The following is a 72,089-nucleotide window of genomic DNA, read 5'->3' as shown; positions in this document are numbered from 1 at the left end:
CATCCTAAGCATGTCTCAAATCTATCCCTTGGTCTCCTTCCATCTGTTCCACCTCAGTACTGGCTGCCATCATTCTCCTAGGGAGTCTTGGGTAGCCTCCTATCTGGTCTTCGCACTCCACGCCAGAGCCATAGAGACCCTTGTAACATGGAGATTTCATCGTGGTTTCATTATAAGCGTCACATTATAATCTGCTTGAAATCCTTTAATAGTTCCCCATTTACCTCAGGATAAAGTCCAAACTCATTAGCTTGGTATTTGAGGTCTGGTATGAACAAGCAGACTGCCCCTTTCTCCTATCTTATTCTTCACTTAACTCAACCATGCTTGTCCTTCTAGGCTCTACTCCAGCCACTCCTCTTCCAGGAAGCCTTCTCAGATCACCCAGTCCTCAGAGATTTCTCCAACTTCCTCCAGCCTTCATGTCTGTCCTACTCATCTCTGTCCTAGACGGATTCAGCTATTTATCCCTTCTTCCCTCTCATCCTTCTTCAACTGATATTTTTGGTCAGCTAGTGAATGAAAGAATGAATATTGGGTATGATGCTAATTGCTATAATATAAGGAAGCTTAGGAGGCTGTGAGGAGAAAGAGACTCTCACAGGGCAGAGGTTTAGGCAAAGCTTCCTAGAGAACGGGAAGGCTGAGTCAAGTTTTAAAAAGGGCTAGATATTTTCTAGGAGAGAAGAATTCAAGGTAGAAGGAATAGCATTGTAAAGCTGGAAAGTGCAGAAAATATTGCACATGTATAAGTACATATTGGACTGTACAGTGTGAGGGCAGAGGTGGCAAGAGATGAGACGGGGGTGGGAGGGATGGAGCCAGGGCCAGAACACGGAGAACATGTAGACTTTAATCTTGACTCCAGAGGGAAGGTTCTAATGGTGTGTGGGCTTTGAAAAGATGAGTCGAGCTGCAATATGGAGAGTAGGTTTGGGGAAGGAATGTGGGAGACAGGCTGCTGTGGTAATTCAGGGGAGTGGATGGATTCCAGAGATGCTTAGGAGGTAGGGCTGGCAAGTCTTGATGACTGATTGGATTGTGGGTGGTAAGCGGGAGGGGAGAGAAGGAAGATCATTGCTGTGGAACTCCCAGGCCCTTGGGCTCTGACCACAGTCCATAGTGGGTCCCATCAAGTGCCTGGACACTGTCCCTGGGGCTCTCAGCATGGAGTCCCTGATGTCATTTACATTGAACAGACCCCATTTCCTGTCTGGCCCTGGCGGCCTCAGAAGGGGTGCCCTGGATGCTGGCCCAGTGGCTTCATATGCCAGAGCGTCTTGGCTGAGATTCATGGAGCTTGAGGGGTAAAGTCTGGGCACCTAGTGTATCTGCTCCTAGAGATGTCAGGGTGGGGTGGGATGGAATGGGGGAGATGACAGAGGCCAATGTCTTGGCAACCAGAGAGACAGCAGATCCCAGGCAGGCTGACTTCTCCTGAGGGCTTGCAGAATAGGCAGTGGATCAGAGTCAGGCTCGACAAGGATTCGCTGAGCTATTCCTATGTGCCAAACACTGTGCTAATTGCTGGGGAGTTAGAGAGACACATATCTTTGCCCTTAGAGAGCACCCAGCTTCAAGAAATACAGTATACTGAAGGGTTTCTGCCTTTTAGCAGCCCTTGAGCACGTGAAGGAGGCTGGAGGAGGGGAGAGAGGGCTCAGGAAAGTTGGGGAGTGGGCACCTATGGCTCTGGCTTTGCACGGGTACTTTACTTCTATCAGTTGGGTCTAGCTTGTGCCCTACACCTTTCACTCTTGACTGCTGGGGGCAGGGAGAATTCCCACACGTCTGTGGCCTACTTGTGGCTGCCGGAGGATTAGCCGTAAGTTGCCGTTCTCCAGCGGGCATATTCTTCTTCACACGGGCACTATCAGAGTCTCTGTTCCCCTCTGCTCCACCAGCCCACAGATGTCTGTCTTCTGGAACACTCAACGTGAACTGCTGCTTTTATTTTTGAAGGCTTCAGGCTCCCTGCCACTCCTGATAGCTCTGGCACTGTGATCTTGGCCTATTTCTGTCTTACAGGTATTCATTCATTCATTCAACAATTTTGATGATCTTTTCATGTGGACACTCTAGCAGACACTGGGGATACAGTAATAAAGAAAGCCTTCAAGCCCCTCTTTTCGTAGAATTCACAGTCCAAGAAAAAGCAGACAATAGATAATTATAATAGAGTATGAACAAAGCCTTGAGAGCACAGAGGAGAGGTTTGTACCAGAGTGGGCAGTTCAGAGTCAGCATCTCAGGGCGAGTGACAGCTAAGCTGAGACCCTAGGATGGGGTAGCAGTTACTGAAGTGAAGTGTGAGGGTGAGGGCTCCAAGCAGAGGGAATAGCATTTGGAAAAGCACGGAGAGCATGGGCATGCAGGCATTGAAGGAAGTACATCACTGTGGTTCTCTTTCTGGCTTTCCCCCTCTGAGCACATGGGAGGCATGCCCTTCCTGGCTTCCTTGTGGCTGGATGGTTCCATGTGACTAGTTATGGCCAATGACTTGTGAAAAGAAGTGCCACTTCTAGGCTCAAGCATCTCATCGCCAGTGTAAAGCCTTCCATGGCAGTCTTTCTTTCAACACAGTGACTGTCAACTTTCAAGGTGGTGGCTGCTACAACAGCCCAGGACTGAGTGCCTTGGATGGCCAGAGCCTCCCGTAAACCCTCAATAGCCACGTAGTGTAAGTGAGAAGTACTGATATTTTAAGCTTCTGAGATTTCTGGGATGTTAGTCACTATAGCCTAACCTAACCCACATGGACTAGTATAGTGACAGGATGGGGAGTATTTTCTAGAGGTAAATAAGTAAACAGTTTTAAGCAGAGAGAAAGCATGTATTTTAGAAAGATGGCCCTGGCTGTTGGGTGGGGGGGGGGTGCAGTCATCAGTCTGAAACAGGCTGCAGTGACCTAGGCACAAAACGGTAAGGCCTGAACTAGGGCATGATAGTGGGGGTGGAAACATGAATGGATTTGAGAAATCTGTGGCAGAAAGAAGGACAGGTCTTTGGGTCTTGGGAATTGGGAGAGGAGGGCAAGAAAAAGGTCAGAGACGACTTTCCGGTTTCCTGGCGGGGCACCTGGTGGATGGTGGTGCTTGCTCTGAGGTGGGAACACTGAGGAGGAACCACTTTAGGGGAGGAAGAGTTCTTGTTGGGACATATTGGGTCTCAGAGATTGTGAGAGCTCAAGGAGGGGGTTATCTGGTAGGCAGTTGAATATATGTGTCTCAAGTTAGGAGAGAGGGAGAGAGAGACTGGAGGCAGAGTTCTGGGTGTCAGAAGCACAGAGACAGTGACTAAAGCCACAACCCGGGAGGTTTTTATCCTTAGGAGCGCTCCGAGTGAGCAGCGTAGGGGCCCTAGGAAAGCTCCGAGACCAGAGAACAAAGGAGGTGGGAAAGCATTGAGTACGTTAAGGGGTGGCAGGCATACCGCCCTTTGTGGTGCAGGCCAGCACTTTGGGGTGGGGACTCTTGCCCAACGGCACTCCTTGTCCTGGGTGGAGAATTTCTCTGCTGTGCCAGTGCTCTCACAGGCTCTGGGAGCTCAGGGACCTGCAGCCCCGCTATTGTTACTTCTTCAGCAAATCAGTACATCCAAGGCCACGATAAGTTCAGTATTCAGAACCCTCTGTTTGGAGGAGGGAGGCAGGAAAAGTCTAAAGTTTCCAGAGCTCTCTGCTGCTAAGGATCTAAGATTCCAGACCTCTTGGAAAGTCAGACTCTCAGATCTTCAGATCCTGTTATTCTAAGACCTCGTGACCGGGGCCCACGCTAACCTCTTCCATCGCCGAACTCTGGTGGTCGAACAGACTGAGTCACCCCGTTTAGGCCTTGCTGGCTCTGTCTTGAGCTGATGTGGCCCACGTGTGTGACCTCATCTCTTGTCAGGTTTCCTGGGTGTGGCAATGTTGCCTTTGCCAAGAGTGTCACCACCAAAGGCGCTGACATCCTCCGGGGAATGTGGGTGCTTGGAGAGTCAGGCTCCCAGTAGGGACTTTGCTGCATTAGTGTCAGCCTTTTCTGAGCTCCTGAACCTGGAAGGCACCTACAACCCAAAGGATCTTTGCAAATAACTGTTTTGCAGAAGACTCCTCTCCGGGGCAGTGAAAGGCTGGCTAGGAGAACAGCCTAGAATTTGACCTGAGCCTGTTTCCTGGGAAGAGGTGGCCAGGGCCTTAAAGGAAGAGGGCAGTGTGGTGGGCCAGGACTCCGGCCCTGGACCCCTACTATCTTGTCCTCTGACTCTCCATTTGGAGCTAGGGTCATATTAATGATTTAAGGAACAATTATTGTAAGGCCAGTTTCTTTTTACAAACGCCAGTGTTCCCTCCTGCAATGAATTCCAGATGGTGGGAGCTCTCGGTGAGGGAACTGGCTCCTCCAAGGATGGCCTTCCCCCTGCAGAGTGACAGCAGGCCGTGGACGAGCCAGCAGTCTCCTGACACCCCGGCCTTTACAAGTTACCCGACCCCTTTCCAGTTTGTTTAAAACCTTTTTCTTTTTCCGTGCAGATGTTCCTTTGGGTGAGCGATCTTTATAGTTTTGAAAAGATTATATCAGTTTTCCATGAGATTGTGTTACTGTATTTCTTGGGCTCCCCCCTTCTTTAATAGCACTAGAAAGGCCAATTCCTTCATCAGACATTACTAATGGAATGTAGAGAGGGAGGTTGAAAAGCGGGCAGGCTGGGAGAGCTAAGCCCAGGGCTCAGAATCATGCAGAAGGAAAACAGACTTCAACAGGCCTCCTTCCAGAGGCAGCTGTTATGGTCAGAAAGCTGAGAAAACTGCTTGGGCCGTGCATTTTTCGATGATTATCAAAGGTGTTAAAATAGAGACAGAGGCACATGTTTGGCTGGAGGGTGGGAGAAGCCGCCATACAGTTTTGCAGGCTTCAGCTGTCTTGAATCAAAACTATCACTTTGATACTGGAAAATTATTATGAAAATGTTAGTTTTGGGCCTTGTAGCACAAAGCAAAGATTGCTTGGAAGGCTGAGGGCTCTTCATTTAGCATTTGTGTCAGGTCCAAAAATAATCTCTCCCAACTGTTGGATTTCACCTTTATCCAGGCTTAGAGGTGGCTCCATCCTTCCCTGGAGCTTTCCAGGGCGCTTGAGTGAGGGAGGCCTCCTAGTCTCTTAAGTTTAGCAAAAATGGGAGCGGCAAGGTTAGGAAGGTTTCCTGGGTGAGAGGGATTAGCTCCAAGATTTGGATGGGGAAAACAATTTATACAGAGAGAAAAGGCAGGAAAAGGAAAATTGACACTTTCCAAAGGCCTATTCCATAGCAGGCTGTTTTATAGGTGAGGTTCAGAGTGGTTATGTCACACTTTGCACCTGGTGAATGAGATGAGGTTCAAACTGCATGCCTAACCCCACTGGCCAAGAGGGGGAGAAGAACAGAGAGAGAGGCTGGAAGTAAGTGGGCCTGGTCCATGATCATGTGGGCTGCAGTGGGATCGAGAGAGGGGCAGCAATGACCCTGGAGAGGGCCTCGAATTCCATCCCAGTCAAGAGTAGATTTCAACAACTGCTACTCAAATTCTAAGGTAGTTTTTTCATGCTCCAAGGCCCAAAAGGAAAGGGGAAGATATATAGACATTACTGACCTACTGTGTGCTGGGTTCTGGGAAACAGAAACAAAGACGGCACAGACCCTGTCCCCAAAAGGCTTATGGTACAATGGGAGAAGCAAGAGAAGGACAGGGGTCTCAGGAGCCCAGAGGAGAGCTGCTCACTCATCCTGTGATCTGAAGAGGCTCCTGGAGGAGGACCAGATGCCTGCTCTGAGCTTTGGAGGATGAAGAGAGGATGGCTGAATTGAGTCTTCAAAGTAGATGTACACCAGGGAGAGGCTGGAAGGGGCACTTCAGTTGGATGGTGGTGTTAGGGGGCCAGGGCTGCTGCAGCTCCAAGGAGATGGGGAAAGCAGCCCCCAGTGTGACATGGCTGTTGAAAGAGCTGCAGCAACGGAGCTATCATTAGAGAAACACGGTCCCTGCCCCCGTGGACTCTGAGCTGCCCAGACTACACTGAGGAGGGTTCTGTGGCCCCTGCTGGGAGGGACCTCTCCAGAGCTGGGGCTCTGTCCTGGGAGTGATTGTTTCAGGAGTTGGCAGTTGTGCCAGGAGCTCTTCAGACTCAGAGCAGAGCTGCTGCTTTTTAGTCCCATCAGTTGTGTTTGGGGTGGAGAAAGCAGACGTGCGGTGGGTGTATGGCTCCCAGGGAAGGCCTGGCACCAGTAAGGAGTGATCAGCATTATGCTCATCGTCGTCTGCACGGTGGTCAGTTGTTGGCATGGTGATTCAGATATGCCCTCCCATTTCATCCACATCACTCCCAGACCTTCTGTGTGCGACCTTCTGTTTGGTACCTCGGGCCTCATATCTATCTGTCCTCATCTGGTGTGACTTCAGCCTCTAAATATTTTATTTCCATCTTTGAGGTTGTCCATCCCTGTGGGGCAGGGATCTCAGTGAAGTGCTCGTGCTTGAGAAGGATCTGATATAATTCTGGGTTAGAGGACTTGGGGTCAAGTCACTCACTTGCTGCATGACTAACGGAAAGCCCACTCACCTCTCTGGGCCTTGGTTTCCTCAACTGGGTCGGGGAACTGAGGATCCCTGTCCTACCTGCCTCCCTTCCCAAGAGCTGGAACGATCAAATGAGGTCAAGGTTGGTGACGAGTGCATAATAATCGTTAAAGGCCACCCAAGGCCTGGGAAGGCTATGTAGATCCTGGCCCCTGGCACATATTGGCCATGCCAATCCCTTCACTTCTGGGGCCGCAGATTCTGGAAGTTCCTGCAGGCCAGAGGTGAGGACATTCCACCCATGATCTCAACTCCCCAATGAAATAAGTCATCTTTCAAAACTGTAAGTATAGAATCGAGTGGAGACCCTGTTGGAAATACTTAGGGGGCTTTCCATTGTCAGCAGACTACAATCTCATGTTGTTGCCTGCTCTTTCTGCTCTCTGCTTGCAAGGGAAAAATGAGTTGAGCACTCCCCTGCTTCAGGGCCTTAGCACATGCTGTCCACACCCTTCTGACTTACTCCTATTCGACATTCAGGTTTCAGCTTAAATATAATTTCTTCAGGGAGGTCCCCTTCATCCCCTTCCCTGTTACACACTATCTTTGTACCTAGCATATCCTTTTCAAAGCATTAACTCAATTTGTAAATTGTTTATGTATTTGTGTGAAGGTTTGTTTCGCCTGTCTACCTCCATAGACTGTAAACTCTATGAAGTCAAGGATAATGGCTGTTTTGTTAACCTCTGGATTCCCAGTGCCTAGTCCAATACTTGACCCACAATAAATGCCTGATAAATACTGGTCCAATTGCATGAATGAATTATCCAGTAAACTTGGAGGTCATTATTAATGGGTCCATGTTGCTATTAAGGAAACAGACTCAGAGAAGAGCCACAAATTGCCCAACCTCTCATAGCTAGGGAGTATAGTTCAGGCATTAATATATCCTGAGGGCCTACACCGGGAACTGGGAGAAAGGGGAGACTAATCAGAGCAGGGACTGGCCAAGAGACATCTGCCGCCTTACCCCTTTGGCCCCTCAGGGCCTCCACACTGGGCAGGCCAGTGGGGCTGAACTTGGTGGGTAGCCTGAAGCTCTCCTGCGTTCCTGCCGCCTACAGGTGCAACCCACATGAGCAGGTGAAAATGCAGAGGTGCTGACAGCTCTCAACCCTGCACGCCCTGGGGCATCTGGTTTGGATTTGGTCAGGGTTTTTACTAGTTGTTTTAGAGACACTTAAGCCTGCACATTACACCTTGAGCCCACCACATGGCTCCTCCAGGGCCTCATCTAGCCACCCAGGGGCAGGGAAAGGGCATCCTATAGACCCGCCATAGGGAGAATAAGAGGTCCCTGCCAGCGCCCTGCTGGGGGCCATGCAATCAGCAGTCACTGCTGACCTCTGACTGTGCCATGGGCCATGCCATGCAGAGATGTGGGACACATGTGCAGAGCCCAGCCCCAAGCTTCCGGGACCTCTGTCATTTGATCCCAACATCTCATTCCATTGTCATCTCTCTTAGTGCCCCTCCATGACCTTGACACCTGAGAGGTTCACCTTCTGTGAACATGCCCTATGTCTCCTGCCTTTGCTTATGTGCTTGTCCCTGCCAGGAATACCCTTACCAATGCGCAGAATCATGAATCCTCTTCCATTAGTCCAGCCTTTGCAGAGGGCAGAACTAGGATGGGATACAAAGGTTGATTCCAGCTCCATCCAAGCTAACTCTTTCCACCAGAGCTGCCCAGCAATGGACTGACCTGTCTCAACTTTACCCAGGGCCCAGGAAATCCTCTATTAGCAGGAAATGCGGTCAGTTCAGGTCTGCTTTTAGCTGTGGTCTTTTCTATCCTATCAAGAGTCCTTCTGCCCTTGGTCTTTATTTCAGAGGCAGCTTCACAGCTTACCAGAGCTCCTGCTATTTGTTCCCTTCTTCATTCTTTAGGTCAATTTCCTCTCCCTGGCACATGTCCTGGTTGCCAGCCTACCCCTGACAGTGTAGTGGAAACTTTGTTTCATCTCTGAAGTTAGTTGCCTGCCATAGGGCTGGGTTGGTCTGGTTGAACCAAAGCATAAAATATGGAGACCTCCAACAACCCCTGTTGGTTCTGTGAGACCCTAAATTTCTGGGTTCCCAAGGTCCCGTGGTTCTCGATTTTATTTATCTAATATCTTGTGATTCTATTATTTGATCCGTTTAAGGATTCCAACGCCCTAAGAATCCGTGACATTAAGTTTGTATCATTCTCTGATTCTGAACTGCCCTATACTTGCCAATCTCCAGGGCTGAACAGAGGGCCTGACACCTCATACACGTTCAATAGATGTTTGCTATATGATTCTTTGACTCTCTTACTCTGAAATTCTATGTGTTTCCAAATTTCCAGGACTCCCTGGGTCTATAATTGATCATTTCATTCAGCATTTGACAGAGACTGAGCTTTCCACTTTCTCATCGATTGTTGCAGAGACAGCTTAGAAGAGATTTCGATGAGTCAGTATTTTGAGGGTAGGAGGTAGAGGGAGGTGGCATGCCACACAGATGGGCCAGCTTCCTTTCTAGCTCATTCTCTCTATAAAAATGCGGGCAGTTGGATGGAGTCTTTGGGTCAGCTTTCACTGGGGTTTTGGCTGCGTACTTTATAGGGTGTGGTGGGAGTCAGCATGGACCATCTGACATTACATATGTACCATCCTATGCAGCCTGTGTCTCAGGCGGGGCACAACTCTAATAAGTTGCCTGCTAGCACAGGTCTGGGGAGACCTGCTAGGTACTCCCCACATCTCTTGGGACTCTTGTAAAAGTTGATGGGAGCCTTTAGGCTCTTTAGCCCCTCAAGGGATGGAATGTTTCAGTGTTTGAAAGAAAAATAAGTTCCAGTGCTTTTCCTAGGGGAAAGACACAGGTGGCTTTTAGGTTGTGCTTTCATTCTCTTGCACCAGAGGTGAGCTCTGCCCTGGGCTGATGGAATTCCCTCTTAAGGTGCAAGGTGCCTCTGGATTGGCTTGAGGCTGAGCATCTGAGAGTGAAGACAAAGCTTGTCTCTGGGGAATAATCCCCTAGGGGACAACAGAGGGACCCTGCCCAATACTCATGGCAGAAGCTCTTGGAAGGAAGATGCTAGCCTGAAAATTGGAACTATTTAATCATGACCACGCACAGGGAATATCCCAGGGCTGCAGGGGTCCAAGTTGCTTTGGAGGGGAGGTTGGCCACCTGACCTCAAAAGCCCCTTTCTGTTAAAGGAGTCTGTGATCAAATTCAGAATGTCAGAGTAAGAGAGGGCCTTCAAGATAATTGAGGGCCACCTCCTTCATTGTACATTTGGGGAAACTGAGGCCCCAAAGAGGAAGTATCTCACTGTGTGAGCTGATTGCAGAGCTGACACAAGATGCCCAAGATTTTGTCTCCGAGCACTGTGAGCCTTTTTTGTTAGCATCACATTAAGGTCAGATATATTATTCTCTTGGCCCTGAAATAGAGTGGCGATAAGTAACAAACCTTTAGAGGGAAGAGGACCTGGTTTCAAGAACCAGCTAGGCTATTTTTGGATGGATGAACTTGGGTAAATTGATCACCCCAAGATTCAGTTTCTTATGTATAAAATGGTAATAATAACACTCCCTTCAGAAGCTTCCATACTCCACTTCTCAAACCTTTTGTGGTGAAACACTACTTTTTATTTTCAATCTTTTGCTGACCAGTAATATTTTTGTGATATACAACAAATTTTGTCACCGTAATGCCAACTCTCTATACAGACTTCTAATTCCTTTCTTTCAGTTTCTGCAAACTTGTTGCAAACAGGTAACCAGTCAGGGACCAGCTGGAGGGCACTTAGAGTGGAGCTGATCTAGGCTGTGCGTACTCAAGAATGTCTCGAGTAAGTTCAAGGAGGAGGAATGAATCAGCATGAATCACAACATTATCATGTATGAAGCACCTGCCCAGTGCCTGGTGGGTGACATACATTATTTTGTATGAAATCCCTCCTGCCTGCCTGGGTGGCATGATGACCTCATCCTACAGGCTTCTCTCAGTTTCCGTGTTGCTTCTCCCGAGAGAAATTCCCTGGATGAGGATCACATCATAGTCTCTGCTCTGCTCTGGAGTTGGCCTTGCAAGCCTGAGTCAGGTTGACAAAATGAACATTTCCTGTTGCTGTTTGGGAAAATGCCTCCTTGGCCCTGGTGAGAAGCTCCGGTCCCCATCCGGAGCAGATGGCATGGGCTAGGCACCTCCCCCAGTCCCTCTGGTGAGGGGCCTGGCCTGCAAGAAGCTCCTGAGCACTTAACCCTTGGGTGATTGGGCATAAGACTCTTCAGGTTGGCAGGAAAAACAAACCTCTCCCTTGCTCTGCCATTCTGCGTGCACATTGGAAAGATTTATGATGGCAATCTGGGGGAAAGGATAGTTTATCTTCTAAAGGAAAACTTTGGGAAGCCTCTGCTTGGGTCTCAGACCTCACAAGGATCTAATTAAAGGCCTATTAGTCAAACTAATTCCCGACATGACATTGGTTTGCATTAGACAAACATCTTTGACTTTTCCAACTCTCTCTTGGGAGCCAGGACTTGATCGTGTGACATCTATTGATACATAATCGGGGAAATGGCTGACAAGAGATTGGGCTGTCTGATGCCAGGGGGGTTGAGTGCTGGAAAATCATGAGGGCTGGTTGTATTTGTTTGGCAGGTGTTCAGCTCATAAACCCCATGGGGCACCGTTTCTCTGTAAGGTGATCCCTCTCGTTGGTTTTTTGATTAAGTAAATGATTAAAGATCTAAGAGGGCTCTTGCCGTTGTCAGTGCCAGGCCATAGACCGTTTGTCTCTGTGTCCAGACCAGGACCTGGCACACAGTAGGTGTTCAGAGTGGGGCAGAGGGAAGGCTCAATGACAGCAGCCTGGCTCACAAGCAAATAAACACAGTTGCTGTCCTCGAGGATAGCAGAGGCCAGGGGGTATAGGTATGCACGTGAACAATGACATGGGGACCAAGTGCTGTATCAAGACAAGCATGGGCTATGAGAACCTGTGGAGGGAGTGTCAACATGTTCTTCCAAAGGCAGAGACTGCACCTCACACAGTTCTGTGACTAAAATCCATCTACCCCAAGTGTCCAGGATTTGGACGTTGTTTCAGCCACACTGAGCCATTTACACATTCTCATTGTCCATCTCCCTTATCCCACAGTAATAGGCACCTGCATGTGAGACCATGGATCAGAGTCGGAGCCCAGCATCAGGACTCTGTGTATAAAAGGATTAGGATTCAGGTTGCATCTAGGCCCAGTCTGAGTTGGGCCTAGGGTCCAGGGCTTAATCTATCAGTAGGTCAGGCTCAGTTTGCCATCTAAGATCAGAGCTGAGTCTGTAAGGATCAGGGCTCCGACTATGGTCTGGGTCAGGCTCAGTTAGTAGCCAGACTCAGGGCTCACTCTGTTGTCAGGGTCAGTGCAGAGTCTGCTTTCCCTTTTGAAAGGTCTTGGAGTAGGAACCAGTTTTTAACCATCTCACTTCTCCTAATCTCGTTGCACAGTGTTTATTAAGTTGAACTCTGCTGATTTGAATCAAGAATGATCCGAGTTCTTGTAAGATTGTCTTGTGGCAAAGGTAACAGGAAAAGGCATTTTCTGAGTGACCCTGTATGGAGCGCTGCCTTATAGTCTTTATAGGTAGTGAGCTTCTCATTACTGGAGGTGTGCAAGCACAGTCCCACATCAAGCTAAGGGAACAGGGGATTCTTTCCCCAGCAGGAGATGAGCCAAAGTTCAGAGATTTGGACTGTGGACATTCAGCTTCAGGATACCAACCATTAGGACAAAGAATGTGCACAAACAGCAGCTACCCAATCCACAGCCAGGGGCCAGTCCTAAGCTTCCGATTGTTCCCCATGTCTTCAGCTTGCGGGGTCAGCCTCATCCATCAGCAACGCTGCCTGTCATCAGCCCTCTGACAGGCCTCTGGCCGCCAGGGTCTGCTGCTTGGTGAAAGCCCTTATTAAAATTAATCTCATTTTTACGACGGCACCATCTATCTTCTGTCCAGTGGGAACTCAGGGGTCACTGTATTTTTGTTTACTGTCAGCCTACTTCCTTTGGCCATAAATTGCTTTCCTTCCCAGCTGAGCTGGAGCCCCAGAGAACAACCCATTTTTTTTCTTTTCTTTTCTTTTTTTTTTAAAGTCAGCCCTGCTTGCCTTGCCTCACTTCTCTGGCCTCTGCTGCTGCCCTCCATCTGCTCTCGATTTGGGGAGTCTGGTGATTTCAGTTTTTCCTGTCTCTAGGTGGCAGCCACCCACACTCTGTCCTCTGTTCCTCGCTTCTTCTTGTCTAGAGAGTCCATGTTTTCTGCAAGTTCTAGAGATACATGCTGAACATGTGTCATGGGGAGAGCATTGTGCTAAGGCCGGCAGAGAGCACAATCCAGCAGGGGAGACTAAGAGCGTACACATGTGGTGCTGCTGTTCCTTCTGCCTAGAGGGCTCTTTCTCCCAGAGAACTCCTATTCATTCTTCAAAACCCAGCTCCAATGGTGCCTGCTCTAGGAAGACTTTCCTGATCCTCCCCCAAGACTGCCATGTCCTCTGTGTTTGCACAGAAGACTTCTTTTTTTTTTCATTACAGCATTCCTATGCTGTTTTGTAATTAATCTGTTTATGTATTGTTCCTTGAAAGTGGAGAACATTTCTCTATTAGTTTGTTAGGGATGCCATCACAAAGTACCACAAACTAGGCAGCTTGAAACAACAGAGAATTATTCTGTCAACAGTTTTAGAGGCTGGGAAGTCTGAAGTAAAGGTAGCCTCTGGCATTCCTTGACTGTGGCAGCATAACTCCAATGTCTGCCTCTGTTGTCACGTGATGTTCTTGCTGTATATCTGGGTCTCCTCTTATAAGGACACTGGTCATATTGGATTAGGGGCCCACCTTACTCCACCATGACCTCATCTTAACTAATTATATCTGCAATGACTCTATTTCCACATAAGGTTGTGTTCTGAGGTCCTGGGGGTTAGGACTTCAACTTATCTTTTTTTGGGGGGGATACAGTTCAGCCTGTAACAGTCTCTTATTCATTATATTCCTAGAATCTAGCACAACCTTTGGCACGTAGTAGGAGCTCAGGAGATTATGTCAAATAAATTAACACTTTAGTAAATGATTAAAAGAATAAATTACAAAGTAGCAAAATATGGAAGCCCCAGTGAGACAGATAATGAGTGCTCCATGTATTAAGTGGAAGAGGACTAATTTGACCTGGGAGATTCTGAGAGGGCATTTCCATGTGGCTTTGAGGAATAAGTAGAAGTTCAACTAATGAAAAACTTGGGAGAAGGCAACAAAGGAGCAAAGTCATGTACAGAAAGTAAGCATTATTCACATTGACCTGACGGGCCAACCAAATCTTGGAAGGTAGACTTTATTTTGCAGTCATATGGCTAGAAGTGGAAGAACCAGCACTAAAATCCTCATCTCTCCATTTTTAGTTAGATTTTCTCCATTATTGTGTTTCTCTTTTGAATTCAAAATCAAATTCCCTCTGTGGCCCCTGAAAGACCTGTGGCTTCTTTTTAAAGAAGATCTGACTTGCCTCAAATAGACAAATCACTGATGCTTCTCTTTGAGACTTTTTTATGTTCTTGTCGCGAGTCTGTGGGCCTATGTTAATTTCCACTTTGGAAGCCCATTTATCAGATTGGCATGTAGAAGCAGAGAGTGCTTCAGTGTCTGGTCCTTTCAAGCCACTGTGAAGTATAAGGAGCAGGGCAGGCCCTAGAGAGCTGATACTTACCTGCTCCTCTAAAGTGCCTCACATTCAACAATTCCTCCAGCATTTTTTTTAAAAAGCATATATTCATAGGACTGTGGTAGGCATAGAAAAATCACCCATTAACCTCTTTCTCTGGAAAGTCTTATGGATATTTAACTCCACTGATGCAGCATATCAGTGAGAGTGTGTGAAGAGAAGAGCTGGGTCTCAAACGTCAGGCAGCCAAGAGTAGGGGTTAGGGTCATGGACTCCAAAGACAGACATCTGGGGCTTCTATCTTGGCTTCTCCATTTACTAGCCAAGGCACTCACTGTCTGTGAGGCTTATGGTAAAACCCATCCCAGGGTCTTTGGTGAGCATGAAGTGAGTACATACGTGTATGTGAAATGTTCAGAGTAGGTAGAAGGGATAGCTGCTATTTTTGTTGTACTGAATCGAGATTCACGTATAGTGTGAGCAGAGAATGCGTTGGAAGGTTTGAGTCTGTAACATATTATCTATGATAATGGTAAGTTTGGGTTGGAAACCTTTAGAAACGTCAGCTTCACGTCACCATCACTGCCATTGCAGGGGAAGCTGCTTCACCATAAAAGGGGCTATTGAGAAAGAATGAGGGGACAGGGTGTCAAAGCAGAATCTTTGTGAACAGAGGCCTTGAGGCAGCAGGGTGGGGGCACTTGGGCCAGGGAAAAAACAGGAGATTTCAAAAGCAATCACTGAACACTAATAAGACTAGGAAGAAGACATTAGTTTTTGCCTAATCTCTGTATTTATTTCAGCCTTGCTCGTCTTTTTTTTTAAATCTTGCTTTACATATTCTTGTAACTGAGTTTAATGTAATCTTTTAAAACATACTGTTATTTGAATATAAAAAATGGCCAATAACTTAAGCTGAGAAAAATCAGAGGACTCTCCGAGGATTGCTTCTTCCTCACCATCATCCCCGGGCAATCCCTGGCCAGATGCTTGATCCCCCTTCCTGCCTTCACGTCTGTTTCCTTTCTCCATCTGCGCTGGCCCAGCCTTTCTACCTGAGCCTCCCTCACCTGGAGTCCTGCAGTAGCTTGCCTCATCAGGGGGGGCAGATTGGCCCTTCTCCCTCTCCTCCCCATGAGGAACTGCCTGCTGCTGCAGAACTGGGTCAGTAGAGATTGGCATTTGAGGCCCCCCCCAGGATTTGGCCACAACCTCTCTTTCCAAACCTCTTTCCCACCCCTGCCTTGAACATATTCTTTCCTTTTGCCAAACTGGGAAAAGAAAGGAAAAATCATTAGGCCCTGAATGCAAAACCACAGTTTAAAAAAAGATCTTGTCTCTCTAAAGTTTGTGATTCTTTTTCTCACCATGTTTCCTGAAATGACTTCCCAGCTCTCTCCTCATTCTATCTACTGAACCTCCTCCCCTCACCCCCACCACTTGTCTCAGTCCAATTTACCCGGTCATGTCACCTCCCCAGCCTTGCCAGAGAAATTTATGTCCACTCAGAGTTTCTAGAGCTCTTTATTTTTCCATTTCTTTTGACTTTCATAGTTTTTTCTTATATTATACTTATTTCTTATATATCTCCCCTATCAAGTTGTGGATTCCTTGAAGGAATAAGCCATGTGCCATTCATTAACTCATGCATGCATTCATTCATTCATTCATTCAATTGAATGTCTGAAATGCGAGGTCTTTTCCTATCATGTGATGATACCAAGACAAATAAGGCGGGTCCTTGCCTCCAAAGAGTTCAACTCTCATTGAAAAGTTAAATTAAAAAGCCAGTGGTTCTTAGCTATTTGAGGTTTTTGACCCATTACAACAAATGCTTTCATTCACCAGCGAGTGTGCATACAAAATATTTTCTACCACGCAAGGTGTTTCCAAACTTTTTGAAACCACGGGGCAGGTTCAGGAGCTCTGGATCTCAAGGAACAGAGATGAACAGAGCACCTACTATGTGCCCGTTCCTGTAGAAGGGGCTTCGCCTGTACCATCTCTCAATCACCACTCCCGACAGCCTCCCCTGTTGCCTATCACAGACACTGCTGGCACAGCCGAGGCTCTGTCTGAGGGGTATGGCTCGCTCAGCCAGAGCATTTGGCTGCTGCTCAGGACACTTGGGGCTTCTCTTCCCTGCCCTGCTGAGGGATGGAGGGGTGGAGTGGAGGCTGTTCTCAAAGGCAATGGTTTTGTGTTTCTCTAAGAAAGAGTTTCCTATTTTAGGTCTTGTCACTGACACAGGATGGCCTCTAGCCAGCTAGCTCACTGGGAAAAGGCGACTGTATTTGGGAGTTAAAATGTCACAGGCTTATCGCAAGAAAGCCTCCGTCTGGTTCTCCCTGACACTTAAGCCTGTGTCTGCTCATTATAGCACCAGAGCAAAAGGAGTGAGTAAAGTCGCTTGGCTTCGCCCTTCTAGAGCCGTGGAAGAAGAAACAGCCCAGAGAACAGGAAGGAGAGGACACTAGTCTCCAAGAGGCAGCTGCCTGGAGGTCTCCTTGCTGCAGCACAGACATAGGACCCAGGTCTTTGAATGCGGCCATCTTGGTGCATATTTGCATGGAAGAACAATCTAGAAGTCTCTTCTTGGTCGCTTTTCCTTTTTTCTCCCTTCAGCAGAAGATTTGTGGTATCTGGGGTGGGGAAAGAAAGGAAAAACTATTAGGTCTTGAATGTAAAACCACAGAACTTTAAAAAAAAGTATTTATTTTTCTGCAAAGTTTGTTTTTCTTCTAATGGGAGCCAAGACGCTCTCTAATGCCGGCCTCTGCTGGCAGATGGGAGCAGTGGAAAAGATGGCTCTGTATGGAACAAGTTTGCTGATTGGGGAACAGCAGGCCTGAGTGAAATGGGGGTCTGACTCACACATCTTCCTGTGAGTGGCTCATGTGACAGCAGGAGCAGGAGGTCATGTCCAAAGAGAAAGGGGACCAGGAGGACAATGGGAGCAGCATGTTGTCTATCTCACTGAAAAGAGAGCTTTGCAGACTTCAGGGCAAAAATAATGGCTACCAGTTCCCGAGTATCTGCTGTGTGCCAAGCACTGAGCTAGGGGCTTTTCGTTTCTATCATTTGCTGCTCACCACAAACCTGTGAAGTTGTTACTCTTATTACCATTTCACAAATGGGGAAACTGAGGCTAGAGAATATAAATAATGATACCACAGCAAATAAGTAGTACAGCTGGGATTTGAACCTAGGTCTAGGCTGATTCCTATGTCTTTGCTGTGAAGTACTCTGTGACATAGTGTCTCTTAACTGACTTTACACAAGTTACTTAACCTTTCTGGAATTTTAATGGAAAATTCCTGTAATGGAATTTTTGAGGATACGATGAGAAGACAGGTGTAATGCATTTAGAATAGTGCCTTGCGCATAGTCGTTATGTCAGCGCTTGCTATACTAATAGTAATGATTGTTTACAGGCTTGTACTTGGCAACTTAGTGTTGGGGGACAGGAAGGAGAAGGAGATTGGCCCTTGTCCTCAGAGAGCACACTTTGTGGCAAGGTCGTTCGTGCCAAGGTCTCCATGATGGCCTCCTTCAGGTTTGTCATGACCTCCTTCATTCACAGATGTGTATTGCCTGCCCAGTATGGGCCAGACCTTCTGTCATTGTGGGGTTCACAGGGTAGGAACAAATGTTGTTGCTGCCCTAGCGGAGCACACAGCTCGTTGAGGAGAACAGGTGGGTCAGCAGATGATGACAACACAGTGTGGTCAGCGCTGTGATGAAGGGACACACTGTGACTAAGTCTACCTACCCTCGTGACCGTACTGCTTCGACCTTGTCTCTAGCTGAGGTGTTTCCTCTTTCTAGAGTGCCTTCTGCCCCTCCTGTGCATGCTGAATCCTCCACCTCTCAGGGCTGACTCAGCTACATTGCGTCCAGAAGACTTTCCTGACTCACTTTCCCCTCGTGGTGTTGAGGACCCCCTTCTGCTCTCCGTGCTCTTTGAACTCATCCCTGCCAGCCAGAACCTCCATCACGTCCTTGCCTAAGTCTGCTCCTGAGTCATTCCCTTCACGGTGGGGACTCATTTGCCTTGCATGGACCTAGCACAGGCTCAGGGAGTCTTCCTGAATTTCTGTGATTCCAATTTTTCCCCTTAAAAGAAAGTTTCGCCTTTCTGTCAGTCATGCCAAAGAAACGTCCAGAGCGGTGTGACTTCTTGCTGTGGTAGGAGGAAAGAGGGATGAGTTGGTGGGTGGGAAAGGCTCTTTGGCCATGGCTATTGTAGCAAGCCTGGACATGGGGCACACTCCTTGGAAGTGGGCAAACAAGGTCAGAGACTAGTTCACCAACACTTTCATTGATGCCCTTTAGTGACTTATTGAATGTCAGTTTCTACATGTGTAAAAGGAATAACAAGAGTATCTACTTCACAGGCTTGTCAGCAACTTAATGAGGTAATAAATGCACAGTACTTAGCACAAGGTGTCTGGCACATGGTCAGTGCCCAATAAATGTCAGTGGTTGTCACTGTCGTTACCATAGCAATGATGACAATGGCCAACCAATGCAGTCAACTGCTTTATCTCTTTAAGACTGATTTCCTCCAGAAGTGCTAAGAGAGCCACTAAAGCATCATCCTCTTTGCTGGAGGGAAGAGAAATTTGTGTCACTATGTAATAATCATATTTTAAATGTCACAGCCCGTGTGGGGCTCCTCCTCCAAGAAGCTTTCCCTGACCAGCCAGCTGGGCCATTCGCTCTCCTCTTTGAGCTCTCATAGCACGTGGCATCTGAGCTGCCCATTTAGTACTTGATTACAGACTGTCTGGTTTGCTCTCTAATTGCTTTCTCCGTGTATGGGCTTGTCTGCACAGCTAAATCACAAGATCTGTAAGACTAATGATTGCATCTCATTTATATCTCTCAAAACACCTAGCTCTGTACTTTCTACATAGTAGGCATTTAATCAGTGATATGCTGATTTGACCTGCCTAAAAACATTTGGTGTTTTACCTGTCATGAGAGAACCACTAAGAGTAGAAACATGAATAAAAGACAGAATTCACAGAAACAGAAATGTAATGGCCTAGAAATATGAAAAAAAAAAGTTGATTCTGGCTTATTAGAAATCAAAGAAATGTAAATGAAATTGAGATCCCATTTTCCCTATTATAGGCACTCATTTAAAAATTATAAAAGTGCTGGGGAGGTGGGTTAGGGGGCTCCTGCAAATGTTGCTGGTGGGAGGGTTAATGTAATGCTTTCTGTGACAATTTGCAGTAACAGCAAGTGTCTAAAAAGCCTGTACCCACTGACTCACTAATTCCAATGAAATCTTTCCCAGGAAATACTGAGAGATACAGACAAAGACTTATATGTAAAGGTGGTTATCACGCTTATTATTTTTAAAAGTGAATTTTGAAAGATAGGCTAAATAAATTATGGCGTGGACGGATTATTAAGGCACAATAAGGTGAAGTTTTTATTTGAAAAGATGTCAACTCCTCTCTCGTAATGAAAGCAATGAAAATTAAAATAAGACACTATTTTTAACTACAAAAAAAAAAAGAATAAAAAATTTGATAAACGCAACCTGGAAAAACAGTAATTTTAATATACTATTGGGATAGTCATTATCAATAACAACTTTGCGAAAGCAAATATTTTTAAATTTTGTGCAAATGAAAGATGTGCCCATACCTTTTGACCTATAAATTGTACCTCTACCAATCTAATCCATAGACATGGCCATATATATACACAGATATATGCACAAGGTTATTTATTTTGGCATTGTTTGTAATAGCAAAAAAAAAAAAAAGGAAAAGAAAGGAAATGCGAATCAGTAGAAGACTTAAAGAATGAGGTCGATCTTATTTTTAAAATTATGTTTTTGAAGAATTTTTAATGACATGAGAAAATTCTTATGGTATGACGTTAAGAAAAAAACACAAAATTGTATATTGGGTATAATTTCAGTTTGTTTGTGAAAACAAACAAACCACAGGCCAGCAAACCATACTTGCATGAGATGAAGAGACTGGGAAAATATCTACAAAGTGTTGATCATGGTTGTTTCTGAGTTGTGGGATTATGGGTGATTTTTAAAATGTTCTTCTCATACTCTTTTGTATTTTACGAATTTTCTACAATAAGCATGCGTTGCTTTTACAAAAGAAAAAAGAGAAAAAAGGAACATTTCAAAAAGAAAACATAAAATAAATGATACTCTTCAATGGCTCTTCATGGATAATATATTAGTGCTTTAACTCTCACAAAAAAATGTGTGTTAGGTTATGTCGTTACTAACTCTGTTTGAATATGAGGAAACTGAGGCACAAAGAAGTGACTTGCAAAATTTCCCCTGGTAAGAAATGACCAAGGTAGGGTTTGAATTAAGGAACCTAGCTTCCGAGGCTGCTCTCTGAATAACCTCTCCATGTTGCCGCCTCCTTAGTTGATAAAGTCCAAACTTGACATGAAACCACCCACCACTCCAGCCTCACTTCTGACCACTCTAACTACTCCTTCCCCGTATGTCACTGGATGCCAGCACTGTCGCACTAGCACTTAGGACATGTAGTCACACAACAGCCTAGCCAACTGTCCCCCGGTGTCTTTCCTTAAGGAAAGAAGAGTCTGTAAGACTGTGCCTTTTTGGGACTCTGTTCCATCCTTGTGTTTACACCTTATATCTCTCTGTCTGGTCCCCAAAAGATGGTTTGCAGCCAAAGACGGGTAAGATATCTCACGGGAGATACAACCTAAGCCAGGCAGAACCGAGTGGGGACCCCCAATGAGCTGCCTTAGACAAATATGGGAAAAGGCCTTGCCTCCCCTTTCCCCTGCCTGGGAAAGTCTGTTGCCGGCTCTGGCTTTTCCCTTGCACCTGTTTGTGAGAGAAGTCATGAGGATAACAAAGATCAGTTCTCTCCACTTATCTCAACGGAGCTCTTACAATATGAGAGACTTGACCCTGAGAGGGTACATACCGTAATTAAGACATCATGGGACCTTGTGCTTCGGCTGTTTACAGACAAAGGGTGATTGGAATAAACATTTTTCTGCTATGATGTGTGAGTCTCACAGACCGTGTAAGAAACAATGTTACTTTCTTGTATTTGTAGACCTATCAATAAAAACCTTCAGTCGGCCTTATTTTGGGCTCCGGTCCTCTGAGACTGAGAGACCCCTGGCCTTCGGAGAGATTTAACTGCATTAAGTCTCTGTTTGTTTCTTTCTTAAAAACTTAACCCAAACCGCCCCTTCTCGCACCCTCACTGCCCTTGTTGCGCTGGACACGACAAGGACAGGCTGTTCTTGTTGTCAGAATGTCTTTTTCACCTTGTTACCTGGCTTACATATCTTCATTCTTTAGGACCCATCTCCGACGTCACTTGCTATGAGGAGCCTTCCCGAACCTCCTTTGGCTGGGTCAAGTGCCTCTCCTGAGCTCTGAGAGCCCCTGTGCTTAACTTTATCCACACTTAATTCCTTTTCTCATTATTATTATTATCATTACCATTATCATCATCAATGTTGTTGTTGTTTTGTTTAAAGTATTCCTTTTCTTCCAACAAACTAGACGTTGCAAGCTAAAAGCCTATGACCTGGATTAGGCCTGCAGATGCTTATACTACATAGTGTTAAAGAGAACTGAATTGTCAACATTTAAACATTGGGAGATCTTGCAGCGATATCCTGATTTTTGGCTTCTCTTAAAACTGTCTGGCAGCAGCACTGGGTACACATTCCTGCGTGGCAGCCATCAGAAGGAGCTGACAGAGGCTGTTTCCTTTAGGCGAGGACAGCTTGCCATCACTTCCACTACTCCCTATTGTCTGACAGCAGCTAGTTTCCCTTCTTTACTTACTGGCCTGGATCCTGAGATAGACAGCTCTTTAGGAGCAATGCCTCAGTTATATTTTGCAGCATAACACCACCCAAAACTTCATGTCTTAAACAACAATCATTTACTTATCTCACACTTCTGTGAGTCAGCAATTTGGTCTGGGCTCATCTGAGTGGTCCCTGTGTTGGTGTCAGCGGTCTGTGGTTGGCTGGCTGCTGGCTGGGCTAATTAGGTGACATGATTCTCATCATCCAGCAGGCTAGCCTGGGCTTCTTCATATGGTGTGATAGCAAGAGCAGAAAGAGGGCAGGTCTTATTGTCCAGGTGTTTTTCAAGCCATGGGCTTTCATGTCATGTGTACTAATGTTCCACTGGCCAAAGCAAGTCGCAGGGGCAATCCAGAGTCAAAGGGTAAAGAAATGGACTTTACTCTCTGATTGGAGGAGCTGCAAAGTGGCATTGTGAAGACATAGGCAGGCAGAGATGAAAAGAAGGTGGTCATTTTTGCAATCTACTACAGGTAAAGACCTTGTCTTGTCTGTCAATCATGGCAAAAATGCAGCGCTTGACCTATGGAAAGATAATCAGTAAACGTTTGTTTAATTAAATGGAAATGAATGCAAATGAACCTATTTACCTCTAGCTTTGAAATCTCTTCTCAACAGATTCTTCTTCTAAGCTTTCATTAGCTTACCTTGCACCTTCAAAGGCCCCCTTGCAGAGAAGCAAGGAGGGTGGGAACTCTCAGGACCCCAAAGACAAAGGCACTGGTTAGGGCACAATTTGGGTTAAGGCGCCATCCCAGGCAGAGAAGTTGTTGGGTCTGTGGCCACTCTAAGCAAATGTTAATGAAGCGACAGCCAAAATGCTAGCTTATTGGAATGGTCCCTTGTGATTCTGAAATTGTGGTGAGAAGATCATCTGAAGATGATCTCAGTTTTAGGTAGGGAAGTGGGAGTCTTTTTGCTAATGGGTTTGTGCCTGCCACACAGGCTTGCCCTTGCCCCTGGCATGGTCCATGGCACAATGCTGAGACCACAGCCACCCCCAAGGCAGAGCTGGAGACAGGCAGAAGGATGGGTGATGACAAAGTGGCTCAGTTTTGTTGGTATGAGATGACTTGGGTTCCTGCTTTAAGGCTGCCAGGTACTGAGCCCTGGGCCAGTGAGTTCTTGTTTCAGTCCAGTCACTACGTTGCTCTCCCTCTAACCTCAGACTCTTGCAATAAAATCGGAAGGGGGATGGGTGCAGTGCTCCCGAATTGTCTTTCCAATGCTGAGATTCGAAGAGCTCGAACGTATGTACGTATGCATATTAATCTAGTGCCAGGGTGCTCACAGACCCTGGAGTCTGCTCCCAGGCTCCAGTTAAATCCCCACCCTCCGGGATTCTCATCTGCTCCCATGCCTTTAGTTACTCACTTCAGGGATGATGTAGATGCCTCACCTCCTTTAAGTCTTTGCTCACGTGTCACCTTCGCAGTGAGACCTACCCTGCCCATCCTGTTTAAAACTGGAATCCACTCCCCTTAACTACCATCTCTGTTACCCTGGTTGACTTTTCTTTTTTGCATCATACTTGCAATCTGCTAATAAATCATGTAATTTGCTGATGTATTGTTTGTTGTATAATGTGTCTCCCTCCCCTTGAATGTGAGTGCCATTGGGTGGAGATCTTTAATTTGCTGATATCAGTGCCTAGAGCAGCGCCTGGTACATCAGTAAAGAGAACAAATGTGATGAATAAATTCACAAACCTCTGTGACAGTAATACCCCCAGCCACATTTCCAGGTCTCTCCTGTGGCCTGAGGGCCACCCCTTATATTTGATTGTCCACTTGGCCTGCGTAAGTTCTGAGGCAGGGTCCTATTCACCCTCGCTGCCTTCCTTCTGGCAGTGGTCTCCATTCCCATTCTACAGGGGAGGAAACTGAGGCACAGCAAGGGACAGGCTAAGATTGTATGATTCATCCCGACACACAATGATATTTGGGGGCTGTTTCAAAGTGATCAGGATCACCCTGATCTCCCTGCTTGATCCACGGCTCTTCCCACAGTTCAGGGAGAGAGAGGCACTCGGAGACAGTGATCCTAGTCAGAGCAGAGCAGGCCAGGTCAGCTCCAGCGACATCACGGGAAATAAAGAATAGCTCTGCTGGGTCCAGCTGACATCCTTCCCTCCTTCTTCTGGGAAGTCTCTCTCTCTCTGGGAATCTGCTCCTGTCCCGCTCCATGAGAGAGGCTTTACCAGTCAGAATACTCTGTCATGGAGTCCTTTATAACCTCCTGTCCCTTTGAGCACAGAGCTTAGCTCAGGGACAGGCACATGACCAAAGTTAGACCAGTTAAGTCCTTCCTTGGGATTTAATATGTGGATACTAGGAGAGCAAAAGTCTGGAATTGCTAAACTGGGATGACGTTAGAGTGGAGCTGTCTGAGGGCATCCCTTCTCCATCCCTCTACTCTCCACTGAAAGTCAGGAAGGACACCTATGAAAAGATAGGAAGACCATCTACAGTAGGACGTAACGAGCATTTTCACTCTTCTGTGTGTTCATTGCAGGTGCATGTACATGAGTGAACTGAACTCACAACGTCTTTTGAATTCTTGGAGTTCCTGATGCTAGTGCCACTCCTGGACTTTTTCATCAAGTGAGTTGACAAATTCTCTTTTTGGCTTAACCAATTTAAGTGGAGTTACTTGGTCAATTACAACCAAGAATGAATACCCTACTGAATGCCCAAGGTCAGGCTAGGAAGAAATCAACCAAGGAAACTCAACCCAATGAAATCCAAACATGTAACTAAACCAGTGCAATTCAACCCAGTAGATTCCAACGCAAATAAGACATACACTAGTGCAACCTAATAGGTGGTCACTCTGGGTTCCTGGGCCTCCCATTTCTAAGCCAGTGCAGCACCAAAGGAGCCCTGGCTTATAGTCAGAAGACCTGGACTGCAGGCTTGTTCCTGGCCTGCCAATGGCCATTGGATGTGCTGCTCTCCCTCCATGGAACCTGACTTCCCATCTGAAACATAAAGTACAAATACATCTTACCTGAGAGTACCCAATGAGAAAATAGCCAGGAGCAAAAATGAACAAAGTTGAATGGGTTTCCCAGCCCATGGTGACTCTGAAGTCCTTTCCCTCATAGTAAGGCTCCTTGACACTCTCTCAAGGGACTGCCTAGCACTCACTGGAAGAGAAGGCTAAGAAACCCTCAGGCTGAGTTCTGCTTGAGCTGTGGCTGGAGGCAGCATAAGGCAGCTCTGAGCACAGGCTCCTCTAGAGCAGATCAGCCTGCGTTTGAGTCTTCACTCTAACCCTTCTTAGCTGAGTGACTTGGGCACACTACTTACCTTCTATAAGCTTCAGTTCCTTCACATGGAAAACGGAGCTGATAATTGTAACTACTTCCTAGGCCTCTAAAGATTTAACGAGATACGGTACTCATAGTGCTACGTCTGACAATGGAAAGTACTCAATAAATGTTTTTTACTGTCATAATTACTACTGGCATATATGTAGCATCTTGCATTTATTTCCTAAAGGGCTTATACAGGCATAATTTTAGTTAATTCTAACCTTAATCACATGAGGGACAATTTAAAATCTCATTATATGTAAGAGGATGCTGAGATTCAGAGACACGTCGGGGCTTATCCCAGGTCACAGAGTCAGCAATAGCAGAGCCCAGAGCCAGACTTGGGGCATGTATCGCCACACAGCTCTAACCAACACTTGATGCTTCAGACTTCTATTTTTCACAGACTAAAAGAGGGAGGGTAGTTTTTGTGCTGTTGTTTTTCAGTGACCTTGCTGCACCAAGCTTGGGTTAAGGCTGCCCTCTGTTCTGAGACAGATCACATTGGTTGAAAGGTGGGCATTAGTGAATCCACAAGCTTTTAGTGAAGACCTAAAGACCTTCTGGGTAACCAGCCTGGAGCTGGGGTCAGGGTGAAGATAAGAAAATGTGGGGGTCCAGGGAGGTCCCTCAAGGTAGGCCTTATTTGGGGACATTCCCTCATCCTTCAAAGCCCATTCCAAATGCACCCCAGGGAATCTTTTTTAGGGAGAAATAAGGAAGGAGCGTTCCATGTGTCAGGCACGTACACAGGTCGTCACGGCTAGTCTTCAAAAGAACTTTTGGCAGAATTTCCATCTTATGAAGAACACGAGGCTAGAGAGTGTAAGGAACTTGCCCAAGGTCACAGCCAACACATGGTAGAGCTTGCTGGTCATGTACCAGGGCGGTTTGATGCCAACCCCAGCCAAACCGTGCTCTCCTTTTGAACCAACATCTGTTCCTCTAGCAGGAGCCAGGATTCCCTTATACCTTCTCATCTCTGCTACCTCACTGAGTACGTCATATTATTTTATACTTGCCTCCGCTTTAGAATAAACTCCTTGAGGCCCGGGACAATATTATTTGTCTTTGTATTTCTCCTGCCTAGCACGGGGCTGGGCTTTTCTTCATGAAGAGTGCTTTTGTGCCTTGTTTAAGAAATCTTTCCCTAGCCCCAGTTCATGGGGATATACTCCTATGTTATGTTCTAAGAGCTTTATTGTTTCCTGTTTGACTTTAAATCTACAATTCATTTTGAATTAATTTTGTATGATGGGAGGAAGAGATTAGTTTTAATTTTTTTCCCTTATTATAAACATTCGACTGAGCACTAGCTATGGAAAAGTCCATTCTTTCTCCAATGCTCGGTGGTAATGCTCAATCAAACACTCATAAAAGCGTGAGTTTATTTCTGAATTTTCTTCTATCAATCTATACACCCATCCTTTTAGCCAATACCATCTTATTTTAATTACCATATCTTACTAGAGCTTTATGATAAGTTTTTCTATCTGGTAGAGTAAGTTTTCCCACCTGAGTCTTCTTTCTCTCAGGAGTGCCTTGGCTATTTTTGGCTCTTTTCATTTCTATATAAATTTTAGAATCAGCTTGTCAATTTCCATCAACCAACTATTGGGATTTTGATTGGGATTGCAATGAATCTAGAGATGAAATTGAGGAGAAGCGACAGCCTTGCAATAGTGAGTCTTTCAATCCATAAATCTGGAATATCCCTCCATTTTTTTAGGGCTTCTTTAATTTCTTTCAACAATATTTTACAGTTTTTGATGTAGAGAGTTCATCAACGATGTGAGCAATTCTTCACTAAAACACATAAATATGGATGAGTATTTCCTCAATTTTTTTGTGTGTTATAGACATACTTTTAAGTTTAGTTTGCGTTGTAGACATTTTCTCAATCACTCTTTTAAATCTAGATGATTAAGAAAACAATAAACAGCCCTGATTGGTAGCTTTGCCAATTTCTGAGGTGTATATACTCCCACCGTGGCTGATAGGAAGCTACTCACATGACATCACTGAACACAGACGAGAAGGAATGCTCAGTAGGCGCACATCATTATATAGTATTTCCACAATGCACAAACCATCAACATAAAGAACCTCAAAATCATAGATAATAGGAAAATCTAAATAATTAGAAAGTGGGTTTCGAGTATTACAGTAGTTTTTAATATAACTTCTTTAGTTGGAAGTTTATATGTTTAATTTTTAATAGTAGCTATTTTTAACAACTGGTTCACACAATTCCTGAAAATTTAACAATTAGCTCACAAGTTGATGTAAACCGACTCCGCCATATCACCTGATCCCCAATTACTGTACTTCCTTTGTGTCAGGCATGATGCCAAATTCTACATATGCATTATCTCATTGAATCATAACAACTATATAAGGAAAGGTTGCTCATGCTCTTTTTTTGAAGGTGCTACTCAGACTCAGCAAAGTGAAATATTTTGTCCAAGGACACACAACTTGAATCCAGATCTGTCTGACTCTTAATCCTTGATGATGATACATAACACTTACTGAATACGAACTTTGTGTCAGGGATTTACCTAGATGGGTTCCTGTCATCTATTTAAGTCTTCTAACTATCTTCTGTGTCCTCTGCAGTCAATGCAGGCAATACTTCAGGGAAACAGGAAATCCTTTAGCAGGAGGTGGCACCCAGCCGGTGGGATAGGGACCAGAAGCCAGTGGCAGTCAGATGGCAGGGCGGGGTCAATCTCCCTTGCACGGTCTCTGCTCCTTGGGCCTCTCTGGATGTTGTTCAGGGACTCTCCGAGGCTCTCTTTGTCATTGCCATCCCATCTGCGTGGCCACTGAAATATACCAGGGGGCCCTTCTGAATGGCGGGTCTGAGTACTACCCAGAGGAAGCCTTCTCTCTCAGGCAGAGCTGTCCAAAGAGGAGTGCCGTTCCCCAAGGGTAGTGAATGCTCTGCCCCAGGAGGTGGGAGCAGCGGTGAAGAGCCCTTGCAGGGAGGCTGTGACTCCTGCTTTCTTCTCATCCCACACCCACGTCCAGTCCATCTTCGAAAACTGTCAGCTCTGTCTTCAATGGCCTAGAACGGGATGCTTTCTCACCACACCCTGGTCCAGGTCACCACCAACTCTTGCTGAGACTGCGGCAGGCAGTCACCTCCTAAGCAAGTCGTTTCAGTCATTCCTTTGCTCAAACCCTCCACTGACTCTCTATTTCACTCAGAGCAAAGCCAACACCAACAAGGGCCTATGGAGCTTGCCAGGCCTGACCCCGCTTCCCACCCTGCCCTCCTCACCTGTTTCACCCGTGTCTCCTCCACTTGGTCCCCACTGTTCTGCCTGTTGTTCCGCAGATGTACTGGCCTCATTTCCTCTAGACCTTCTCACAGGTCAGGCCTCTGCCTCGTTCAAGACTTTTCCGTGGATCTTCCCTGACCACTCCGTTTAAAGTCACAGGCTCCTCTCACACCTATCCTCCTTCCTGCTCTACTTTTATTCATAGCACATACCTCCATCTGACAAGCTATCAATACAAGCATCTGTATTTTGTTTGTTGTCTTCCTCCTCCCACTGGAAAGTAAGCTCCATGAAGGCACACCTCTGGCTGTGTGGTATCCCCAGCAGCCAAAACAAGGGCCCAATAAATAGGTTATTGAGCCAGGGAATTTTGTCCTCGATGGAGCCTGCACTGCCTAGCTTTCAACTCTGATTCTGTGAAAAAAAAAAAAGTGCAGTAGCCTTTGGCCCCAAAGACCGTGGTGTTCCATTTATCCTTCTCTTTCGCCCAGGCACACTTCTCGATGTCTCTCTCTCCTCACTGTCTCTCCATCGCCACCACCCCTGTAGCGCCCCTCCCCCTAAAGGCTCTTTCCTCCACCAGCCCAGGACCCACCTCATGCCCATCTAACCCCAGGCCTTCCACATGGTCCCTTGTCCTGAGGGGGCCCCATTGACCAATCCTACCCACCAGCCGGAGATCCCAGGATCCACCGCTGTCCAGGAAGGGGGTGAGCAGACCATGGGATTTGAATAGGGCACACATTTGTTCTAAATCAATATGGAACCAACCCCCATCTTTCATTTGGGATCACGGCAATTTGTTTTTGTTTCACTGCACTTTTCCTGCCTGCACTGCAAGGGCTCCCACCTATCCTGCCCTCCCTCCTCCATTGCTCTGCTCCTCTCTCCCCTGGATCTCTCTCCTTCACTTCTTCCTCCCTCCTGGCCTCTCTCTAATTGTCTTACCCCTGCTCTGTGTCTGTTTCAAGCCATCTCTTGTTCTCTCTCCTTGACTTTCTGCTTCTGTACTATCCTTATCTCCATCCCATGGTCTTCATTGTGGCTGGTTTCCTTTCTGTCTGTCTTGCCCTGCTTCTGAGACTCTCGACCCCCTCCCTCCAAGTATTTTTGCTCTGGAGTGCTTTCTCTACCCCCTTTCTGTCTCTGTCGCTGTCTGCCTGTCTTTCTCAGCTTTTCTGTCTGACTCTTGGTTTGTCTCTGCCTCTGTGTCCATACATGCCTGCCTTTCTCCGTCTGTCCCTGCACCTCTGTGTCTCTGCTTCCGTGGCTCAGTTCCTGTCCTTGTGCCTCTCTCAGCCCCTGAAACTGAGGGGGTCAGGGTGGGATCGGAGGGGAGCCAGGCCAGGCCTCCCTCCCAGCACACAAGAGCTCCATCGTCTTCTTGGAACCTGCAAGGCCTCTGCACACAGGAATGTGCTCGGGCTGAGGTCTGGAGCTGAGGAAATCCATTTGTCATTTCTGATGGAAAGGGCCCCTTCCCAGGAGGCCTCTGCCCCCCGCTCTGCACCCCCTCGCCTGCCCGATGAACTCTGTGAGCACCTGAGGGAGAGCTGCTTGCCTGCCGGGAAGAGGGTTCCATGAGGGAGCAGCTTTCCAAGGAAAACATCGCCTTGATAGATCATGTGTTGGGAGGGAGCTGGTTCCACACGCCATAAATTGCCAGCCTGACCTCCCCCGCAGGGCCCCGCAGCCCACAAGTGGAGATTCTCCTGCTGGGCCAAGCCAGGTTGGCACAGTTGGACTTGGTGCCCGGAGAAGGGAGGCCAGGAGGCCTGGGTGCAAGTGAAGCTTCCAGCCAGCAGGCAACAGGCAGGCCAAGACCTCTCGACAGAGGGCAGAGATCAGGGTGGGCCAGGCACAGGGAATTAGGCCAATACTTGGGGGGTTCCTGGGGCCTTCATGTTACAAACTATGTTCATAGCCAGCATCTCTTTGTTCTCGAATCAAGGCGGTGTGTGGGGGTAGCTTCTTAACTCCATTTTAGGTAAAGAGGCATTAAGATTCAAAGAGGGGAAATGACTGAGAACGGTCCACAGCAAATTAGAGACAGAACTGAGAATATCTGACTCGAAATCCCATCTCTAGTCCCCTCCCATCTCCTATTTATTGTCAGAGAAGATTCCTGGAGGAGAAAGGCATTAAGTTGGGCCTGAATAGGGAGCAACACCATTCATTCACCATTTGCTAGGTCTCCACTTTGTGCTTGGTGTTCAGGGGCCCCGGGGAAACATTTTACATATTTTCCACCTGCCAGGAGCTCATGGTCTGAGGGTGGACACACGTAAGGTAAAAAGTGAACGGAACTCCATAGGAAGTACGAGTGGGAACTGTGGAAACCTAAAGGAAAATCTGGGGAGATCTAAGACCCCTTGTAGGTGGGAGGAGGGCAGTTAGGGACAGCCTCCTAGAGAAAGTGGCCTGTGAGCTGCACTTGGAGAAAGGGTATTGTAGGCACATGGAAATGGCAAGGTGACAATGGAGATGCAGAGGCAAGAAAGCAGGGTATGTTTAGAAAACGGGGCTGGCCAGCTTAACTGGAGAGGGCAAGAGTGAGAATCAGAGGACAGGAATGGGTGGTGAAGGTCCAGGTCCTGGGGAAGGCCCTGAGGAGAGGTGGCTGGCCTTCTCCTGAGGACAAATAAGTCATAAAGAAGTTGAAGCATGGTGCAAGAGTGACGGTCTCAGGTTTGCATGTTAGACTTGGAATATCTGGAAAGGTTTGGCAGAGATGCTGGTAAGAATATTTTGTGACGTGGCGTAGTGATTAAGGTGGCTTAGACTGCCTCGGCCATAAAGCATCTGTGGGACAAATTAACTTCTCTATGCCTCAGTTTCTGATCATTCAAAGGGGACTAAACACAGTACTGCCCACCTCTGAGAGGCAGTGTAACATTAGATGTAATCACACAAAGGCTGACGGTGGCTATAACATTGTGGTGGTGAGTGTGTTCTTAGTCCACGATTCAGGGATGCATGATGGAGCAAGTCCCTGTGTTATCTAAACAGGAATTTAGGGTTTAAGTTCCCTCCTCACCGAGCTGGAAGAAAATGTGACCTTAGTAACTTTGGGGCTCAACTCTAGGATCTTGCACTGTGCGATGGTGGTTGTCGGTCAGCTACATCAGAGCTGTCCCCTACCCCTGCCGCATGGCTCCCTCTGGCCTGGCAGCGGTAGGAGGCTCCCGCTCATATTGGGGTGCTTCTGCCTGGATATGCCTCCCACAGGTGCATTCTTACCTGACAAGTCCTAAGTTCTCTCTGCCTGAGGGAGTCACAGATTTTGCTCTGTTCCTTTGCACGGCTGCGGAAATCCTGCCCCTTCCCGTGTCTTCCAAACCAATCTTTCTTATTCCTCTGTCTCAGCTTTTCTGCACAGCCCTAGTTCTCTTTTGAAAAGAAAAGCTAGGAACACTTGCTGGCCACATTTTTTTCTACCCTACCACACACTTCCCCTGGGGCAAGAAGTGCAGAAGCCATTTCCTGCAGGAGTAAGGGCGAGGCAAGAAGAAACTATATGGGGAGGAATAAAACATTATTATTATTTTAACATACTGTCCAATATCCTCCTCCTCCTCTTCCTCCTCTTCCTCCTCCTCCTCCTCTCAATCTCAATGAGAGTACCAAAGCAGGAAGCAGGGAACAAGCACACAGGAGGAGGGGCCACATTACCTAAGCATAGGTCTAATGGCTGAACTGAACAGTCTGCATAGGGGCAGAGATGAGGGTGGGGAAGCAACCCATTCTGGGGGAATAGGGACGGGGCCAAGGGGAGCTGTTGCTGGCTCAGGTTCCCCCCTACCCCCCATCCCTCATGGCTTGGCCTATGCTAGCTGGGCTGGGATTGCTCACCCCACCTAGCCCCCTTCAGGAAACTTTTCCTGTAAGCCAGTCTGCCTCCTGGAGAACCAGCAGTTAAGACCTCTCCCCAGCACTCAGCTGGAGCAGAGACTCTGTCGCTGCTCCAGCCATGGGACATTCCCCGAAGAGTAGGACAGACACATGTGAGTACTAGGGCACACTCAGACACACAGAGACCCCGACTTGGGTCCACACACTCAGATACACAAGAACAGGCACACCCTCCTATCCATGGGTGTATGTTGCTATGTCCACATGCACATGTGGGTGGAGAGCTCACAGACACACACTGTACCCTCACACTCACACTCCCACGTCCACTACACCTTTGTTCACAAACATTCAAACATGTGTCTGCTCACAACCTGCTGTCTTCCATACGAATGCACTCATAAGCACATTCACATTGAATCCAGATATAAATGTCGAAGTACACACATGCAGACACAGACCCTTGAGTTCAACCATACACAGACGTGTGCACCCACAGATCCCTGCATGCACAGACATATGAGAGTTATACACACTCACATACAATCAATCCACATCTATGCACTGAGAGCCTGAAGATGGGTGAGGTATGATACTAGGCTCTGGAGAACAAGACAGAGAGTGTCTTTCAGGGAGTATATTAGTTTGCTTGACCGCCATAACAAAATACCATCGACTAAGAGGCTTAAGCAACAGAAATTTATTTCTCACACTTTGGAGGCGGAAAGTCCAAAATCAAGGTTTTGGCAGGGCTGGTTTCCTCTGAGGCCTCTCTCCTTGGCGTGGACATGGCCGTCTTCTCCTCTGTGTCTTCACATGATTTTCCCTCTGTGTGTGTCTCCTCTTCTTATAAAGATGTAAGTCATATCAGATTAGGGCCCACCCTAATGACTTCATTCTAACTTAATTATCTCCTTAAAGAGAACTCCATCTCCAGTATAGTCGCATATATGAGGTACTAGGCATTAGGTCTTCAACAATGAATTTTCAGGGGACACAAATCAGCCCATAATAGGGAGCTTACCTCTAATGGGGAAGATAGACCCAACCAACAGAAATATAAAATATTCAACTCTGATAAGGGCTGTGAACAAACAGAAAGGGGCTGTGGGAGAGAACAGGGAAGAGTGGAATGGAGCCTTTGGATAGGGGGGTTGGGGAGGAGTCTGCAGAGCACAGGCCTCCCACCCTGTCCTGGGCTGAGTGCACTGGGCAGGGCCAAATCTGTTCACCTCTGATTCCAGGCCCCACACAGGGCCTGGCCTGGAGTGTAGCTCAGCAAGTGTGTTGGGGGTAGACAGATGGGTGAGTAGATGAGTAAGTGTGGTGCTCCTTCAGTTCAAGAGACCCAGCTCTTGTGTAAGAAAGCTCTGAAGGAGAGGCAGGCAAGAAAACATCCCGTGCCTGAGTGCCTGGGTGGTCAAAGGAGCGTGGATAGCCTGGCAAGAACCCAGAGCCTCCGCTTGAGGGAAAAGCAGGAGGGAGGATAGGACACAAATGCTCAGGGTTGCCCTGAATGTCATCCCTGGGTCTGTTGTGTGACTTTGGGCAAGTTACCTAACCTTTCTGAGCCAGTTTCCTCATCTGTAAAATAGGAAATAAAGTGGTAGCTACCTCACCCAATTGCTGAGAGGATTAAATGAGATCATGCATGTAAAATGCTTAGCACATTGCCTAGCCCATAACTGGTGTATAACAAACGCTAGCGAATATTGCTACAATTGTTGGTATTCCTTCTGGAAAACACATACGCTCATACCTGTTGGCCCCACCTGTCCCTTACCACACACATTCACCAACCGCTAAGTTTTGTTGATTCCACCTTGTACACGGTCCTCCTCCAATCCCCTTGGTGACAGCCTCATCACCTCTCACCTGAACATCCCACCAACCTCCCCCCTTGACTTCCCAGCCTCCAGCTTCTCACTTACCAGTCCAGCCTCTACAATAGCCTCCAAAGAAACTCTCTCAACTGCAAATCTGATTGCATGACTTTCAGGCTTATAATCCTCCAGAGCTCAGACCCACCCACATGATAAAGGGCACTCAAAGTTCTTTTGGCTCTGGCCTCAAATTCCAGCCATGGTCAACATGCACCAGACCCCACTGGCATATGGAACTACTTCCCAGGCCCCAACTCTCTCAGGCGTGCTCCTACTGGGCCACCGCATACTTTCCCTCTACTTGGAAGGCCTTTCCCATCTTCTCTGCCCTGACAGCTCTTACAAACCTTCCTTCAAGACTGAACTCAAGGGTCAGGAAGCCCTGGCCTGGCCAAAGTCAACTATCGCCCTATCCCCCCTTGTGCCTCCTGGGGAGTCAGCCCCACTCTGCTGCGTTGCTGTCATGAGTGCCTGGAGAGCAGGAGTTTGCCTTGCATTTTGGGATGTCCCTGGCATCTACACAGAGCCTGGTAGATTCCCAGGACATTCTCTGAGTCATTGAATGAAGGCCTGATCCTGTGAGGTAGACATTGTTTTCTTTGTTTTATAGACAAGTAAACTGGAGTTCAAAAAAGCTAAACAATCTGCCCAAGCTTACATAACCAGGCTCAGCCATGTTCAAAGCCCTTTTTATACACAGTTCCCCCTGCCTGGAATTTTTTCCCTTCACTCTCTTTCCTGGCTCATTCTTCAGACCCAACTTAGATAACACTGCCTAGAGGAAGCCCTCCAGGCTCTTTATTTTGGACTCGCCCAGCACTGCTTCTCTCACAAAACTGTAGACTGTTTCTCCCGTTTGGATTGTGAACATAGGTACCAGGGCTGCCTCTAGGGGGTTTGGGGCCCTTGTCTATAGACACAATTTGAGTCATCCAAAACTAGTATGTCAGCATTATTCTGTAGACCCAATTTCACGAGCGCCTACAAAAGAAATATCACATCAGCTAATGGAAGTGATCCATTTGTTACATTGCTCTCTTGGAAGCAGGGCCTGGCCGTGGAGCCCCAGGACAAGTCCATAGAAACGAATGTGGAGTTCTTCAGGGCATCTGGTCGACCTCATGCCATGGACTAGAGGTAGAAAGAGCACTGAAGGGGAGAAATGGACCAGAGCCTGTTCAGGTCTCAGTCTGGGCTCAGAGCATCCCACCTGTATGATTCTGCCAGCACTAGGCAGTCACATGCATTGGAGAGGACTTGAAAAATTTTGTGGAAGGTACTCTAAAATGTGGGGCTGCCTGGGAGTGGGACAGGAGCAGGAGCCTTGCTTGTCCAGGTCAAAAATGAATACTGTTAGGGTGGTCAGATGGCTCAGTTGGTTAGAGCGTGAGCTCTGAACAACAGCGTTGCCGGTTTGATTCCTGCGTGGATAGTGGGCTGCGTCCCTGCAACTAAAGATTGAAAATGGTGAGTGGACTTGGAGCTGAGCTGCGCCCTCCACAACCAGATTGAAAGACAACAACTTGGCGCTGATGGGCCCTGGAGAAAGACACTCTTCCCCAATAAAATAAAATTAAAACTCAATGCTGTTAGAGAGCATATCCATCCTACTTAGCACTGGGACAATATAGCTATTGGACCATTCATATGGCCTAGGTGGTTCATACAACCCCAAGCCCTGTATAAGTCTATGAAGTAATGAAGATGATTAAAGCCTGGGTGGTATTAACAGAAGAATAGTCTCTAGATCCAGGGAGGTCAATGTCTGCTATTTTCTGTTTAACAGTGCACATTTAGAATTAGGTGTTCAGTGAGGAGTTCCATGTTTGAAGAAGAACAGGGAGGAACTGGACTATGTTTAGCTATTAGAAGGGTCCTTACATGGAAAGAAAAGCAAAATTAATTTTGTGAGACCCCAGAGGGCAGAGCCAGGGTGGGGGTGTGAGTAGGGAGACTTCAGCCAGATTTTAGAAAGTGTATTCTCATAATCCCAGCTCTTCAGAAACGGACTAGGCTGCCTGGAGAGATAGTGGGGTCTCTGTGCCTAGAGGTGTGCAGTGGCTGGATGGGCCCCCCCTCGGGGAGACTGTGGGGCAGGTTCCTATTCTGGGAGTGGTTTGGTAAGGTCCTTTCCAACCGTAAGCTTCTGAGACTAAATCTTCAGTGAGAATCTATCTTGTACTGGATATCATAGGGGTGAAAAGAGAAGAGAGATGGGGCCCCAGCCGTCAAGGTGCAGGTGTTGTTATGGGGGGTGGTGGAGGTTCTAGGGGCTATGACAGCCCAGAGGAAGGAATCATTTTGCACCATGATCACAATTATGTCTTCAAAGGCCAAGGATGTTGACCTGGAGAGCAGTGCTGTCCAATGGAAATTTCTACAGTGATGAAAATGTTTTATATCTGGGCTATCCACTATGGTAGCCCCTGAAACATGTCTAGGAGACTGAGTTTTAAATTTAATTTTAATGGCCATGTGTGGTGAGTGCCTACTGTCATGGGCAGCACAGATATAGAATATTTCCATCATTGCAGAAAGTTCTATTGGACGATGCTGCTTCAGAGAGTTACAACAGGTGGCACCATGACCCTGAGGCCCAGAAGAGGCCTCTGCCCTTGTGGACTCTTCCTTTCCTTCCCATGTCGTGTCAGTAACTGTGAAGGAAGGCTCCAGGCTGGGAGTCAGAGTACCTGGCTTCAGCACTGGACAGGCCACCTTGCTGTGTGACTTTGGATAAATCACTCACCTCTCTGGGCTACAGCTTCAATTAAATGAGAAGTCAAACTATAATAGGGCTTTTTTTGGTTGTTGTATTTTTACATAAAGACTTGGTGGGTCTGGGATTTGAAGATTCCTCTTTTATCCTTTTAGGAGAGAAAAGGGAGGCTTCTCTTCTATCCTTCCTTCCCCCCCTTTTTCCTCCATTGACCCCAACCTTCCACCAGCCAGACCTCCGCTCCCAGCGACCTGAAGAACTTTTGTATTTACCGCTTAGCACTTGCTGTACGGGTCTGTGACCTTCTTTAGAAACTTTTTCTTTACGAGTTTATTTTGGCGTGTGCTGAGCATTCATAAAATTCCTAGGGAACTGGAGGTTTAAAAGTCGGGCTTGTAAAAGGAGTAGGTGGGAGGGGGTGGGAACCGGGTGGAGAAGAGAGAGGACAGCAGCCAGCTCTGGGAAACTGGAGGAGAAGAAGTCTTCCATTTTCCACTCCAAGCCTCACTGCTTGTGAGCTCTGGGTCTTTTGGGTCATGAAAGGGGAGAAGAGGTGGAGGAGACAGGAGAGGTTGAGTGGGGCGAGCTGGGAGGAAGGAATTGGAGGCACAGAGGCTGAGATTTTCCCACTGGGTGAAAAGAGCTGAGGCCGATTCTGATAAGGGGTCTCTTTGGCTTGTCTGGGGTTTTTCTTGTCATTCATCTCTTCTTGGCCCAGCCTCTCCTCAGCAGGTTGGAGGTGCTGGTGAATGGCTCAGAGAGCACGGGGCATATGAAACAAATTAGGTCTCTGTTACAGCCACCCAGAGGCGGGTGATGGATGTGGGCCTGCGTTCACGGCAAAGCTAATTGGCAACACACAGAGACATCCAAGAAAGTATATTATTTTGCCAGACTTCGGATTTTTTTATTTTTATTGTAGAACATTATACAGCCAGAGATAAAAAGCACAGTGAAAGTTTTAAATGTAATAAAAGCATTTGACTGCAGAGTAAAAATAACATACACGGAGAAGTTTGATTTAGATTCAGGTTTTATTAATGTTCTTTCATTGCAAAATGTTTCCAATTAAAAAACAATTCTGAGAGCGCCACATTAATAAACTGCTTGTCTTTCGGAAGGGCCAGAGATTTTGAAATGTAATGGTGGACAAATACACATGCATACGTGCCCAGTGCTACCAGGAGGTTATTACAACATCTAATATACTCTGAATTGGGGCTTGTATAGCTCAGACCTGGAGAGAGGTGAAAAACCTCATGGCTAGGCTTGGAGAAAAAGCACCTGAAGTCTATTCAGCACCCCCTGACCTAAGGACCCCAAAATAGTACACTATCCTGGCTCACAAATCACGAGAAGGGATCAGCTAAGGCTGGAGTATGCTATGCCTCAGTTTCCCCATTTGTAAAACGAGGTTGTTGGGTTCAGTGACCTCTAAGGATTTCAGGATTTCTGCAGGGGAAGCCTTATTGATTATCCCCAAAGATTTCTTAATCCTTGCTTTAGGAAAAGTTAACTAAATATGAAATTGATTAGCAGCGAGAAGACCCAACCACACTTAGAACCTGTCAGACCAAGGGCTGGTGCTTGCCGCCTGATTGTTTGTAAAGAGTAACTAGTAGTTTGACTGACTCCAACTGGAAGCTTGCAAAAATAACCAGCCATCTTCATAATATGGGAGGCAGGGATGTCAGATTATTTTTAATGGGTGGTTTTCAAAGGAACTTCATGTTTGCAAAGTGAGTGGTAAATTAATCAGTTCCTTGACTAATTCCTGACAAGTTGTTTTTAGAATAACTGGTCATTTTCAATTCAAACACTTGTTTAACTGTATCCAACTGTTTTATTTCTGCCCCCACACAAGTGGAGTTTTAAGGCTGGAGAGGAAACATAATTCTAATTCAGTGCTTTTTTAGGTGCCTTCAGCAGTTTGGCCCCCCCGAGGCCTGGCCTGTGTGGGTCAGTTTGGGGGAGTTACTTTCTCCTTAGGAGACCTCTCACACACCTTGGGGGACCAGGAATGCTGATCATAAACCTAAAGATAAGCCTCTGCATTTCCCAAAGGCAAGGAGCAGGATTTTTGTTCCTGGAGGGTGTCAGAGAGGGTTGGGCTCAGGTTTCGCTGTTTGCAGATTTGGAAGCCGAATGCACTCCTCATCCACTTCCTTAAACCCCCAACAGTCCTCTTCTCCCACTGAACCTCCCAGCCTAGGCCCCTGATTGAGAGCTCCTGGAGAAGGGCAGAGGTAGCTGGAAACAGAGTCACTTGGTCAAGATAGACACACGGAGCCACGTTTCTAGTGCTTTCACTCCCAGAGGGCCTAGCGCAGCCAGTCCAGCACCAGCTTAAAAGTCCATTCTTGGGTCAACTTTTCAAACAGAAGATGGGAAGGGAATTAAATCACTTTTTCTTTGCTTTGGTCCCGATCCTACTCCAATTTGCCTTTCCCACACTTTCTGTGTCCCATACTGACCCGCCAGTGTCGGGTCTGGGGCTGGTTTTCAGGGAGAGTCAGCTCATGGATCCTCTGTCCCACTGCAGGACCAGATGACCTGTCCCATCCCCTAGTCTTGGCAGGCACCCCCAGTGCCTTGGAAAGCTAGCGTGGTCTAATGGTGACCATTGCCCCGAAGCCCTCTCCTCTCCACCTTCCCAGGGCCTGGATGGCCTTTGAGTAAACAGATAGCCCAGTGAGGTATGTGATCAATTAGCTTTGCTGAAAATACAATCATTTTGTTATTCCAAGCTGATGAGAAGTCCTCTTCGGCCTGCTCTCCCAGCCTCCACACGCCAATCAGCCCGTGTCACCGATATAATTTTCCACATAAACACAACCTTTGTGCAGCATCTACTCTTGTAAATAGATGTAATTCCCAAACCAAATAATGCACGTGGAGGGGAAATGGATATTACACATGCAAAAAGAAAAGCCGGCGATTTTTACACTTTCCAGACAACAAAAGATTACCCCTAATTGTGAAGGGGGAGGGGTCCGTGCCGGTGAGGGCGGCAGCCGCTGCTGGGAAGCAGGGAGGCCAGCTTCCAGGAGGGGTTTTTTTTCTCTCTGCACATGTGTGAGAGTGGGCCACCAGGAACTGCTTAACCCCGGGGTTTGTCCTGTTTAGGCAACAGGGAAAGCGTGGTTATTGTTGTTGATATCTTAAAGGAAATGGCAAGTTACTTAATTATAAGGTTGGATCTCCCTTGCCAGAGGGACCCCCTCCAAACCTGAAACTGTACACATCCTGTTGCACAAACGTCCCCTACATTCCTGGACGGGAATGACCTTGGTGGGTCTGGGAGTGTGTGAGTTCCTCTGAAAGGCACTCGTGTGCCTTTCTCAATGTTCTGCTCGCTTAAGTCGATCCCTAAATTAGACCTTGAAAGCAGCGGAAGTTCCCAGGCAGCCGGGAGGGAGAACGCCACAGAACCCACTGTGTAATCCTGGCCAGGTCTGGGCACAGGCTGCCTCCTGGGCTCTCCAAATGCCATGGAAATGAAGGCTGGGACGCCCCTTCCTGTACCTCTGGTCTCCCCTTGTCCTCTGCTGCCAAAGGGAAAAAGCTGTTTGGGGCCACAAGAGGCCCCTGCAGGGGTCCCAGGCTAACTGAGGGGGCAGAATGAGAGCTCCACAGGGCGAGGGCCCCGGCAGGAGGAAGCAGCAGGCTTGGGGCGATGCCCCTGCGCAGGGCCTATGGGCCCCAGGGCAGCCTCCCTCAGGACCCCACAGCCAAGCCCACTCTGAACCAGGCAGCGTGGCCCACGTTAGAGCCAGAAGGCACCGGAGCAAGACTCCAGCTTTTACCCCCGTGCACCTGGACAGTGACAGAGTCACGGAAGTTTATTTCTGTCTTTTGCAAAGAGGCTTCTATTAGCAGGTGAGTAATGACATCTTGGCCTCAAGAAGGCCTGATGCTTTCATATAATGCTTCTGGGTCTTTATTTTGTCTACATTCAACACCATGAGGAAGAGTTAGAGAGGAGGTACTGGTCTGTTTGAGAGAGAGAGAGAGAGAGAGAGAGAGAGAGAGAGAGAGAGAGAGAGAGAGAGAGAGAGAGAGAGAGAGAGAGAGAAAGAGAGAGAGCAGCAAGGAGCGGCAGAGTGACCGAGACTCTCTTCCAGGTTCTGTCTCCAGGCCTGGAAGGCGAGGGGTGGGCGGCCCTGTAACACTTCAGCTACAAAAGATTTTTCTTTCTGACCCCCGCCCCCACCTCCCCCACCCCGCCTATGAAACTCAGCCTAAGAACTCTCATCCCCCAGCTTCCATCTATTCCTGGCTCCTGAAGGCCATCTGAAACTCATTAGCTGCTTGAAATGATTGTCACGGGAGCTCTTGATGGAGAACAAGAAAGGGAGAGGGATACTTTTAAAGGACAGCAATCGGGACCCAAATGCTGGCAGATGTTTGGAAACCTGGCTGTTGAGGAGGGGCCTCCCAGAGGTGTGGGGACCAGCTCCTCAGCCTGACCCTGGCCCGGCTCCCACCTCCCCACGTCTTTGTTTCTGGGCAGCTCCTGGAGCCCAGGCTGGATAAACCGGCCGTTTTCTGGTCTCCTTCACCAAGGAGGAAATATCAGCGGCCCTGGGATATGCTACAGCCAATTCAGAGAACAGCTGTGGTAGTCACTTGATTCATTGCCAACTGCCGCTTAATTCCTGTACTTTGTAGATGAAGTGATGTTCTGTTTGTCATAACAAAATCATAAAATATAAAAAAAGTTGGAATTATGAGAGCATACAATATTAAAATCACAGAATGAAAAAAAATTGCAGAATGAAGAATCTTAGAATTATAGACTCTTCAAAATATAGAATAATAATAATAAAAGAACCTATGCATTGTAGGATGTTAGAAACCCAGAATACAGAGGGTGCCAAAAAATGTATACACATTTTAAGAAAGGAACAAAACTGTATTAAAACTGTAATACACAATATATACCGATAAGAAAAGATGAATACAAGTCATGTTGGACTTCTGTAATTACAAGAGGTGTTCAAAGTGGTTACCATCGGCGTAATTATAATACAGGATTTTTCTTTTCTTAAAATGTGTATACATTTTTTTGGTACCCTCTGTATTAAAATCATAGACTCTTAGAGTTCTTGAATAAATGACTTAGAGAATCACAGAAACGTTTCCAATTCTTAATAGCATAAAGAAAAATTATGGAATTTTAGGGTTATGGAAACAGAATTCCTGAATACTAGAATTGTAGAGCATTAGAAATATAGAAAAATTCATAGAAATCCAGAATCATGGTCTCTTAGAATCATAGAACACAAGAATGGTAGAATGTTAGAATACTAAATTATGGAAATGTCGAATGATATAATCTTAGAATCACAGACTATTAGCATCATGGAATGGTAGAATTAGAGAACCGTAGACTTCTACAATCATAGCAGTTTATAATTATAGACTCATTGGATTATAGACGCTTAGAATCACAAAATATTAGAATCAGAGAGTGTCTGTTTTGTCAGAGAAGTATAGGATCTACGAATTATAGAATTGTGGAATTATAGGCTTTTAGACATAGCCTTGAAGAATTTCAGAGACAAAAAGGGATTTAGAGGTCATTTGGCCTCAGTCCTGGCCCAGCTGAAATCTTCACCTTAGCCTTCACACACACACGTGCGCGTGCACACACACACACACACACACACACTCCACAGTCCCTTGGCAATCCTACACTTATGTCTAGACAACACGGTTTCATTTGACCATTCTCTATATCTTCTGGAGCTGATGACCTTCTTTTCTGTTCCTTTCTCATCAATACAAATTCCTACCACCCTGTTTTTCTAAGGGACCATTTACTTTTCTTTCTACAAGTCACCCAACATCTTAATTCTCCATGCTTGTACCCTGAGGGACAAGACTATTTCAATGATTAACATATTAGTGAAATGAAGCTTTGGTCCCTTTGAGGCACAGGAGAAACAGGGCAGAGTTGTGTCTGTGTGTATGAGTATGTCTGTGGTCTCTGTCCCAGAACAGCAACAGAGGGGCCCAGATATGTACCTACACTGTCCATTCCTTCTGGAAGGATGTGGGAAACACATTTGAGGCTGAGACCAAGCAGCCTGGCATATCTAGGTAAGGGGAGACTGGAAACTATAAACACTTTATGCTTATTTATTTTATGATTCTCTCGGGCTGGGGTTTACACAAATCGGACAACATGTAGATTAGATAATTTCCTGAGAATTAACAGCCCCTGATTGTTATCAGTCTTGAGGGTGATGGAAGCCGGGTTGATGAGGATGGTTCAGTGATAAGTTGATGATGTTATCATGTTCTCATCGGGGTTCATCACCCACCATAAATCCCCAAGGGGACAGTATACAGAGTGCACGGAGATGGATGGTAACACTCTGGATTCTATTACAACGTTTGGAATAAACCAACAGCAAAATACCCAGCTTCAGAATCACCCTGGTACTTTAGAAAACGTTCATTTTCTAGTGAATTCATCCCAAACTCTGTAAAAGGACTACCAAGATATAAACAATTTAAATATGGAATCTCCTGCTTTTTATTCAAGGACCATAAAGACGGGATCTGTGCAGTGGCCTCTTAAATATGAGGCTGTCTTCCTCAAAAGATCTTTTCTCTGGCTCAGCTCACACACAGAACCTCCCAGACCTGTGTTCACCTAAAGTGCCCCAAGATTCCTTAGGGACGGGGCCACTCAGGTTAGAAATGCTAAGAGACTGTGCAAGTCTTCCCACAGGTGAAATCTGTAAATAATCCCTTTCACCAATTTCAATCTTTTCTTGAAAACCAATTTAGTTTAGAAACCGCAAAGCCCCCAAACCAAATCACAGTGCTCAACTGGTTTTGGCAATACCATTTTGATGGAGCCAAGATTTTTCCAAAACTGCAATGCCTTTCTGAGAGGCAGAGCGTGGTGGGCTCCAGGCACAATAGCCCAGCCCTCTCTGTGATGCTGTGTGCCTTTAGGCAAGTAGACCTCCTCTCTGGGTCATAGTAGTCCCACTGACAGATAGGAAGTTGGATCAAATAATCTAAATGTGGGATCAAAAATATTAGAAACAGGAAAAAAAACAATTTGGCTTTGTTTCCATTTTGTGAGTTGAATTTCAAATTAGTCAGGCCAATGTTTCTATTTATTTTTGAGGCAGTTCAACTAAGAATTGCTGTTTTCATGGCTCTAGGTTTTGATTTCAGATGCTAAACAACAAAACTCTGACCCAGACTTCCTTGACTCCTGACTGCGGCTTTTGTACAACACATATTTTCAGTGGTGAGGCATGTTGGGTTAACATGAATGACACACACTGTTGCCCTCTCAATTCTGAAAGAAATGGCATGGACATAAGTTAAGGGGATCGCAAACTGGGTGTCATTGCGTAGCTCTCAGTTTCCTCATCTGTAAAATGGGGAGGGGATGGAGGCAGGGAGAAATCTAGATAGTATCTTCCTGCTTCTGAGCAAAGCATGAGTTTCAGAGGCCCCAGCCCTGCTTCTAAACAAGGCTGTTGGGGACATTGTACCTTGTTACATCAGCAGCCCCTCTGGGGCCACCCTGCTGATAATGATGATGGGAGGGGTTGGGCCGAGAGAAATGAAGGGCCTTCACAAAGGGGACAATGGCAAAACCCCCATTTGTGGACAAGTCCCTTTCACTGGAAGCTTGAAAGGCCAAGGAGGAGGTCGGCAGGGTGAATGAGGCAGAGAGAGTGAGGTTGCCTTGTTGCGGCCCCATTGAAAGTCCATGGACCCATCAGCAATGAAAGGAAGTGAGTTAAAAGAACAAGTGAGGGGGTTGTGCTGGGGGCCTGGTGGTCCCCTAATACAGGCATCGGACAGGACTGGAGGGCTCAGGCCATGTGGAGAGCCAGGCAAGCAGGGCTGCCCAGCAGGGCTGAGGCGGCCAGGCAGCTGGGTAGTTTGCCAGTCCTCAGTCGGGCTTTCTTCTTTCTTAAAGCCCAATTTTTTAATGTATGACAATACTGCACGTCCTCTCGTGGTGGATTGGGGTGGGATTTATGGTTGGAACCTTTGAGACTGGATCTCTCTGAAAGACCAGTGTTGCCGGTAAGGTTGAGAGGTGGGGTTGGTACTAGCTGGTTTGATTGCAGGGCTCAGACCAGTCTATTTGGCCAAAATATCTTTTGGCCAAAAGATAGCCTTCAAGAAACTGCCTCAGTCCCTCAGCTGGTCACTATGGACAAATAGCCAGTCAGTTCCTTCAACAGTAGGTCAGTTTACATAAACAATGGGTGAGTCCAACCAAATAAGTCAGTTCAGTTACAAAATTATAAAAATGTTATAAAAATGGGCGGGGGAGAAAGGTGACAGAAAAACAACAATAACAGTTAAGTTTTTTAAAAAGTAACTTCCTTGGCTGTTATATGAGGAAAGAACCAACCAGGTCACCAGCACAACTGCTCAGTCTTGTCCAGACAGTTGATGATTTAACAGGTCGGGAGGTGGAAACATTGAGGAATGGTCCTTTGCTCCAGTCCAGGACGTTTACGACCATGGGTTTCCCACTGTTCTGCCCTCATAGAAACCCAGGTGATTATTCCCCCATAGGAGGAATATTCTAGATTCTTCCAGAGGGCTGCCGGAGGGGACCTGGAGCTTCCATGGGCATTTTCCTGTGGCCCCACTACCATCCTGGTCCTAGTTGTATTAACTGCATTAAAACAAAAAACAAACAAACAAAAAGAATTCAAACAAAGCAAAACAAAGACCTCTCAATTTATAAACAACATTTCTCTGTTAACAGGTTAGGTAAAATAGGGGATATGCTAACTTTGCCTCTTAGGGGAAGTAAGGAAAGGAACGATGGAAAGAAGCATACAGGAGGAGAAGGAAAAAGGAAGGAATAGGGAAGGAATCGTGGTCTTTGCGCATGTGGAGCACTTTGCAGTTAGAACATACTATGCATTCTATTTTGTATGAATTAATGGTAATTCACAAATACTCTTTGATAATTGTGCCAGTTTGAAAGAGGAGGACACCAAGGTCCAGAGCAGTGAAGTAACTTTGCCCATGTACCCACAGTCAGTTGATGGTGGAGCTGGGATTGAGACTGGGTCTCCCGCCCCTTGTCAGTCTCAGAATTATAACATTGTTAGAACTGCTGGGAGTCATATGGTCTCACCCTTCATTGTAGTGGTGAGGAAAGGAAGTTCGGACAGAGGAGCCCAGAGTTCTTACCAAGAGAGTACAGTATTTTAAGAGGTTCTCCTTTTTCTGAGCTGAATATCCCTTCATGGGAGAAAGTTCTTCTTTGTGTCTAACCAGACTCTCTCCTGCTGCAGGGCTCCTCCTTGTGGCTAGTCTCTGGAGGTAAGTCTGCTGGTATGCAGAGCCTGAGAGTGGGCTGGAAGCCCCTCTTCCCCTGAAGTGGCAGAGGGTCTGGATGGTGGAGGAGAGCCCAGAGGGCCGTCTCTGTGTTTGGTGAATAAACATTGGAGTCGAATTGCTGGCCTGTCATTCTGCAGCCTTTCAGCTAGTGAGAGGCCAGGTAGGCCGAGGCAGTCCCCGCAGGTGGCAAATGAAGAGGCTGGGCCTGGGGGCTGGGGTCCAAGCAGGCCTCCGCTCTAGACAGCCAGTAGAGTCAGCCTTTGCAGGCCACGAAATTTCGCACCTTTGAAAGGCTCCAGAGCGGCCCACAGGAAAATAAACCATTCCTCCCATCCGTGGCAGGCTGGCCATCCTCAGGGGCTCCCCATCATGCACACGGAAACCCTGTAAAAGGGCCCAGTGTTTCCTTTTCCACTCCCCGAAAGGATGCGTGCTGAGCCTCGTGAGGAAGGCTGGGTTGGGCGAGAGTGCTTTATCCACAGCCAGTGAGGCCTGGTTCCAGCCCCACTTCCCCTGGGATAAGCCACCTTGGCTCTCTGAGCCTTGGTTTACACACCTGGAAAACAGGAATAAAAATACTTTCCTTAGAGTTTTCTTTTGCGTGTGTTTGATGGTGAAATAAGGCATACATGTGAGAGCACTTAGCAGATAGTAGCTGCTTTGTCAATGTCTTCCTCCTTCTCTTACTATCCACAGAACCTAGAGCAAGTCTGATATTTCCTCTCAGAGCCTCAGTTCCCTCCTCTGTGACGCGGGGTTACTTCTCACATAGTCGGGATTAAATGAGACAAAGGGTTCTCACATTGCTGGCACACAGAAGATTCTCTAGTAGTAGTTGCCTTCTCCCTTCTTCCTGTTCTCCCTCCCATTTTAGGCTCAGGGGCATCATCTCACACGTGGGAATGGTAATGGCCCTCCTGTAGAGAATGCTATGAGGATAAATGCAGTGCCACAGCACTGGATGAGAATAGCAATGCCACAGAACTGGGAGAGAGACTAGATCCCAAGACACTTTGAATGTGAGCAGGAGGGATACAGAGGTTAGAGAGTCCCAAGGTTATTATCACAAGTCTCACACTAGGCATGGCTCTGGCCTCACTGAAATGGTTCAGGCAGGAAAGCTGGGAGCCTTCAGAACAAAGGGAGGTCCTTGCTGCCTGTGGACACCAAGGAAGGCTTCCTGGAAGAGTGCTCTGTCCAATACTATGGAGCTTAGTCTTTCTGTCCAGGTTCAGTTTGTTGCAAATGCTTGAAGGCCAGACTACTGCTGGCTCCCAGCAAGTTGAGAGACACCCCCAGAAGTGCCATTGTTCTTCCACTTTGGCTTTTCATTGCTGAAAGGAGACAGAAGTAGGACTGAGAGGTGGGCGAACACAAGAGTAGATCCCAGGGTGAGCTCTCTAGCCACAGAGCTGTCTCCGGAGGTAGGTAGTGCGCTCCCTGTCACAACAGATGTCGAGCAGTGGCTGGAGGACTCTGTGACAGGTACAGAAGAGGGGCTATGGTCCTGGCTGAGAGGTAGGATGATCTGAGAGCCAGGCTTTGGGGTCAGGTACACCTGGACTCCGTTCTGGCTTTGCAGTTCAACCCTGAGTGACTTTGGGTTAGTCTCCTAACCTTGGTAAAGTCCCAGTTTCTTCAGATAGAAATCGGCAGTAATTCCTACTTCGAAGAGTCACTTTGGAGGTAATGCATATAAAGCATTTAGCACAGTGTCAAACCTGGCTCCCTCTGTAGCAGCTGAAAGTCTAAGATCTGACAGGCCAAAATTGGTAGGGGTTAAGATCCTATACTTTGAGGATTCTGAAATCATAGTAGATTGAGGCCACTTATTTAACGGAACATTTACATAATGCTTGCCCTGTGCCAAATAATTGTCTAGGGTCTTTACAAATATTCACTCACTTAATCCTTGCAACAACCCTATGAGATAGGTACTGTTATTACCCCCAATTGATAGATAAGAAATTGAGGCAGAGAGAAAGTTTAAGTCACTGCCCCCAGTCACACAGCTGAAGAAGTGGTGGAGGTGAGGTTGGACTCTGGTGCCAGTCTCTGCACATTCTAAGACCACAAACCACTCCATGTTCCTAAGGTTCCAGAGAGCCTTATGGGACTTCTATTAAAGAATGAGAAGGTTCTAGAACAGGAGTTGGCAAACTTTTTCTGTGAAGAGCCAGATAGTAAATGTTTTAGGCTTTACAGGCCATAATGTCTCTGTCAGGACTATCCAACTCGGCTGTTGTAGCCAATATCGAAATGAATGGGCATGGCTGTTTCCAATAAAACTTTATTCATAAAAACAGGTGGCAAGCGGATTTGGCTTGCGGGCTGTGGTTAGTTAACTGCTGTTCTTGAGACACAGCTCATGCATCTTCTGCTCTGCTGAGCACCTCCTGGAGCCTCCCCTCAGGGCTGAGTCTCTAGGGAGCCCAGCTCTGTCCCCCTTTGGAGAGGCAGAGGGGCCTGGGATGGCCAGAGCAGCTCCTGGGGTGTGGGTACCTCTGAGTGTGGCTCTCTCTTTCTGTCCTAGAGAGGCTGTTGAAAAGGCTCCTCTCTCCAGCAGCGGGGACTCATTACTCACCAGCTGGAAAACAATGTTAATTTTCCCTAAGCGGAAAGCAGCAGCACTTGTGAGCCAGAGCTCATTTTGCTGCATGAATATTTATGGCATGTCCCCTAATTAAGCCCAGAAATAAAATTTACCCTGCTCACGGAGGCCACGGAAGACTGTAAGGCCGTGTCAGGAACTAGCCTCTTGTTCCTGTGGAGTAGGGTTGTCAATGAAACATTTGTGTCCAGAGCCACTTGGCCAGGGCCAGTGTCCACAGGAGGGGTGGGGGTGGGCGTTCTCTGGAAGGTCAAGCACCCTTGGTGTGGTCACTTGATAGTGTGCGGGATGACTGGGTCACCTTGCTAAGCCATGGTGGGTGGTTATTGTCTCAGAAGCTGTTGTCCCAGATCTGCATGGGGTGACACAGGTGACTCAAGGCCAGAACTCTGACAGTATTGTTTTCCATTTTGTCCGTTGTTTCATAACTGGGCCTTAAAGTTCACGTTAGTGGCAATAACTCAGAGAGGGAGAGCCCCTAGCTGAGAGCTGGGTTTGAATTCCTCCTGACCAGCTCTCTCTGCCTCAGTTTCCCCATAGTCAAAATGAAGGAGGAAATCCCAGCATCCCTCAGTAAGGGGTTGTTGCTGAGAATCATGGGAGGTGATGAAAGAGAAAGCTTTGGGGGAAGTGGTTCCCACCACAGTTTGGGGTTCCGTTGCCTCCAGGCCCTCCCTCTCTTAAACCCGGGAGCTGAGGAAAGCCAGCTCTGTCCAGCGCAGTAAACCTGAGGGATTCCGGAAACCATAAATCTTGGCTTTTCTTTGAGGAGTCCTATCTCCAGAGACCCGCTCGGGCCCTCATATCCTCTTCCATGGAGCCAATAAACCAAGCAAATACCATAAAGCTCCTGACCCCAGGCTGAGCCTTGAGGGTCAGAGTCAGACCTGGAGTTAAGAGGCAACAGTTTTAGAACACGACCCAGTTGAACATGAGTCTTCCCCCTTTCCTTTTCAGAATGGAACTTGCCTTTGATTGTCTCTTCTGTCATCTTTTCGATTAGTGTCCTCTTTAAATGTTTCACAGCACCTGAGAGATCCATCTTATGCTCTGCCTTCCCTACCCCCCAGGCTGCTGGGCGAACTGGGCTAGGAGGATGCTTTCCTAAGGTGGGGCCAGGTGTGTAATGGTCCCAGGGCTTTGGCAATCAGCACACCTTGTAAATTTGAAAGTCAACAAGATGTGGAAACAGGGGAGACCCCCAGGCGGAGAGGAGGAAGTAGGGGGGGGTGGTGGGGATAGGTCAGTCAAGTGCCCTCTGCCTCCCCTGAGGCTGGGCCTGCCCCACCCCTGGGAGCCCCAGGACTTCTGTTCTCACTCTCCCGCCTTCACATACTGAGCTCAGATCTGATCACAACAGCCCAATAACCTGGATCCTGAAAGGGCCTGAGAGGGCTTCTGTCTCACACCCTCTCACACAGTTAAGGGGGCTGTAAATATGGGGAGGGTCTTATCCAGGTCAATGTCAAGGCAGGCATAGTGGCAGTACCACTGGGCAAGGTCAGGAGACCTGGACTCTGGTTCTTGTCTTGGCTAAGCCCAGACCCTAGTCATACACTGTGACCCTGCCACAGGTTGTTGCTTTATTTTCTAACGTACAGGTCACCATGGAGGCAGGAGGAAAGATCACAGCTTCCTATGGCCCATCCCAACTGCAAGAACCACTACTATTTACACCCAGGGTCCCATCTTCATAGAACAAAGATGCCGCACTCTTACTGGTTTGAAGGTTGATGCAAGGGGCCCTTTAGAACACCTTCGCTGAGGTATGACTTAGGGAAAAGTCACTCTACTTCTCTGGGCTTCAGTTTCCTCATCTCTAAAAGGGGAATTACAGTACCTCCCTTGCCTGTCCTCACAGCTTCTTATGAGGGTCAAATGAGATACTGATTATGAAGGTGCTTTGTTAGCATGTGTTAGAATGTGTTTACATATGAGAGAATAAGTAGTAAAGACATCCCTGTTGTTTTTATCATTATTTGATATTTGCTGTCCTTCCTGGCTAGCCAGAGGATCTTGTGTCCTCTGGAGACCTAGGCCCAGGAGCCAATTCTGCCCGGAAAGGGGCCAAGAGGAGGCTGGGAGTCCTGCCGAGGTCCGTGCAGGGCCTAGAAGACTTGGGGAGGTGCAGAGTTAGATGGCTGAGCACCCTTTCTCCTTGTTCAGGTCCAAGCCTGTTGGCTGGAACTGTGGCACCCGCACAGCTGACACCTCCTTAGTGTACCATTTGATGCTAAGACAGGCTCACGAGTGAGCTCCAGGGACCTGGGTACCCAGGCTTGGGTGCTGCCTCCGCCCAGTTCCACAAAATTCCCCACTCTCTGCCCGAGAGGCCTCAGGAGGCTCCGTGGGTCTTGGACACCAGGTCCCTATCCCTAAACACCCTCCTCATTTCCATCAGCTCAAGAGTTTGGGGACGAAAATGTAATCCACATACTTTTAATTCATTTGCATTAAAGCCATCACAAAGCTTTGTAAGAGCCCTTTTTTGCTTGTGTGCTGTTCGGGGATCTTAGTCATCTCAGGCCTTTTCCTCCTCTCAGGGAAAACAAAATCGTACTGCTCCAGGAGTAAACAACCCGAAACCTTCCGCATTTGCTTATCCCACTGACCTCCTCACAATTGGAAATGAGAGGCCCAAGTCAGTCTGCCTTGGAGCTCAGCAAACCCTTATACCTGGCAATTAAAGCTCTCCATGATTTGCCCCATGCTATCCTTTTTTTAAAGATTTTAATTTTTTAAAAAAGATTTTATTGGGGAAAGGGAACAGGACTTTATTGAGGAACAGTGTGTACTTCCGGGACTTTTCCAAGTCAAGTTGTCCTTTCAATCTTAGTGTGGAGGGCGCAGCTCAGTTCCAAGCCCAGTTGCTGTTGTTAGTTGCAGGGGGCGCAGGCCCACCATCCCTTGAGGGAGTTGAGGAAGTGAACTGGCAACCTTGTGGTTGAGAAGCCCCGCTCTGACCAACTGAGCCATCTAGCCATCTAGGAGCTGAGTGGCAGCTCATTGACTTCATCCTAGTTGTGGAGGCGCAGCACGCTGGCACATGTGAGAATCGAACTAGCAGCCCCATTGCCTAGAGCTCGCGCTCTAACCAACTGAGCCACCCGTCTGCCCACCCCATGCTATCTTGATAGCAGACTTTCTCTAGCATCCTACCAGGCAGGTAGGTGTATTTGTGGATCCAGAACCCACCTGGCGGTGATGTTCCTTGCAGCCTCTGTTCATGCTGTTCCCTCTCCCTGACTATGTTTCATCCCTGCTGTTACTGAAATTTTACCCATTCTTTGAGGCCCAGCTCCAGCCCAACCTCAGCTTTCCCTTGATCATCCTAAATGAAGGAATTTCCAGGTCCTGACATCTTAAATGTTCATTGAAGAATGAATAAATGAATGGATGAACGGAATGGATGGATGACAGGGGCTCAGCTGTATATTTTCTTCTTTCTTATCTCTCTTCTAAAATATGCCAGGCCCAGATTTTGGCACATGCAGAGGCTCAACAAACACCTGAAGGAATGAATGAGTGTACAGTGAATGAATGGATACGGAATCCATTTATAGGGCACGTACTATGGGCCAGCTATGGGGCCAGATGCTGGTGTTACAGCTGTGAATAAGGCATGCTTTATGTCCTCATGCTCTTATGTTTTAGTTGAGAAGTCAGGCTTACACAGAGAGTTGCACAATCCATTACTTATTTAGCAAGTCCTGTGATAAATGCTATGAGAGAGGAAAATTAGTCAGTAAAGAAGTGAGTACGTGAGGAATGAGTGAAGACAGGGATAAGCAAACAGAATGAGGGAGGGAGTGAATATATAAATGAATATCAGGGAGAATGAATGACGAGGTGAAGGAATGATGGATGAAGATTAATCAGTTACAAGGGAAAGAATCCATGCCCCATGACCTGGTGTTTATGGAAACAAGGCCGAGAAGCCCGAGTTGCCCAAAGTCAGCCCCTCTCCTGCTTCCCAGAGGACAGGTCAGCAGGCTGGGCAGCAGAGGCTCCCAAGTCCAGGGAGCCAGCCCTCTGCACCCCGAGGTCAGGACCACTGCCACTAGCTTAGCACCTCCAGAACCGAAAGGGAGCCTTAGAAAGAGATGAGGACTTTAACGCACAGACTCTCAAGGCCTTCAGGACCTGATTTTTGCTTAGCACATGGACTGAACCTCAAAGCTTTCACCATCATACCCAATACCATACGTATCTTCCACAGTGAGAAGTCAGGCTCAGAGGGAGAGGGTGTCCACCCAGGGCATACCACCAGTGCCCTGATTTCAAGGTGCCTTAAGGAGTCTTTGCTGGGATTGACAGGCCCCTTACGATCCAGCTCCCTTTACATCTCGGCCCTCCTCTCCTAATCTTCTCCGCTTTGAGTCCTCCTTTAGCCGCCAGGCCTCCTTCCTATTCCTGGCCTGTGCTGGGCACTGTCCTCCTAGTTCCCTCTGCCTGGCATGTGCCCCCAGACTTCTGCAGGGCTGGCCCTTTCACCGCCTTTCGGGCTTTTCTCAAAAGTTGCCCTAGGCCTTCTGTGGCCACAATGTTTATAATTTCATTCCTGACTCCTCCTAGATCTCCTTCCATTGCTTTAATTTTTCTTTATAGCACTTATCCTTATCGTACACACTGTATATTTTTCTTATTTATTTTAGTATCTGTGTTTCCCACTAGGATGCAAACGTTAGGAGGGCAGAGATTCTGTATTGCTTTGCTCACTACTATATCCCGCAGCTGGAAGAGAGCCTGTCCACGAAATATGTATTGAATGGATAAATACAGCAAAACCAATACCAGCTTCTGCTCTCCATCCAAAAGCCACTGCCACCATCTTTTCTTGCCTGACTCTGCAATAGCCTCTTCTTGACCCCAGCTTCCTCTTTGGCCCAAAGTGACCTTTCCTTTATGATAAGTATAACTAGAATATAATCCCCCTTCCGGAAACTCTTTACGGTCTCCCTCTTTTCTTTCTCTTGATCCTGCCTTTCCTGACTCTGTAAAATAAAGATACAAAATGATATCCAAGAAGTGTCTGACACGTGGCACACAATAATTGGCAGTTGCAGTCGTCCCTAAAGATACGGGCATCCAGTTGGAAGGTGCAATGAGGAGGGAAGGTACTATTTCAAGGTGTGGGGAGATGTGTGGAACAGCACGGGCCAGCATATGGGGATGGCGGCAGCGTGTCATGAACTGAGGGACCACATCGGAAGTTGGGGTCAGCGTAGGAAGGTTTGGAGGCCCTGGGGGAGTAGGAGGGACCAGTGGGTGCCAGATCCACTGGGAGGGTCCAGGGGACCAGGGGGAGGTCCGCAAGGGTGAGGGCATAGACTAAGTGCCCTCCCCAGGCCAGGCTTGCGGCCACACAGATGCCAGCAGGAGAGTCCTGACACTGGGTGACAGAATTGGTCGGCTCAGATCCCAGAAGGTATTGACCGCCAAACTGAGGATCTTTGCGCCATTCTGCAGGCCATCCAAAACCCCTGTGAACTCCTTCAACAACATTCAACACGTTCTCAAGCACTAAGTAGGAGTCAAGTGCTACAGTGGGTCCTTTCATACGCAGGCGTCAGTGGAATTCTTATAACAATCCTTTGAAATCTGTATGATCGTCCCTATTTTATGTATTGGGAAACTAAAACACAGAAAGTTGGAATAACCTTCCCAGAGATTTGAACCCAGGCCTAGGTGACCTGAAACCTTTGTATCTTTTTATTACCCAGAGGCCTAGCACTCATCAAATGTCTGTTGATCGCATGCAAGAGCAACCCCAACGGCGGAGAGGCTGCTGATATTTAACACCAACTGCAGCCTCTCCCTGGTTCCCAGAGCAGCGTCCACCTCTCCGAGCTGTGAATCGGGCCTACGCACAGCCTTGCATGGACTTGGAAATCAAGAAGAGAATTCATAGTACTTTGGAAAACACATTTTCTTTTAAGGAAGAATTTTTTGTTTTCATTTCAAACAGCCCTGCCTGGTGACGAGTGGTGAGGAGAGGTGCCCTGTTTTCCATCCCAACACCTATTTCCAGGTGGGGGCAGGGAGGGCTCCAGCCTGAAATGTTATTTCAAAACCTTTCCGGGCCTTGCAGCTCCATTTCCAGGCCACATGCCTCAAAGAAAAGCACGATTTCCCATTACGTTGTGTTGCCCTTTCTGGTCTGAGCACCTTTCAAAGTGGGAAGACCCAGCCTGCTCCAACACTCCCCCTCTCGCTTCCCCCCATAAATAAACTCTCACCGCCTGATGTGGGGCTTAAATAAATAGCCTTGCTGGGCACCCGATGGCCACACTCCTGATAGGCGTGTTTGCCAAGAGCAGCAAACTGAGCTTGCTCCTCCCCCTCAAGAGATAGAAGACGAAACTGCTGTGATCCAAATGCTCCCCGCCTGCTTTCTGCCCTGTGAGGCACACTCCAAAAAGAAGAAGGCCAGCGAAGTCTTGTCATCTGGCAGGGTATGGACAGAGATGGATGACACACTCCCTGCCAGGGAAGGCCACGTTCAGACACTCCCAGATATCCAGCTGCCACTTTATTAACAGCAAATATCCCCATCTGAACCAGGCTGGGAAAGAAAATATTTATGCTTGTCTGTCAGGAGGACTTTCATACTTCTTCTGGGGGAGCCAGTCAGGGTGCTGGTCCAGGGCTGAAGGAGTGTGACTTGTCTGTGGGGGTGCTCCAGGCCCTTCTTCAGCCCAGGATTAATATAGATTCCAGGATATCCTCAGGACAGCTCTGGTTGAGCATGAGGGACTTCAGGAGGGATGGATGGATGTGGGAGCCCAGGAGAGGTGGGGCCTATGCAACCAGAACATACCCCAGCCCTGTTAAACTGTAAATGAGAGAATCTACATGTGGGTCCAAATGCACCATTAAATGATCTCATTATTAATTAAAAACACATAGCTGTATTAATCTGAGAAGTGACTTTGTACTGAGAATAACATAATCTTATAATGTCAGAGAATGCCGGCACTAGAGCTGAGCCTGTCATTTAAGCTGGGCATATATTAAAATCAGTTTATGTCATTACTCTTATCCTGTTCATTATTTTGAACATAAGTTGCAAGCTAATTCTTTAACATTTTCAGGGATGCCTGTGGATTTGTAGCCTGGGAAGACCGGACACACTCTGGGAGACAGCTGTCCCCAATTACAGTAATTGAGTTAGAAGGTGTGAGGCTGAACAAGTCAGGTGGCCTTGGGGAATGGAGGCACTGGCCTTGTGGCATAGCAGGTTCGTTCATGTCCAACTCTGGTGAGGTTCCTCTCTCCCAGCTCTGAGTGCCAGATCCCTTAGCATCCCTACAGAGCATGCACATTTGAGTCAGGAAACCTGGGTTCAAATCCTTACTCTACCACTTAGCGGTTGTATAACCAACCCTGAGAACCTTATTCAAGATTTAATGTCTGATAAAACGGAGCTAAGAAGTGTCTCCCTCTTGGGGCTTGTCTTGAGAACAAAACAAGGTAAAGTCTGAAACGCTGAGCATGTAAGAGTTCAGGAAGTGATAATCAGCAGTAATGGTAAGACTGGCACACATAGTAGTTCCTCGCTCTTTAGGAGTAATCAATAATTTTTATCGATATAGGAATCAATATTTGTACATGTGTGCAAGTATAATTCCTAGTTCAGATCTGTATTCGTCTGCTTGGGCTGCTGTAAAGAAATACCATAGACTGGGTGGCTTCAAGCACAGACATCTATTTTCTCAGAGTTCTGGGAGCTGAGAAGTCTAAGACCGAGGTGCTGGCAGATGTGGTTCCTGGTGAGGGCTCACCTCATGAGGCCACCTTCTCATTGTGTCCTCATGTCACAGAGTGACAGAGAGACAGAGAGACAGAGAGACAGAGAGAGAGAGAGAGAGAGAGAGAGAGAGAGAGAGAGAGAGAGCTCTGGTGTCTCTTCCTCTCCTTATAAGGACACTAATCCCACCATGGGGACTCCACCCTCATGACCTCATCTGAACTTAATCAACTTCCAAAGGCCCTACCTCCTAATACCATCACATGGGGGGGCAGAGCTTCAACATAGGAATTTTGGGGGGACATAAACGTTCAGTCCATAAGGATATCTATATGTGATAACTGTATAGTTCATATCTGTACTTGCTTATGAACCTGTGGGCTGTGTCAAAGTTTACTTACGTATTGTAAATTAAAATATAGAATAATGATGGTCTGGGGTTTATAGACTTTGTCTATGCCTCTGTGTCTAGACCTTTGTGTACATGAGAGCCTAGCACAGGTGTACACATGTGTGTACAAGCATGAGAAGGGCATGACTAGGAACACAAGAGGCAGCTGCCTTTCAGCCCAACCTGGCGGTTCTACTGCTCCCACCAGCCCTAGCAGCTGCTGCAAGGATCTGGGCAGAGGGCCTCAGAGGCTCTCTGGGCCTAGGGCTCTGTCAAGCCTGAGCTCCTCAGCTGCAGGTACCTGAGGGTTCTTCCTGTGGAGGAGTCCCAGTCCTGAGAGTGCAATTTGCCTGGGGAGGGGACATGGAGACTGTCCTTGATGTGGTGGGTAACTTTATTAGCTCATCTTCATCCAGCATGGGACCCATCTTCCTCTATTCAAATGGATCATTTATCTCATTTAGAGCCTTCCAAGCTTCAGCCCAAATGACATTTGCTTAGCAGTTAGCCTGTTTGAAAAAGCCAACGCATTAGAACCAAGGCATGCAAATGCTGTACCATATTTCTGAGCTGGGGGTACAGGGAGACAGGCCCATGGGAGTGGGTAGGAGGGAGGTGGGGGGCATTCAGTTGGTCAAGGATCCCACGGAAATAGGCAAACACATTATCCACTCCAACACAGGCAATTTTTTCCCCAGGGTGGCTAATTAGCAGGCAGCTGCCTGGGCTCTCTACTTGACTTGCAGAATTAGAATGCTCAGCACAGAGACCTGTGTTTATGCTCAAAATCTGTCATCCCTCTTTCTCAACCAGGAGAGGAGTTCTGACTGCTAGCTCTGGAGCCTGGAGATGGCTCAGCTGGCATTTCTGGGGCCTGGATGGAGCTCCTCCGTAGAAACTCCTGTTGGAGGCCTCAGAAAATGGCAGCTCATCAATGCAGGCACACAGGACATTCACACACAGGCAAAAATATCTCCCCACTTACATAAAGGTGATGACACAAAGGCACAGCTACACAAATTTGCCCAGCGGCATAGGCACCCACCCTCGGAGAGACACACGTATGCACAGAGAGGTACAGGCCCTCACCCAGCTCATCTCCTCACACAAATACCGAGATAGCCTGGGACCTTCACCGCGCCCCCCCCCAATGCGCACAGACACACAAGGAAACATATCTGCGCATGCACAGACACATACCTAGACTTACATGCATATAATACATACACCTTCATAGGCTCCCTGGAACAGGTGTGTAAGCACACACGGAGACAGAGATGCTGCTTAAATCTATAGATACAGAAATTCTCAGTGATTCTCAATTAGAATCAGATGTGGATCACATGAGAAAGAGATATCTGTTATCTGCTATCAGATTCAGAAACATATGCAAAACGGAATTCTCTTATCACTAGGGAGCTTTGTATAAGTACTCATATTGGGCTCTCCCAGAATCTGATAAGCCATTATGTGAGGCTTATGATATAGTGGTAGCCAGGTGAATTTCGAAAGGCTCTTTTGTATAATGAACACAAAACACTTTTATCATTTAAAATAAAATTAACTGGCTCACTGCTGACTATTTAGGAGGAAGAACAATTTGATTGGGTAAAAACCTTTAGGACTTTTTAAAGTAAGGGCTATTTTTGTTTTGTTGTTTCAAGAATGTAGAATAACTCGGAACCAACTTTTTGCCAGTTGACTTCTTTATGTCTTCATTAAACAGATAGGAACAGGGACAACAAATACAACTTGTCTAGATTTTGACTCAAACACAGATGTTTCGGACTCCCTGTCTAACTGGAAGGCCCCAGTCCTTCCTGCTACAGATAGGGAAACTGAAACCCACCAGGGGCAAGCTACTGCTCAAAGTCACATAGCTGTTAGTGATTTCTGTGAGCTAAGTATGGAGAGCACACAGGAGCTCAATAAGTATCAGCTGCTATATTATTATGCTTATTGTTAATATTGTTCTTCTAATTATAAGTCATTATCATTAGCAGAGCAAGGCTAAGAATCCAGATCTTCCTCCATCTGGTTTCCAGACTCACAATTTCCTGCCCAGTTGAGAAGACACTGAGAGGGCAGTAGAAATCTGGGCACCGGCTCAGTCCCATCTTCTCTAACTATGCCCTGATTGAAGTACCCTTCCACTGCCAGGGAAAGGGGATTGATGAGAGTGGTAAGGGTGGCAGCAGGATGAACTTTGTGGGGAGGGGAGTTTCCTCGAGGTGAGGGGCTTCAAGGGACAGCAGCTTACTTCTACCTGGGGAGACGCGGCCTTCAGGGACACAACTTCTGATTGGCATCTGGTAGGACAGAGCAGTTGCAGGTACCAGGGCCGGGAGTATGCTTTCTGCATGCAGCTCCCCGGAGAGTCTCTTCAGGCCAAGGAAAGCTTTGTTCTAACCACTTCTCCCCAGCCAGGGCTGCTGGGTGGTCTAGGGGGCAAGAGGGCAGAATGGGGGTGGCGTAGGGCAGGGCTCCGGTGCCGGAAGAAGTATGGGGTTGAAGACTGGGGGTGGAGGGAAAAGGGTGGAATCTGTGGGGCGGAGAGAGAGGGTGCAGAGGGAGAGTTGGGGTCAGCATAGAAAAGTCTGGGGGCACCGAGGGGAATAGGAGGGACCAGCGATGCCAGAACCGCCAGGAGGATCCAGGGAACACGGCGGGGGTCCACCAGGGTGAGAGCATAGACTAAGTCCCCTCCTCAGACCCTGTTGTCCCAGGTGGCTAGTGGGAGGGGTCCATAGCGAGGCGCGGAGATCCCTAAACTTTGTGTCTGAGGCTCCAGAACATGTGGCCGAACGCCCCCGCCCCCTCCCATCCCTGCCAAAGGGCTGCCATTTGGAACGCATTTGCAGACACATGGATTGTTTTTAAGTTAATGCTTTTTAATTCACTCTGTTTTCCAGTTGTCGTTTTTTATTGAAAAGGCAGATTCTGCTGGTGTGTGTTCCTTTGCGGGTCGGCGGGGGGTGTTCTTCACCGGCAGAGATCCGAGAAGAGACAGAGACAAAGGCACAGTGAGACACCCGGGAATGAGTCAACAGGGTCAGAGAGCTAGAAACAGGCTGGGAAAGGGATACCCAGGAGCCGAGACGGAGACAGAGAGAACCCAGGAAGGCAAAGGGAGGGGACTCACGGCCCTCGGGGCAGGGCGAGTCTGCTGAGAAATCCTGCTCGGGGGGCCCTGGCGGATCCTCCCACTTCCGACGAAGGCAGCTAGGGCTGAGCTCTCTTTCCTCTGGCTCTCTGGTTCCCTTCAGCGTAGACGAGGCTGACCTGGTCGCAGGGGAAGGGCTGAAGGACGCGGCGCGCCACGAACTGAGTCTGCAGGACCCGGGGAGCCGAGGGCTAGGGACCGAGATCAGAAAGGAGGAGGACCGGGAGTCAGAGGCGTTTCCTCCCCAGTCCCCACACCTTCCGTTTTCTAGTGGAGCCCGAACCCCGTGCTGCGGCTCTCGAGAGGGGCGCCTCTGGCCTGCTGCGCCGACCAGAGAGCGCCCGAAGTCTCCGAGCCCTGGCTATGCCACCTGCAGGACAGGGGCGCTGCTGGCCAGTTCAAACCTGCGGTGGCGGAGGGTCGGACGGCTCCGGGGAAGGGAACCGAGCTCGGTGGACGACACTTCAGCTTGGCTGTTACAGCAGAAATCCCGGGGATTTTTGGCCCTGGCCGCTGCCCTGAGCCTCACGTTTATGCAGGACTCGCGCGGACAGAAGAGTCCGGCGCCAGCGCTGCCTTCCTTCGCAGCTGAGAACCATTTCGTTCTCCCCACGCCCCGCGCGACCCCTTCTCTCCTCACGTGCGCCACGTTCTCGCGAACCTTTCCCAGTGGCGTCCACAGATGCGCGAGTGTAGACCCACAGCCACGCACACACAAAGACGCTCCCATGCCAGCACGTGGTGGTCCTGCAGACACTCGGGCACACGCAGAACACCACGCGCGGTCCGGGCACGCGGACCCAGAGGGCCTGCGGAGGGACGGCGGCTCCCGGGGCTCGTTCACCCCGGGCGCGGCACTCAGGCCCCCAATCGGCGAATTGAAAGGCCGGGATAATTAGAGCTAATTACATGTGTGCAAACAGCGGTGGCCTAGGGCGCGGGCACAGCCGGGCCACCCCTCCCCCGGCCTGACCCCTGCGATCCGGCCCCAGCGGAGGGCCTTTGCTGGCGCAGCCAGGGCATGGCGGGGGTGGCGGGTGGGGGGCAATGCAGGCGGAGGTCACCCGGACCCCGGAATCTGAGCGGGCCCTCCGCCTCCAGCTCGCGCCCCGCGATTACACACACGCGCGCTGCAGCCCCGGCATGGCTGGTCGCGGTCGGGTTAGGAGCTACGACAGGAACTGGGGTCCGAACACCCGCTGGCGGTGTGCTGAGTGGGCTCGAGCACTGGGGCCCTTCGGGTTCTCCTGTTGTGCCGGCCTTCTGAGCGTCCTCATCTCTGTCGAAGATCCGAGGCAGTTCTGGTACTCTGTCACTCGAGGTCGGCGCTCCCAGGGAGTGCCTGCCTGGAGCTGAGGCCACGGCACGAGGAAGGGACAGCGTCTGGTGCTGGCTTCCTAACACCTGTCCGTCTGCCCAAACTAGCCACACGACCCCTGAAAGAATGACCTCTCTGAGTCTTTGTCTGCGCTTCCATAAAGTGGGAATGCTGAGATGATGCATGCCTCGAGGGACACGCGCAGTTCAAAGGGACGGAGAAAGGCTCCAATTTATCACGTGTGAATGGGGATTTACAATTTACACTATTAGTCTGAATCAGAGACCTCATTTTGGGGTTTCAGGAGGCTTTAGAGGGCTGGGGTGGAGTGGCGGCGGGGTAGGGAATTATATTTCTATATTTATAGGTAAAGCTCAGAGAGGTCAAACATGTCATTAGAGGTCACACAGCGGGTAGAGGCAGCTGGTCTTCCAGACTTCAAATTTCAAGTTCAGACTGCTCAACTCTCCTCCACACTTCCCGAGGCTCTTGGAAACCTGGGAGCTTCCAGCCAGAGCGCTGATCACGACCGGCTGTCGCTATCTGGTGGGTCCTTCGGCCGCGGATCGCTGTGGGCCCATGGCGCCCCCTTGCGCTCGTGGCCGGAGGTACACCCGTCTCTTGGCCTGGGCCGCCCCCGCAGTCTTTCTTGATTCCTCTGCCTCAGTTTGAGATTGTGCAGGAGAGGGTTGATTAGCTGCGGAAAGGGTAACATGATGTGACACAGAGATGCGCTTTGTATACCGGGGTCTCAAGGGCGCCTAGTGGTAACATTGTGGGGACAGAGCCAGGAGTGCAGTTTCCAGGCTCTCCTCCTCACGTGGAAAGGTGCTGGCTCAGATAGTAAATGGCCATCAACTGTGATTGGATGGCCATCAGCTGTGGCTACTTGGCCGTCAGCTGTAACCAGTGAGCCATTGGCCACTAATATAACTGCTGTGGCTACGCTAGCAGAAAATGGGGGCTAGCAAGAAGATGGTGGCTGAGCTAGCAAGAGGGGATTGCAGTTAGCAAGTGAGGTTGGTGGAACACAGAAGTGGACAGCAGGTTGAGGATAGTGTGGCTCCTGCTTCCTGTGTCTCCAACCCAGCCGCTAGTGAGAATATAGTAGTCTGACTCCCCTGTCTATGGCTCTGTGGGTGTTCCTTTTTGGCCTCACCATGCCCTGAGTTCTTATGTGGGAAGTGGGAGCTGAGACCCCGCATGACAAACACAATAGAAGGGCTGAGGACAGGAGACATATTTGGGACAGGATGATAAGAACGGAAAGGACTGTGGAGCTGTAACCTCTCCCCCTTTGCAAGATGAGGATGTGTGGGGCAGGAGCCCTCCTCAAGGGAATCCTCAAGGGAATCCAAACCAGTGTGCCTATGATGTGCAGAAGGTGCGGCTCCCTGAGACCTGGCTGGGAAGACAGGGGCCTGGGTGCAGGTGCAGGGAGGTAGAGCAGTTTGAGCCCAGTGGTCCTCACACTTCTGGAGTCACCTGGAAGGCTTGCGGAAACACAGATTGTTGCCCCGCCCCTGGGGTTTCTGATGCAGGACTGGTGTTAGAATTGACAGTTCTAACAAGTTCCCAGATGTTGCGGAAGCTGCTGTTCCTGGGACCACACTTTGAGAATCACTGCTCTGACCTTCGGAGAACTTTCCGTTGGTGAGCTCTGAGTCTCACCAGCTTCACATTCACAGAACACCTGCCTGGGTAAATCTTATCCTGATCAGTTTCAAAGAACATTTCCTGGCCTTGTCCTTAACATCAGAGGTGCAATGTGGCTGGGCCTGCAAGCTTCTTCCCCCTGGTCCCCTTCACCCCAGTGGTTCAAAGAAGAGTAACTTCTCCATCTGCCAGATGGGGCAGTTAGGCAGGCTTCCTGGAAGAGATGGACTAAACTTGAAGCACGGCTAGAGGGGAGTTAGGGCAACAGCTGGCCAAAGGCTGAAAGGTGGCTATTGAGACAGAATAAGATCCTCCAACGGTTGTGTGTAACATGGCCGGGACTTGGGGTCCTGTTCTAATGCTCCCTCTGTAGGGGGAAGGGGACTGCAATAGGCATCCAAATGAATGAACCATTGCTAGCTGGTCTGGCTGGGGCAAAGCCAGGTGGCTGCGGAGTCCTTCAGATGGTGGTTCCAATAGGGGCAGGGCAGGAGTGGCCTCAGCAACCGCCCTTCCTGCCTTGGTTTCTCCATCTGAGGAATGCGTGTCATGTGTCTGCTGTTTTCCTGACCTTCCCAAGCTGCCAGCAGGATAATATATGGAAATTGCTTTGACCTCCTGAGAAAAGAGCGTCTCCAGGAATAGAAAGTTCAGCCACTAATCCCGTCCCCCCAGACTTCCCACTAATTCCTGCTTCCGATGTCAGCCTGGCAGGTTGAGTTTAGCAAAAGAAAGAACAACTTAGAGGGATGATGGTTTTTCTAATGGCCCCAGTTCTCCAAACACATCCACACACTATACACATGTACACACAGCCTGGTCACAGGCCCAGCCTCACGCACAGCTCTTCCCCTACTCTTACAGACATGCCTCCCGCAGAGCAGTCATAATTGTGGAGAATAATTAGAACTAACATTTGCACAGTGCCCTGCCATTGACAGAGCAGTTCCACCATGCACTTTCATTTAATCCCCACAACAACCAGAGAGGCAGGGATTATTGCTATTATTAACTCAGGCTCAGAGAGGTTAAGTGACTTGCCCAAGGTCACTCAGCTAGTAAGTGATAGGCATGGCTCTGAGTTAGGTCTCCTGGCTCCAAATGCTATCCTCTTTCTGCTGTGCTATTCTTCTTCCATGCATTCGTGTGCATTCATTTGTTCATTCATTCATCCACTCATTCAACAAATATATATTGTGCATTAGCCATGGGCCAGCCTCTGTGAGAGGCGCTAGATGCTTTGCTGCATTTTCTCACCTAATCCTCATGACAGACTAATGAGCTGGGCACTTTCCCCACCCGCATTTCACAGCAGAGGAAATGAGGACAGAGAGACTAAGTGAGAGAGATCTGAGCCTATGGTGTGACTCCAGCGCTCTGGCCCCTGTGCTCCCCTGCTCCCACATGCACTCACACCCAGTCACAACCTCCCCTCTGCCTGTGCACTGTCCATGTGCACTCTTCCAGCCCCTCTGCTCCTAGACAGGGGCTGGAGCAGCAAGCCACCTGCCCAGGCTCCATGTATCAGAGCCCCCAGACTGTCCCTGTCACCCAGACATTTCAACTGAACAGGCCCAGAAAATCAAGGATAGGATTTTCTCCAAAATGCCATTGGCATCTCTGGGGACAGAGTCACATTTTCCTACTGATTACACAACACCGTAGCATTTACAATAGTCACTCCATCCATCAATATCAGTCGGAGGCAGCAAGAAATGTGTATCCCCTGCCCCCCCTACCCCACCCGCGCTGACCCAGGCTGAGAGCAGAGGCAGGATGCAGGGAAGAAGGGACATGGCCCTGCCCTTCACAGAGCCCAGGGATGAAGGAGAGATGTACCCCCTCAGGGCTGGGCTGGGGGTTACTATCACTAATGCCCATAGACCTTAGAGTCATACAAACTTAGATTCTGATCCAGGCTTTGCACTCACTAGCTACTAAGTGGCTTTGGGAAGTTCAGTTACTTCCCCTCTAGGAGTCTCAGTTTTCTTATGTGCAAAATCGGGACAATGACCCTTATATTGAGGTAGTCTGTACAAACTCAATGAAACGCTGTGGTGAGCACTGGGTGAGCAGGAAGACTAGCGGCTGGTTGAGCTGAACCAAGACACAATCTTGGACCTCTTCCTGTCCTCTCTTGGAAGGGTAAGCTGATTTCCGAATGAAATTGCCTGATGTCTCCTCAGCTCGCCACCCGAAAAGAGAGTCGAAGTGCCAGCAGATGATGAAAGGGGTTGACTTCTTTTACTGGTGCCAGGACCATGCCAGGCACGTTTGGGGGGCCTGAGTCCAGAATCCTTTCTTCCCTTGACACTGAACCAATGGGTCAGAAAGTACATGAATCTATGACCTGATTCAGGCAACCCCAGGGAGTAGAGATAGGACAAGACTTCAAAGACTTGGGACAAGGATCCCATGTCACAAGGGCCGAGAGTGTGTGTGTGTGTGTGTGTGTGTGTGTGTGTGTGTGTGATTGTGGAAAGAACATGGGTTTTTGAGGCTTGGGTTCCTTTCCTTATTTATTTAGCAAATTATGTATATGTATATATAATATATATATGCATAAATATATATTATGCGAGTAAATGTATATTAAAAGCCTACTGTGTACTAGGACTGTTCTAGATGCTGGGTCTATAACCATGAACAAGATGGGCAAAACTGCAAACCTCATGGAGGCTGGATTCTCCAAGCCAAGGCAAGGAGATAGACAATATTCATGTAACAACAAAAAACCCAACCCCCTCCACCCCAAAAGGCCAAAACAAACAAAGAAAACCCCAATACGAGTCCTAACTCTTCTGTGTGTCTTTGGGCAAGCCATCTTACCCTCTCTGAGCATGAGAGTCTCCATTTGGGATATTACATAATGACTCCTGCTTCACAGTGCAATTCTGAGTGAATGTATATAAACTGAAAATATATTGCAAAGTGGAAAGCCTCGTGCTCATGTGCATTACTCTGGTGTGTGTAAACATGTGTGCTTGCCAGCACCCGTTTTCCTTGGCTCAGTGAACATAGCACCTGTGGGACTCCGGAACTGGTCCCAAATACCATAAAATCCACAACTCCTCCCACTAGAAATGCAGGGAGGAAACCATATGGCTCTGATATCCTGACTTTGGGTTTGGTTTTGCCCCGAGACAACACATCTTGCAAGTTTCTCTGCTTGGAACTCATTTCCAAAGCCTCTGGCTCTAATAGGTTTCATTTTAAGGAGGGCAGAGAAGGTTGAGCTGAACAGTTAAAATGCCCTAAGCCTGCAGACAGGACTGGCTTGGGTGAGGGGACATAGGCCTGGTTCCAGGCAGTGGAGAGGAAGCCCAATGAGGCAGCAGTGACAGAGGTGCCACTCTCAGCAATATTGTCATCCTCCAAGTCCTTTTTTCCTGGCTCGGACTGAGTAAAACCCTCACACACCACTGGAGTCAGAGAACTTGACCCTGGTGTTCAAGTATCAGCCCTATAACTGCTCCTAGCGCCAATCACCCATCCCAGTTCAAACCCTGCCAACACCACTCAGGCCAGCTCAGTCCAGCCCAACCACACATATCTCAAACCTTCCAACTCAACCCAGTTCAACCCATCCCCACCCCTCTTTACCCAATCCAGGCCAACTTCGCCCATCCCAACTCATTCCAACCCTCCCCTCCTAGCTCAGTGACGGGATACACTGGGACTGGCTCATTCAGCATCAATCCTCTCTCCTTTTAGTGTGCCTTTTTATCCTGCAGAGGCTGAAAAGCTAAAAACTATTTCCCAGATTGCCCTGTAGTTAGAGTTTGGGATGTGATGGAGATTTCACCAAATGCCATGCACTCAGGCAAGGCAATTCATTCAGAAGTAAATTAAATGTACAGAAAGGTAGGGAATGAGATAGCCATTCAAACCAATACTTGCAAAAACAAACATATGCAAAAGTAGAGAGAACAAACAGTATGGGGTACCCTTATGTCCACATCACCCAGCTTCAACAATTATTAACATTTTTCCACTCTTGTGTTATCTGTCCAAAGAATTTCCTCATCACATTTTCTTTTTCTGAAGCCAGAGCCTGTCTATGCTTTCATACCAAGGTGTGCATGGAGCTGGTGTGGACAGAGGAACATGTTTCTGGACCTAGACGCTCGACTAGCAGCTTCCTGACTTGGCAGCTGGTTCCCTGATGGTTGCAAAAGGAGCAGCTGCTGCCTTGGTGGTCCAGTTCTGCAGCACAGCTTTGGGAATTGGTCCTGAAGATGCAGCCTACAATCTGTTTCTTCAGCTTTCCAAATATTTCTGTAAGCCATTAAATACCCATTCATACATTTATTTCTATATACACTATCCAGAGTGGATTCTGTCTCATCTCTGCAACTAAACACTGAGCAATCCCCAGACTAACCTATCTTCAACTCACTCTGACCTGCCCCAAACCAATCCGTCTACAAACCGTGCCAACTCATCCAAGCCAGTTTAATCCAGCCTAACCCTAACCAGTGTAGTCCAGCTGAACCCAGCCCCCAAACTACCCACCTCTTCCCACCTCAGCCCATCCAAACTCCATGTAACCCATCCCAACCCAGACTATGCCAACTCTCTCAGTCTAAGCTACCTATCTCTTTCCAACTCAACCTGTACGATCCCACCCAACTCAGTCTTTTCCAGCCCTAATTCCAATGACTCTCACCCCAACCCAATCCATGTGAACTGAGCAGCACAACCCATTCAATTCCACAAATATTTACTGAGTATCTTTTGGGAGCCGCCACAAGGGAGGCTTGAACTTGAACTTCTCTACAGGTGTAAGCCTGCATTCTTTTGTTAGCATTTCTTTTCTGTCTTCCTCTGTCCTGTTTCTCCTGCCACCCTCTCCCCCACCACCATAGACCCTGCCTCCTTGTTCATGTCCGTCCCATTTGGCCACCCAGTGCCCCCCACAGTGCTCTTCTGGTTGTTCAAGGCATCCAGAGGAAGTCCCTCTCCATTCTAATCCCCTCTTCCTGGAGAGCGCCCCTAGAGCTTCTTCTACTTCTGCAAAGCCTATCGATTGTAGTTGGCAGACTTTCTACAATGGCTTCCCAAAGATGTCCTGCCCTAATCCTGGAATTTGTGAATACGATGAGACCTCACTGTGATTACACTATGTTGTGTGGGGCAGTTGATGTTAAGATAGGGAGGTTATCCTGGATTAGCTGGGTGACCTCACTGTAATCGCATGAGCCCATAAAGGCAGTGAGCTTTCTCTAGCGGAGGGCAGAAGGGGAAGTCAGAGGAATGCAGCAGAAGGGAAGTTAGAGGTATTGAAAGCTTGAGAAGGATTTGCTTCACAGTTGCTGGCTTCAGAAATGGGGGAGACCACGTGAAAAAGAATATGTATGACCTTAAGGAGCTGACAGTTAGCAAGGAGACAGAAACCTTGGGCCATACCTGCAAGGAACTGGATTTTGTCAACAACTTGAATGAACTTGGAGCTGCATTCTTCCAGAGCCTCCCCATAAGACCCCAGCAGGCTGACACCTTGATTTCGGCCTTGTGAGACCCTGAGCAGAGGACCCAGATGCACCCACCTGGATTTCTGGTCTGCAGACTGTGAGATAATGAATGGGGATGGCTTTAAGTTCCTAGATGTGTGGTAATCTGTTACATAGCAATAGAAAACTGATATGCCCATCCTATGTCTACTGTCTCAGAATTATCTTGATTTTTTCCCCCCAGTCAAGCTGAGGAATTAATTCTTGTAGAATAGGGAGATTAGAATATTCGACACAGCTATACCTGGGTTCCCATCCTGGCTCACTCATCCACTAGCCATGTGACTTCAGCCAAGTTTTGTAACTTTTCTAAGCAGAACTTTATTCATCAGTAAAACATGAAGATAACTTTTCTGGTCAGTTTGCTTCTAAGATTAAATATAACATACATATTACAAGCCTCTACTCTGACACAGAGTAGAGCCTTAACTTTTTGTTTGGGATAACAATGAGCTAATATTAAGTAATCAGTCCACAGATATTAGAGTCAGTGAAGCTGTCATTTTTCACCACTGTCAGAAACGGTGGAATAATTTGAGTAGAAGACCACTGACTTCAACCAGTTAATTGTAGCATTGAGGGCACACTGATGTAGAAGGTGCTCTACAGAGATCTAGTCAACGGGAAACATTAGGAGACCAGGCCACAGGAGAAAGGAAACAAGCAGTGAAAAGGACCCAATGTTAAATAAATAAATAGATGCAGGAACCTGGGCTCCCTGTCTGGACTGAGGGAACAGCAGAGCCCAGCCACTGCCTTCTTCCCGCAGGAACTGCAAAGCAAGCAGAGCTATGTTCACCCTGCAGCGTCTTGCTAACAGTCAAGGAGGTTATTAGGAACCAAACCATTTCCCACCCCACCCCACCAAATCCAAACTTTAGAAGTCATCAGATAGTGCACAGAATGAGCAACTTTTGCTCCAGAGACAAATACACAGGCCAATGCCAAAGCTCTGCTCTGTTTTTAAAGGACCATGATTGACTGAGCATGTGGAGAAGAAAGACACTGTTTAATTTCTGAAAGGTCTCTGGGGTTCCACACTTTGTCTGTCCTCCTTTCTCTTTATGCCCACAGCCTCAGTCCCATCCCTCACTGTCCCTGGGCCATGAAACCATGTAAAGGTCTCCAGGCTCTAGCCTGCGGAGTGCTGGACCTGGTTTGCACCAGCTCAAGGGGACTGATGTAAGTGTGTCTGTCCAATTGCACGACTCGTGATCTCACTTTGGTAGCTTGAAATTGGTGGCCATGGTGAGTCTTTACACTGTAGAAATTGGCAAAGGCTACAAATCAGGCTTCATCCCATCCGGAGAGCTGATGTTAAACATTTACTAACACACCGACGCTTCTAGCTTGGTGGACCGCTGGGATGGCATTCCTCCCCCTTTCCGGGCCTCAGTTTGCTCCTTAGTCATATTCAGGCTGCCTTAGCTACCCTCTGAAGGCCTTTTTCTTTCTCCTTTTTAAAAAAGAGCTCATTAGACACCAAGGGAAAGAGAGGAAGTACTGATAACAAAATTACTGTTTTCATAGTAATGCTCAAATAATAAAATTAATGCTCATAATAATCACATTTAGAAAGAACTTTTGCTGTCATTACCATGCTATGTACTTCACCTCAGTCCTCTGTCTTATGTAAACCATGTGCACACCTTATTCTATCAGCCAATGAGCTGTTGGGGTGGAAAACATCTTCCCCTTGGCTCTGAAATTTGATATAAATGAATATAATATTAAAAAATGGGGTATAAATCTGCGCTTTACCACTTCTTAAGTTACTTTGACCAAGGCATTTAATTTCTCTGTCTTTGTTTCCTGATCTGTGAAATGGGAACAATAATAACAGTTTCTACTTAGAATTGGCGTATTGAGAAAATCCATGTAAAATGCTAAGGATAGTGCTAGTCACCTAATAGCGCCAAATAAACGGTAAATATTATCATCCTTGTATCTGTAGAGCCCACATGGGCTTGGTCCATACTAGGTGTCCAATAAATGTTTGTGTAGGAAAAGAAGAGAGGATGATACTTAAAAGAGAATAGAGTAAAATATATTAATAACAATGAATCTTTCCCATTTACTTACCTCAGTCTTTCCCATTTACTTTTACTTATTAACTCACTATCTATCAGACTCACAGATGTTCTAGAAAGCATTGAGAATTCATTCATTTAGTCATTCAACAAACCTTCTGGTGCCAGGCCCTGGCTAGATGCTCAAGAATGGGCTCTGAGTTTAGCTTGTGTATCACGGAGCCCTCTGGATGTCCAGCGAGGAAGTTTACTGAGGAAGCTTGAGGGGCAGTGACCTACCAGAGGCCAGGTGCTTTGTGCTTGCTGGTAGATGGGGTGGTGCCAGGTTGTAAGTTGGGATGCCCATCTCCTGGAACTATGCTATGTTCCCGCTGCAACCTGCGCTGTGAACCCAAGGATCAGGTGGCCCTTTGTTTGAACCTTGGCTCTGCTGCTTATGAGCTTCATTGCTTGTTCTCGGACAGCTTCATGCTAAGCCCTGGTTTCCTCGTAGATAAAACACAGATAAACCACCTGCTGTGCCAGGGTTGAGTCTCTGTGTGAAAGGGGAGAAGGTGGTGCTGGCATCTGGTACATGGAATGCAACCAGTGTGCACTTTTCATTCCTCTGGGCCACAGTCTGAGATAAGGGAAGAAAACTAACGTTTGTTAAACACCTTCTAAGAGCTATGGACTTTATATGAGAATGTAATTCTTACGGTGATCTATCTGCTATTTTGCAGACAAACTGAGGCCCAGAGAGGTGAAGAAACAAACTTCCCAAGTTCCCCAAACTTCCCCATTGCATGTAGTATGAAAGAAGGATTCCAGCCCAGCTCTGGAGTCCAAGTTCTGCCCACGGTGTGGGGCCCGTGTCCAGGCTGGAAGGAAAGCCACAAGGGACCTCAGTTTGGGGGAGGCCACCAGCTCTGCCTGGGCTAGGCAGGCGCAGGGCAGGGAGGGCAGGCCTGGGCCCCAGTTGTGAGATTTGGCTAGTCCCACACAAATAAACCCAGGCGAAGGGCTGGGCCTGGGGTTCACTGGAGACGGCTCTAGGGCAGGGCTTGAGTTTCACTTTTCACCCAGCTCAGATGGGGAGTGACAGGGCTGGGAGCTGCTT

This window comes from Rhinolophus hipposideros, assembly GCF_964194185.1.
Source record: "Rhinolophus hipposideros genome assembly, chromosome: 8".
Taxonomy (NCBI): Eukaryota; Metazoa; Chordata; class Mammalia; order Chiroptera; family Rhinolophidae; genus Rhinolophus; species Rhinolophus hipposideros.
The sequence above is the reverse complement of the archived record's forward strand: the minus strand, read 5'-3'. Positions refer to the sequence as shown.